Source organism: Aristolochia californica, unplaced genomic scaffold (assembly GCF_029961685.1).
Source record: "Aristolochia californica isolate CCGP_79_NKW_82.1479 unplaced genomic scaffold, dmAriCali1.0.hap1 SCAF_7, whole genome shotgun sequence".
NCBI classification, from domain to species: domain Eukaryota; kingdom Viridiplantae; phylum Streptophyta; class Magnoliopsida; order Piperales; family Aristolochiaceae; genus Aristolochia; species Aristolochia californica.
Window position 1 is genome coordinate 33,284,343 of NW_027182268.1, and position 72,089 is coordinate 33,356,431.

General features: G+C 35.0%; 2 protein-coding genes across 8 annotated transcripts in view; both read right to left on the bottom strand.

Moving 5' to 3' along the window:
- Positions 1-14,652: 14,652 nt before the first annotated feature.
- On the bottom strand, positions 14,653-46,481 carry LOC137937742 (uncharacterized). 4 transcript variants are annotated; one of them, XM_068782896.1, is made up of 9 exons: positions 46,414-46,481; positions 45,433-45,512; positions 18,365-18,754; positions 18,198-18,280; positions 16,485-18,110; positions 16,261-16,373; positions 16,070-16,161; positions 15,399-15,474; positions 14,653-15,015 (listed from the first exon to the last, which is right to left on the bottom strand). In XM_068782896.1, the coding sequence occupies exons 5-6, from the start codon at positions 17,600-17,602 to the stop codon at positions 16,364-16,366; spliced, it is 1,128 nt and encodes a 375-aa protein (XP_068638997.1). In that variant the 5' UTR covers positions 17,603-18,110; positions 18,198-18,280; positions 18,365-18,754; positions 45,433-45,512; positions 46,414-46,481; the 3' UTR covers positions 14,653-15,015; positions 15,399-15,474; positions 16,070-16,161; positions 16,261-16,363. The 4 variants fall into 4 exon arrangements, 3 of the variants coding, with proteins under 3 accessions (XP_068638997.1, XP_068638996.1, XP_068638998.1); XM_068782895.1 differs by having other exon boundaries at positions 18,198-18,754; XM_068782897.1 differs by lacking the exons at positions 18,198-18,280; positions 18,365-18,754.
- A 17,472-nt stretch (positions 46,482-63,953) lies between these two features.
- Positions 63,954-72,089, bottom strand: part of LOC137936835 (uncharacterized) — a 22,419-nt gene continuing 14,283 nt past the window's right edge. The window contains exons 3-9 of one of the 4 annotated variants that reach the window (XM_068781741.1): positions 66,675-66,880; positions 66,358-66,509; positions 66,041-66,246; positions 65,726-65,931; positions 65,395-65,562; positions 65,204-65,295; positions 63,954-64,236 (exon numbers count right to left, since the gene is read on the bottom strand). In XM_068781741.1, the coding sequence (XP_068637842.1) occupies positions 66,146-66,246; positions 66,358-66,509; positions 66,675-66,787 (366 nt within the window). In that variant the 5' untranslated portion in view covers positions 66,788-66,880 and the 3' untranslated portion in view covers positions 63,954-64,236; positions 65,204-65,295; positions 65,395-65,562; positions 65,726-65,931; positions 66,041-66,145. Of the gene's footprint in view, positions 64,237-65,203; positions 65,296-65,394; positions 65,617-65,725; positions 65,932-66,040; positions 66,247-66,357; positions 66,564-66,674; positions 66,881-72,089 lie in introns of all 4 variants that reach the window. The other 3 variants (XM_068781740.1, XM_068781743.1, XM_068781742.1) reach the window with 3 other exon arrangements.

Here is a 72,089-nt window from a genome sequence, read left to right on the forward strand (position 1 = left end):
GTAGTCACTCCCAAAAATTATATTAGTAACTACATTAAAAACTTCTAGAATCTCACACACCATTTCAACCTTTTCCCATTCATCAAGACTTGGCTAACAATCATAAGTTGGTTCTCTAACTTAAAATCTAGGATATGCATCTTTAAATTTTAATGCAAAAGATGACATACCATAAGTGGACTTCCATCGAGTTGGACAATCAATAACCTACTTCTTGTCACCTAGTTCTAGTTGTTGTACAATTTCAAAAAAAGTGTGAAGTTTACCTCAAACAGATTTATGAATTTGACACTCTCACGCACATTCTCAATGATATCTTTAATCTAAACATGACCATCTTGGACTAGTAAGTTTAGAATATGAACAAAACAACACACACGTAATAACTCCCCCCCCCCCCCCCCCCCCCCTTCCCACTAACTAATTTTTTTTCTTGAAAAATCTTTTTTCAAAACTCTCAAACAAATATCATTATATGCAGCATTATCAAACTGAGATACTAAATATTTTATTTTCAATTTTCCAATCTTTCAAATACTTGTAAATAACATCTTCTATGTCAAGGCCATGACGAGGAGGAACATGCACAAAACTCAAGACTCATTTTTTATGATTCCAATCATGGTCAATAAAATACCCAATAATAACCATGTATTCAATCTTTCGATTCTGGGACTTCCAAATATTTGTGGTAAAACTAATCTTGTTAATCTATTTTAATAAAAATTTTAATTTCTTTTTCTCTGCCAAGTACACCTCCATACACTCTTAATGGTCTTACAAGATATTTTCTCATAATTCACATTTGCCATCTTCATTACAAAATTAAATCCCTCTTCTTCTACTATCATGAATAGATGTTCATGCATAAAAATCCAATGATCAATGAGTATTCCCATTTTAGCTTGATCATATTTGTCTCCAAAATCCATAAAAGGAAGTCCAGAAGGACTTTGATCAACATTAGACCCCACTAATGTTGACATTCTTACTTCTAAAAAAAATTACAAATTAATAACATAAAGGAAAAAAAGCAATCCAAACAACAAAGATTCTACACATAATCTAAGATACTTATCAACAATAAGGAGAACAATGCCTACGAAGATTAACCATTCTACGGGGAACACATTAATGACATTGACAGGAAAAGACAAAGCAAGATTATCCTAAAATGAAATTACCCAAATATCCATGACCTCAACATTCTTATTTCTCTAAAAAAAATCATATCAAGTAGTCATTATTATGTTCTTTCTGGAATATTTATTTTTCAATGACTGTTTTTACCTTAAGTCTAGGGTATTTTAGTTCATTGTAGTTATTACCTTTTAATAATGAATTAGGGAAAGATCTCTCTCTCTCTCTCTCTCTCTCTGCTGAGGCATAGACGAACCAGAGACTTCTTATGTTTGTAACCAAGACAAGACATTTACGAGTATAATTGTGTCAGAGCTAAAATTATTTTTCCAGATAAAACAGCTATTACCCTAGATGCTCTTGTAGATTCAGAATGTACAAAATGTATTATACATAAAAGACTTGTCCCAGCAAAATATCATAAGCACACCACTAAACAAGTTATGAGTCAACAATTAGATGGTACTTATAATCCTTATACTACTTATATAGATACTGCTAAAATACAATTCTATAATAATTGTTCCTCCTTTTCTAGTACTTATCCTCTTCCTCTTACTTGGATTAGAGACTTAAAAATTAAAGTAGACCTTATTTTAGGCCTTAATTTTATTCTCCATAACAGTGGTTCTCTCACAATTTCCCGAGACTATCTTCATTTTACTAAGAACAATAGTACTATTCCTGTCAATACCTCCTATTCACCCATCATCACTTCCTGTCATCCAGCACATGCCTATGCCTCAGCGGAGCCTGGTGGATCCCGTATAACCATAGAAGATAATAATCCTAATTGCAAGGGTAACAAGTGCAAATGTAAAATTCCAGGTAGTTGTCAAACTTTAGCTAAACAACAACTAGGAAGTCAAAACCATCCTATTCTCATAGAAGACATTACAAAATTAGACAACAAACTTTTATGTTATGAAGAACTTTCTCCCGATAATGAACTTTCTTCAGATCCTTTAGCAACACTTTCCTCTGAATTTTCAGAAAAACCAACTGGACCTAACCAATTTCAGCCAGAAGACTTCATGATAGAAGATGAAGAAGATATTGAAGAATGGATAGAATGCATATTAGATTCTGAATCTTCATTCATAGACACAGAAAAACTTTATTTAGAAATAATTAATATTAACCATAAAGAAAAATCCAATCTTCAACAAATTAAAGATAAATTAGATCAATTAGAATATTTAGGAGAAAATCCCCTTAAACATTGGGAAAATAATCATCTCCAGTGTAGGCTTGAATTACTTAATCCTAATTATATAATTAAAAGTGCTAACATAGAAGCCACCAATATAGATAAAGAACATTTCAAGAAACACATAACTGAATTAATAAACTTAGAAATTATTAGAAAATCCATAACCCCTCATAGATCAACAACTTTTATTGTAAGAAAACATAGTGAACAAGTTAGCGGAAAATATAGAATGGTAATAAACTATAAGAGACTAAATGACAACACAGTTACAGACAGTTACAGTATTCTTGACAAAACTCAATTAATAAACAGACTTCAAGATAAAAGAGTTTTTAGAAGATTTGATTGTAAATCAGGTTTTTTGCAAGTTAAAATGCATCTTGATAGTATAGAATGGACAACCTTTACATGTCCTGAAGGTCACTTTGAATGGTTAGTAATGCCTTTTGCATTAAAAAATGCACCAACAATATTTCAAAGAAAAATGGAAAACATATTTGGAAAATATGATACATTTTTTTTAGTTTATATAGATGATATTTAGTTTTTAGTAAAACAATAGAAGAACATATTGGTCATCTTCGGTTAGTTCTAGCTGAATTTATGAAAGAAGGAATCATTATTAGTAAGACAAAGGCAGAATTATTTAAGGAATACAAAAAATTTCTTGGAGTCAATAAAGGGCAAGGACAGATAGAATTACTGGATCATATTTCTAAGAAAATTCTTGAGATGCCAGATGACCTTTCAGATATAAAACAACTTCAAAGATTCTTAGGATTAGTAAATTATGTTAGACTATTCATAAAAGATATAGGTAAACTTATAGGACCATTATATGGCAAAACATCAACAAATGGCCAAAGATATTTTTAATCAAGAGGATAAAACTTAGTCAAAAAAGTAAAAGAAAAAATTCAAAATTTATCTAAATTACAAATGCCTTTAGATTCTGATTATCTCATAATTGAAACTGATGGTAGTAATATAGGATGGGGAGGAGTGCTTATTGCTAAACCTAATAAATATAGCATGAAAGATGAAGAACGAATCTGTTGCTATGCTAGTGGAAAAATAAAACAAAAAGGAAATGTGAGTAGTATAGATGCATAAATTTTAGCAATTATTTACTCCTAAGAAGCATTTAGGCTTTTTATTATTAGTAAAAATGAATTCACATTAAGAACTAATTGTGAAGCAATAGTAACATATTTCCAAAGAAGCAAAGAAAATAAAATAAATAGAAGAAGATGGTTAAACCTTATAGATATAATTACAGGAAATTGATATAAGGTAGAATTTGAACATATTAAATGTAAAAATAATAGTCTTGTCGATACATTAAGTAGATGATTTTTTTATTCTTCTCTTGTCAATTGAACAGATGGATCCTCCAGACCAGATGTCCTCAAGACCATATTCCTCCAAATTTAATAATTATGGTCAAGAATTCTTAAATTTTGGTAATCAGAAGTTAGTAGTTTTTCCAAGATCTAATATTACATTTAAGACTTACCCCATATTTTTGTTGGTAAAGAAGAACAATGCTTATTAGATAATTTATGGATTTCTTACCAAAGAATTCCTAAAGACCAAGAACCACATAAAAGAATAAATTATTTAGACTTAAGAATAGATGCTAAAATAGAAAAAAAAATATAGGCACTTCTAGTCTTACTTGTCATTTTAATTTAGAAGAACATCTACTCCACGGAAATAATCCTCAACTTAATACTCTAGTAGATTTGTTAATAAATCTTTCCCAAAATTTACATTTAAAAATATTTGAATTAGAACTAACAAATATTAAGATATCAGAAAAACTTAGACAAATCAAAATAAAAACAGATAAGCTACTCGAAAATACTGATTACTTAAAAACTAGCAAAGGACAACAACAAAATATTGATAAAGAAATAGACCAAATTACTCATAAATTAAAAGGAATCAAAGTAGATCAGCCTAAAACAGAAAAACCTAAAAAATCATGGCTCTTTCACAGGGAAGTGGAAGTTCTTCTAGATCTCTTATTATTATTGAAAGAATAACAGGAAGAATAAGCATTGATCAAAGAGATATACAACTAGATGAAATCATAGATGTAGACCAAGATATTACGTTATTTAGCAATAATCAGTTAAATCTTTTAAATCCAAGACAACTTTACATAACAGGACCTTTAAATTTCAATACAGGATTATTTAGACATTATAAAGAAATCCAAATTAGTTGTGTAGGACAAGACTCTGTTAATCTTAATCTAATAGCAGAACAAACCTTTAAACAAATTAAAAATATATATAATTTAGTTCATTTAGGATTAATAGTAATAGGTGTAAAAGGACTAGGTAGAAAACATTTAGGAACTAAAACACTTTTAAGTATTTATGATGACAGATGGGCAGATCCTAAAAAGGCCATGTTAGGAATCACAGAAGTAGATATGAACATGAACAGTGGGATCTTATATTGTTCACCAGACTTTCATATTGGTATAAATGATTTAAAAAGATATATTAAGATTGGAATTCAAACAAAAGGATATGAATCCTTTGCAGGAAATAATTTGTTATTATGCATAGGATTTTGAGGAAGATGTACAACTTCTAGTACTACTAAATTTAAAGTTAAAATAGATGATGTAGTTAACCTTATAGGCAATAAAGGCATAAAATTAATAAAACCAATAAAATATTCCCCTGAAGAATTAGTTGGATTAGATTGGAACTTCAAATTTAGGGAAGAAAAAGTAATTAGTCCAGAAGAAAGCATAATGTATACAAATACTGGAGGAAATATAAATATTAGATTTAATAATTATGAACAAAAAATATCAGAAGAAACTGAATCTGTTGCCAGTGAAGATTATGGCTTAGTCAACATAGAAATAGAACAAGATAAAATCATTTACCCTAAAGAACTTATGCTTGAATTAGTTGAAAGAGAATTATTACATCTAGAAGAAGAACTAATAAAAAATAAAACAATAAAAGAAGAAGAATGTCTTTATTATAACCAAGAAAGGAATATTAGGATAGGAACAAAGCCTTTAGAACCTGAAGCAGAACAGGCAAATGAAGAAAATATTAGTCTAAAAGATTTTTTGGAGGCAAAAAGCTCAGTAAGAATGCCTGGTAGTAGCTATGTTAGAACTCCTACACTACAAGTATATACTTTAGGAAACATGCCTAGATATCCTTATACACAACCAGTAGAATTTCCTTACAAAGTTAAGCCAAAGGGAAAAAGAAAAGAAGTAAAAAGATCCATAAAATTTCAAGAAATAGGAAAAGGAAAAATTCTTAATTTATCAGCCCATGATCCCTAAGAATGGACTACAATTCTAGATATTTGGAAAAATCAAGTAGTATCAGATTATATACAAAATTTCCAAGCCCAAGATCCAGAAGAAATGTATAGATATTTAGAAAAAAATTTAGGAGAAACCGTAAAAGCTTTAAGGGAAGCTTATAAGAGAGAAAATCAAGAAGAATTTGGTAGTTTAATGAACTTAGGATCTAACCCTTATAATTTTGTAAAAAACATTTATCATCTAGTAACAGGAGATGATTCCAATTCAGGATTTATGACACTCCAGAAAGATGCAGTTGTAGTATATTTAGAACAACTTAGTCTTTATAATTACAAATATGTTAAAAAATTCTTACAAGATTATTTTTATTATACTTGTATCTCAGGAAATGTTTTTAATAAAGATTTAGGTACAAAATTATTTAGAAAACTTCTAGGAGCTTTAGGAAAAGAAATTCATGATAAATGACAATCATTAGAAGAAGGCAATCCTAGACTTGCTTACTCTATAGGACAGAGGAATAAATTTATAATGACAACTTTACAAGAAAAATGTATTGATATTCAAATACAAAGACAACTCAAAGGTGATGACTTTGGTCTTTGTAAACAGACATATACTACTCAAGCTTATGGTCTAAAAGTCTCAGATGATAAACCTAGAAAGCATAAAAAATTCTATAAAAAAAAGGAACTTTCCTCTGAATTTTCAGAAAAACCAACTGAACCTAACAATTTTCAACCTGAAGACTTCATGATAGAGGATGAAGAAGATATTGAATAAATTTTTTCTGTGTCTAAGAATGAAGATTCAAAATCTAATATGCGTTCTATTAAACATATCAGAATGGATAGAACGCATATTAGATTTTGAATCTTCATTCTTAGACACAAAAAAACTTTATTTAGAAATAATTAATATTAACCATAAAGAAATATTCAATCTTCAACAAATTATAGATAAATTAGATCAATTAGAATATTTCTGAGAAAATCCCCTTGAACATTCTGAAAATAATCATCTCCATTGTAGGCTTGAATTACTTAATCCTAATTATATAATTAAAACTGCTAACATAGAAGCCACCAAAATAGATAAAGAAGATTTCAAGAAACACATAACTGAATTATTAAACCTAGGAATTATTAGAAAATCCATAAGCCCTCATAGATCAACAACTTTTATTGTAAGAAAACATAGTGAACAAGTTAGAGGAAAATCTAGAATGGTAACTATAAGAGACTAAATGATAACACAGTTACAGATAGTTATAATATTCCAGACAAAACTCAATTAATAAACAAAATTCAAGATAAAAGAGTTTTTAGTAAATTTGATTGTAAATCAGGTTTTTGGCAGGTTAAAATGCATCTTGATAGTATAGAATGGACATCCTTTACATGTCCTGAAGGTCACTTTGAATGGGTAGTAATGCCTTTTATATTAAAAAATGCACCAACAGTATTTCAAAGAAAAATGGATAACATATTTTGAAAATATGATACATTTGTTTTAGTTTATATAGATGATATTTTAGTTTTTAGTAAAACAATAGAAGAACATATTGGCCATCTTCAGTTAGTTCTAGCTGAATTTGTGAAAGAAGGAATCATTATTAGTAAGACAAAGGCAGAATTATTTAAGGAATACATAAAATTTCTTGGAGTCAATATAGGGCAAGGACAAATAGAATTACAAGATCATATTTCTAAGAAAATTCTTGAGATGCTAGATGACCTTTCAGATATAAACCAATTTCAAAGATTCTTAGGATTAGTAAATCATGCTAGACCATTCATAAAAGATATAGGTAAACTTATTGGACCATTATATGGAAAAACATCAACAAATGGCCAAAGATTTGTTAATCAAGAGGATAAAAACTTAGTAAAAAAAGTAAAAGAAAAAATTCAAAATTTATCTAAATTACAAATGCCTTTAGATTTTGATTATCTCATAATTGAAACTGATGGTAGTAATAGAGGATGGGGAGGAGTGCTTATTGCTAAACCTAATAAATATAGCATGAAAGATGAAGAACGAATCTGTAGCTATGCTAGTGGAAAAATAAAAGAAAAAGGAAATATGAGTAGTATAAATGCAGAATTTTTTGCAATTATTTACTCCTAAGAAGCATTTGGGCTTTTTATTATTAGTAAAAATGAATTCACATTAAGAACTGATTGTGAAGCAATAGTAAAATATTTCCTAAGAAGCAAAGAAAATAAAATAAGTAGAAGAAGATGGTTAAACCTTGTAGATATAATTACAAGAAATGGATATAAGGTAGAATTTGAACATATTAAAGGTAAAACTAATAGTCTTGCTGATATATTAAGTAGAAGATTTTTTTATTCTTCCCTTGTCAATTGAACAGATGGATCCTCCAAACCATATGTCCTCAAGACCATCTTCCTCCACATTTAATAATTATGGTCAAGAATTCTTAAATTTTGGTGGTTTTTCGAAGATCTAATATTACATTTAAGACTTTACCCCATATTTCTATTGGCAAAGAAGAACAATGCTTATTAGATAATTTATGGCTTTCTTACCAAAGAATTCCTAAAGACCAAAAATATTTTCTAGCCAATAATACTGGCTAGAAAATATTAATAATATTGGCTAGAAAGTGTCATAAAGATCTAAACAATAAAGGTTTAGAACTTACCTTCTGGGAGTTTTACAAATATTTGATTCCAACTTTTTATGGTAATACTTTTCGCCGTCCTAGGGATAATTATTAGTTGTTTAATTTTAACTACATTTATTGTGTTAAAATAAATTTTAACTCCGAACAATGCGATTTGCGAAAGAGCTCTCTCTCTCTCTCTCTCTCTCTCTCTCTCTCTCTCTCTCTCTCTCTCTCTCTCTCTCTCTCTCTCTCTCTCTCCGAACAATACGATTCGGGAAAGTGCTCTTCGATCCTTTTAATTTGCTAGGAAAAGGTCAAATGAAACACACACAAGTATCTCTTAAAAAATCATATCAAGTAGTCTTTTTTTTAAGAGGGGCATGGTGTGATTCAATGTCACGACCTGACGCACCTAATGTAAGAAGAATACCGCTAGACCAAATGGCCATCGGTATATTAGGTAGTCATTATTCTGTTATTTCTAAATGATTTATTTTTCAGTGACTGTTTTTACCTTTAAGTTAGTAAGTCTGGGGTATTTTAGCTCATTGTAGTTACTACTTTTTAATAGTGAATTAGGGAAAGAGATCTCATTACGCTCTTTTCTCTCTCTCTCTCTCTCTCCTTTTCCTCCATTATTTATAGAACAAATCTCCTTGTCATGAACAACAAAAGTAATAAACCTTATCTGATATCAACTAGTCTGGGGTATAGAAAACTAATCTATGATGTCTAAAAGATAAAAAGAGAAAGAAAGAGACAGATACAAGAAAGAAAGAAACTTATCTAGAATTATAGTTTAAAGGTTTTACCTATGTGTAAAATATTATACAGAATTGTAGAATATGTATAGTTTTGCAATCAAAACTATAACTAAAGTTATAAACAAAATAAGCATAACATTTTTTTTAACACACTATGAAAGCAGTTAGAATTAAACTACTAACTATGACAATAACAACTATTATGAAAACAATCATAAAGGTACGGCAAAAAAAAAAAATTGTAAACTCCTAGAAGGTACGTCCTAAACTCTTATTGTGTGAATCCTTGTCTCCTTTTCCTCAGGTATAGGGAACCCAAGACAAAAAGATTTGTGTGTTTTCCTAGCAAATTGCTTTTGCAATGGGCTCCTTCTATGTCCCAGGAAACAAAGCCCTAAAGCCACATTTGGCGAAGACGGGCACTGGGGACTCAGGACCATGCAACATCAAAGGAGAAACACAATGCTTTTACGCAATGCATGGGATAAACCCCAGGTTAGCGAAAGGAATTATAGATTCATACAACAAGAGTTTTAGGAGTTCCCTTCAGGGAGACCCCTTAAGTTATAAAATAACCTTTGAAATAAAACTTACTTGAAAACAATGATATTGAGGAATTCAAGATCGGTGCTAGGGTACGAAAAAGGAATTCATGAAGTATTGGAAGAAAGGTATAAGGAACTCGGCTCTTCTCTATTTTAATCTTCTCAGTGTCCTCTGTTTTACTGTCAAATCTTCTTTTTATTTACCATCCAGAGTCGTCAAAATTATGTACAACTTCTAAGTCAAAATCATAGTCATTCTCTTCTTCTTGGGAATAACATTGAATAGTCTGAGTACCAGTAGATCTAGATATACTAGAAGTTTCTGAGTCTTATTTCACATATTCTTGATCTTTAAGATATTCTTCAAAATATTCTTTCATCATCTTTTTTTATCTCTTCTAGGTCTGTCTGAGTTTTGTCTTTCCTATTGTCATCTGACATTGTTGGCAAATGTCCAACCTTAAACGAATTTGTTGTATCTTTACCAGCTACCGTTTGAGTTGGACTAGCTAGTGAATTACCCTCACTAGTTGGTATCAGAGCCATCAGACCTAGAACCACATAAAAGAATAGAATATTTAGATTTAAGAATACCTACTAAGATAGAAACAAAGCATATAGGAAATTCTACTCTTTCTTGTCATTTTAACTCTGAAGAGCACGTACTTCACGGAAATAATTCCCAGTTTAATACTATAGTAGACCTATTAATAAACCTTTCACTGAATCTAAAATTAAAAATTGTAGGATTAGAACATGCTAGTAATAAGATCTAAAAAGAACTTAGACAAATTAAAATAAAAATAGAAAAGTTATTAGACAATACTGATTATCTTAAAACCAGTAAAGGACAACAACAAAATATAGACAAACAAATAGATCAAATTACATAGTTAAGACAACTAATATAGAAGTTACCAATTTAGACAAAGAAGATTTCAAAAAACATATAACAGAGCTATTAAATTTAGGAATTATAAGAAAATCAATTAGCCCACATAGATCTGCAACATTTATTGTAAGAAAATATAGTGAGAAAAAGAGAGGAAAATCTAGAATGGTAATTAACTATAAGAGACTAAATGACAACACAGTCACAGATAGTTATAATATCCCTGATAAATCCCAATTAATAAATAAAATCAAAGATAAGAAAATCTTTAGTAAATTTGATTGCAAATCAGGTTTTTGGCAAGTCAAGATGCACCCAAATAGCATAGAATGGATAGCCTTTACATGCCCAGAAGGACATTTTGAATGGTTAGTAATGCCTTTTGATCTAAACAATGCACCAGCAATCTTGCAAAGAAAAATGGACAATATTTTTAAAAATATGATACTTTTGTGTTAGTATACATAGATGATATATTAGTTTTTAGTAAAACCATAGAAGATCATATTGGTCATCTTCAATTAGTTTTAGTTGAGTTTATAAAAGAAAGAATCATTATTAGTAAAACAAAAGTAGAATTATTTAAAGAATACATAAAATTTCTTGGTGTCAATATAGGACAATGACAAATAGAACTACAAGATCATATTTCTAAGAAAATTTTAGACATGCCAGATGATCTTTCAGATACCAAACAACTCCAAAGATTCTTAGGATTAGTAAATTATGCTAGACCATTTACCAAAGATATAGGAAAAATTATAGGACCATTATGTGGAAAAACATCTCCTAATGGTCAAAAATATTTTAACCATGTAGACAAATTTAGTCAAAAAGGTAAAAGAAAAAATCCAGAATCTATCTAAACTACAAATGCCATTAGACTCTAATTATCTTATTATTGAAACAAATGGAAGTAATATAGGATGGGGAGGAGTACTCATTGCTAAACCCTATAAATATAGATCTAAAGAAGAAGAACGCATCTGTAGTTATGCAAGTGGTAAAATAAAAGAAAAAGGTAATATGAACAACATAGATGCTGAAATTTTAGCCATTATTTATTCTTTAGAAGCTTTTAGACTCTTTATAATTGGCAAACAAGAATTTACATTAAAAACTGACTGTGAAGCGATAGTAAAATATTTTCAAAGAAGTAAAGAAAATAAGATAAGTAGAAGAAGATGGTTAAATCTTGTAGATATAATTACTGGAAATGGATATAAAATAGAATTTGAATATATTAAGGGAAAAAATAATAGTCTTGCAGATACAATAAGTAGAAGATTTTTTAATTCATCCCTTGTTAAATGAACAGATAGATCCCCCAGATCAAAGTTCATTGAGACCATCCTCTTCCAGATTCAATAGCTATGGGCAAGAATTTTTAACTTTTGGTAATCAGAAACTAGTAGTTTTTCCTAGATCAAATATTACTTTTAAAACTTTACCTAGTATTACAGTTACAAAAGAAGAACAATATTTATTAGATAATTTATGGCTATCTTATCAAAGAATTCTTAAAGATCATAAGTATTTTCTAGCCAGTATTAACAGTTTTTTAGAGTATTTTTTCCAAAAGAAGAAAAACTTTAATTTTTACGTAGTCTTTAAAGGAAAAATCCCAGGAGTTTTCCATTCCTGGACAGAAGTAGCAGAAAGTATTCAGAATTTTCAAAGGATTTAATAATTTACAAAAAGTTTTAGAAACTACTAAAATAACTATAGGAACAAATTATTACATATCTCCGTCTTTAAGATTCATGAGAGAAGACCAAGTGTCTTATGGAGTTGCCAAAGACAGTAGAATTTTTTTTTTTTGTGACCACTATGAGACATTATCCAAGACCATACAAAGACTTAATGAGAATAGAAGATTACTCCAAGAGAAGAATGACTTTCAGAAAGAATATATTAACACTATAGATGAAGAAAATCGACAACTCAAGGTCAGATTGACAAGTATTTTCTCTATTCAGATACCTACTAGTGTGGATAATTCACTAGCTAGTCTAACTCAAACGGTAGCTGGTAAAGACACAACAAATCCGTTTAAGGCTGGACATTTGCCAAAAATGTCAGAAGACAATAGGAAAGACAAAAATCAGACAAACCCAGAAGAGATAAAAAAGATGATGAAAAAATATTTTGAAGAATATCTTAAAGATCAAGGATATGTGAAACAAGACTCAGAAACTTCTAGTATATCTGGATCTACTGGTACTCAGACTATTCAATGTTATTCCCAAGAAGAAGATAATGACTATGATTTTGACTTAGAAATTGTACATAATTTGACGACTCTGGATGGTAAATAAAAATAAGATTTGACAGCAAGACAGAGGACACTGAGAAGATTAAAATAGAAAAGATATAAAGAAAGTACTTGATTTAGAAAAAGAATATTTGACAGCAAGACAGAAGACACTGAGAAGATTAGAAAAGCGCTCACTTGATGCTGACAAAAGGAAGAGTTGAAGACATCAAGTTTCTTGAAGATAACTTCAATCTCCAGCAAGATCAAATGTTTGAGAAAACAAAAAGAGCTCCAACTCAACCATGGTTTGAAGACCGGTAGTTTTATTTCTGCACATTGTTTTAGCCCATAGTATAGGGCATATGTTTTTTTTTACTTATAAAAAATGTGTAATTTCTTTTAGCTACTTTAAACTCCAGCACACACCTGGATGAATATCATTGTCGATGGGGCCCAATGAACACCCGGATGAATATCTTTGTCTTCCAGTGTCAGCCGAGTTTTGTATATAAATATTCATTTGTACATCAAAGAGTTATGAATGAATAGATCCAAGTTCCTTATACCTTTCTTCCAACACGTCATGAATTCCTTTTTCGTAACCCAACGCCGATCTTGAATTCCTCAATATCATTACTTTCAAGTAAGTTTTATTTCAAAGGTTATTTTATAACTTAAGGGGTCTCCCTGAAGGGAACTCCTAAAACTCTTGCTGTATGAATCTGTAATTTTCGCTAACCTGGGGTTTATCCCATGCATTGCGTAAAAAGCATTGTGTTTCTCCTTTGAGGTTGCACGGTCCTAAATCCTCAGTGTTCACCCGTCTTTGCCAAATGCGGCTTTAGGGCTTTGTTTTCTGGGACATAGAAGGAGCACATGGCAGAAACAATTTGCTAAGAAAACACACAAATCTCTGTCTTGGGTTCCCTATACCTGAGGAAAGGGAGACAAGGATTCACACAGTAAGAGTTTAGCTCGTACCTTCTGGGAATTTACAAAAATTTGTTTTGGGGAATTTCACAAAAATAACCATTTAAAATAACTTATTTTGAAAAACAACGATGTCATCAAAATATTTTTACAAATACCCAACTTTGATCAGTCCATTGCACATGTGATCAATCAAAAGCGACACGTAAGCTGACTACTAATGTGTCGCACATCATCATTGCAATAAACATAGATCAACACGTCGACTGCCACATCATTATTTTACCACGTCATTAAATAAAAAAATTGAATAATTTTTTTTAAAATAAAAAAATCAAATACATTTTTTATTACCTAATATCTACAATATTGGATATTTATCTAAGATCTCTTTAGGAAAAATAATAAATTTTATGTCTCGAAGCCAAAAATAGAAAAAGCCAAAATTATTAATAATTTTGATTACAAAGTAATTAGATTTTTTAATTAATTATTTGATAAATAAATTTTAAATTCTACTTGAAATCATGATAAATCTAACAAAAACCTATAGAAATGAAAATAATATGATTAATCATGTTAATATATTAATTAATATATTATTAAATTATTTTCAAGCAAGTATTTTTAAACTAAATCATCAATATTTATAAAGAGAGGCTTTTTTTACTTGCATACGGAGAAAAGAATATTTATAAAATAAAATTTATTGGATAAATAATAAAAGGGTAAATTAATAAATATTTACAAAATATTTATATTTTTATTTATGTTACTTTTTTATAAAAGAATAAAATAGTAAAATATATACTTAATTATAATTACCACCCTTAGCGAATCAAACCTGCAAATTGACCTGAATTTAGCAAAGTCGATGAAGGTTAAAAAATTGAACAGAACAACAGACCGGATTGCGTCCTTTTTAAGGATCGGAAAATGTCAAATACTATTCATCCTTTTGAACTGCCATGACTGACCGAATCACATTTGCAAGTTAGGCCAGTTGGGTTAATTGAATCAGAAAACAGTGCATTCCATTCAGAAACAAAACCCAATCCACTGTTATTTTGAGCATTTTAACTCACTAATAGGCATAAACTGTCTCCCATTATATTAGACTTCAGTTGTAAAGGTTACCATCCTTGGTACATAATTTTTTTTTCTGAATAGAGTTCTTCAGCCCAGTAGTCTGTTCTTCAACTCTGGTTGCTGCCATGAGTAGCCAAATCAGCAGCCATTTTAGAAGCCTTCATTAGAGCACCAGAAACCCAAAGGGCACCGGAGGAGAAGTAACTACTTTTGATTCTGGTCTACAATGGTTGCTCCCTACACAACAAAGTAGACAAAACTTCGGTAACAAAATAAAGTATATCAGATGTTCAACTAGATTACTCCCTCATAGAACTAAAAAGAATGAAAGCAAGGTTTAAAGCGGTCTCATTGAACTACTGAAAGAAGTAGATGAATAAAACAGTTGATAGCATAGGAGAATCAAAAGCTAGCCTTTTCTTGATCATTAGAGAAGTGACTAGCCATAAGTGACTAGCCAACATGCCTTTCATGAACTCAAGAAATTGGATTGCTAGAAAAGACTACCCTCGATAGAAACCATATAAAACAAGAAATTGTGAAACTACAACAAACTTCAGTTACACAAATGAACTAATACAGGAAAGAAGATTTCTCTCAAAAGAGCACAAAAAGCTTACAGTGAGCAAGACAGCAGTTTCCAAGGCATGAGGATCCCTAAATGTTACATAAGCAATACAGGCATAGGCTCCTGACCTGTTCACCAACAAATCATCACACTGATCAGGAACCACTAGAAGGAAGCATCTGATAATACTACAAAAGAAACCAGGGATACTCTGCATCCACGATCCTCTCAGATCTTACAAACTTCAAACTATACCTGCCAAATGCCATGTTACAAATTCAATGGTAGTTATGCAAGCTAACAACCATGGCCCCTGCCACCAAGTGCCCTCTCCTATATTTTGCTACACCATGCAGTATTTTGACAATTCATTTAGATTCCTCTTCCGAGTGGACTGAAACATATAGAAGTAACAAAACTACCCACAAAACATTTCTAATTTTCTTATTGATTGGTTCACAGCTTTGCTGCAAATACAACCAAGGCTCAACTGGTTCTCAGAGTTGTCAATCTTTTAGTCCCAAGACACATAGTCACATAAATGGAATGTAGACAGAAAATTAAGGATATTTCATTCATCACCAAAATGATCCATTTCAGGTGAAATGTTAGTTTGCAAACAACAAGAAAGTTATCTCATTACTGCAACTCTGTTCATTACACTTCAGTTTAACATTATGCTCCTGTCATCTATATCGGAAAAGTCTTCTGCCAAACTCTTACCTGTTGGACAAGTTCTACAAACGAATCCGGAGGACCCATCCGATCCGAGCTTTTGATTGATTATTTCCAGATGGGGAGATCAAATCTTCAACCTACGTGAAATGAGAAAAAATAAACCTTAATACATTCAACTAAGTACTCTATATGTTGAAATGAAACAAAAAGTACAGAGGAAACGATAAAATCATTACCAGTCTTTACACGAATGGTGAATCCATCAGGAAACTCAACCACTGACGTGCCCTCATCTTCAAACGAGGGCTTTTACCAAATGAGCACAAACCACAACTTCCACTAAGAACAGCTACAAAATATAAAATTTTAAAATGACTGATTAATACATATAGAATACCAAAATATAAAAGGCAATTATCAATAGTAATATTTAAATTTCACGAGTAATGAAAATATTCACCTTGGATTGCTACTTCTTGGAGCGTTAACTGGCAGGTTTCGACATGTTCTAGAGTTATGCCCCGATTGTTTACATCTCCATAGTGATTCCATACATATTATTCTAATACTGACGTACATAACATACTTTGCTGTATCCATCTTATTTTTTAGAGAAGCATCAACAGAGGGAATACAGAACGATGTCATCTTTCCTGCAAATTCATGTCTTTTCACAAAATATTTATTCAATCTATAAAAGGTTGATGCCACCAATGCCTGAATTGGAAGACTTCTCGCACCTTTCAGAACATTATTAAAGCATTCAGACATATTGGTGGTCAACACACCAAAGCGTACATTGCCATCGGGTGCCAATGACCAAAACTCAGGACTCAATTGTCCTTCTGTCAATAATTCTTTTGCTCTCTCACTTTGCTGCTCAATCAACTCCATCGTAAGATCAAAATCAGTAATATTTGTCTTCTTTGCTACAGACCATATGAGAGCACTCAATGTTTCATTTTTGAACGTCTTCTTGAAATTGGCAACTAAATGACGTAAACAAAAACGATGATAACATTCAGGAGGTGGAAATTGTTTCTGGACCACCCTTATTAAACCCTTTTGACGATCTGTCAGAGTGAATGGTTTTGTTCCTTTAATAACAAAACGATCTAGACAAGGTAAACACCATTCCCAAGTGTCTTGATTTTCTGATTCAACAATAGCAAAAACTAGAGGAAAAATACCACCGTTCCCAGCAAGAGTAATAGCAATCAACAGACATCCAGGATACTTCCCATATAAATGTGTTCCATCAACACTAATAAGGGGTCTACAGTATTGGAATCCTGCAATGGATGACACAAAATCCCAAAAAACACACTTAAACATCCTTTCATGGCCAAATTCTTCACAACACAGTATATATTCATTAACTGGATTCGCCTCTTTTATTGCATCTAAAAACCGTGACAAAAGATTATATGGTTCATCCCAATCACCATAAATTGCTTTTATAGCCTTACATTTTGCTCTCCATGCTTTCCCATACTTGATAGAGATATAATATTTATCTTTTATGATCAGCCGTATATCATTAGGACTTGAAGTAAAATTCACCCTCACTATTGGCATAATGACTTTACAAATGAAAGATAATGTACACACTTTGTGACGAATGATACTATTAACACATGTGTGATCTCCACCATACTTTCTTATCTTAAATTGACGAATCCTTCAATCACATGATGCAAAAACACTCCAAGGGCATCCATCTACACAACATTAAATTTTATAATCATAACTTCTAGACCTCAATGTCTCATACTCAACATGTCTTTCAATCGAGTATTTTCTCAAAAAATATATCATTTGGGTCTTATCCTCAAATATTTGACCCACGCTAATATTATTTGATGTTGAGTCTAAAATATTTATTATTCTAGAATCATCTTTGATACATCTAGTATTGACTTCCCAGGCATCTTCATATATATCCAGGTACCCAATTGCATCTATTGTTTCAACTTTGTTACTATGAACTCCGGTTTCAAATATCTCATATCCTTCCCCTTCAATATCTTCTAAACCAATATCACTATCATCACTAATACTATCACTCTCATCATCAGTAACAACCCTGAATAAACACAACAATAAACATAAAAATCCGAATAGGGATAACATAAATTTCACACATTTAACAACAAAAGGGTAAAAAAATTACATGGGAGAAGATGTTCTACACTCAGATAGTGATGCAATAGACAAGGGGTTCAAAAACCCCACTTCACGCCCTTGTTTATACACCTATATAGATAATAGTTTGTACTTAAAAACAAGTCGTGTAAACTTAACAATTCATATCATAAATATACGAACATAAATACTTACTCCTGTGTACATGGTAATTCTTGTTCTTGGGGATAGAATGTTTCACCAATAAAGTTTTGATTGCTCGTACCTTCCCTTCCATGGGCTCAACCATAGATCGATTATTTGAAACCATCACAAATAATTGAGTCAAATCATAATCATTTTGCATATGTAAGAAAACAAAAACCCCATCAAAAAATGGAATTTTGGCCTTAATAAACATTTGATGAGTATCACCATCCCACCCCGTGAGTTCGTACATCATTACTAAGAACTCGCTAAACTTAGTCGAAACCGCAATCATTATCATTCGTGATTGACCTCCATCATAACTATCAAAATATCCAGACTTCTCCTTCAATTATCCATTGTATCGACAGAAGAACCCAACCACTGACGCCATATAATCTATAAAACAACATAAATTAGTAAGAGTTTATTTATACAAAAAAATATCTAAGTTCTAATTTTTATGATTAGTCTTAACAATGCAAAAACACACATAAGTCTAAATTCACCGAACACCCCTGGTAGAGCCCCATATGACTTCGCAGTCACTACGAACCGTACCTCGTCAATGATGCGGGTCGGGTTTTGTTGGCTAATGGACGCCCGTGCAGGCGACTCAACCTAGTTTGAACTGGACCCAACCTACTCTTAATCAGACTCTCTACCCATCCCTAGGGACACATGGAAACTCAATAAAACATAGACAAAAAAATAATTCCATAGAACTTCAAAATTATTCAACATTTAAAAATTAATCCAACTAATTCTATAACAGATAACTAGTCCTAACAATGCAAAAACACACCTAAGTCCAAATTTACTGAACAACCCTGGTAGAGCCCCATACGAATTCGCAGTCACTACGAACCGTACCTCGTCAGTGATGGGGGTCGGGTTTCGTTGGCTAATGGACGCCCGTGCAGGTGACTCAACCCACTTTCTATTACCCAACCTACTCTTAATCAAAATTTGTACCCATCCTAGTAACTAGGGCAAACATAAGAAAACATACACAAAACAAAAAAACCCTTGTGGTGGATATTTATAACACCCAAAGCTCCTCACCACATGGCATAATCATTCCATGACACTTCAAATTTATTTAACAACTAGCAACTACAAATCTTATCTCAAGTAAACTGCAACTTCATAAATCAGAAAATTAAATGAAATTAACTAAAATTAAACTAGCAACTTCAAAAAATACAATATTCAATGGCAAAGGAATCCATAAACTAAAATACAGAAAATCCATAAACTAAAGTTAAACTTTACAATAATTTTAATTTATCTGCAATCGACAGTAAACAGTGAATCACAAAAAATCAATACAATAATTAAACAGTAAATCACAAAAAAAGTCAATACAGTAATTAAACAGCAAATCACAAAAAAAATCAATACAGTAATTAAACACAGCAATTAGATTGAATAAACAAAAACGCTAAAAAATCACCCTACTAAATCGGTTTCTGAAATTCAAATCCGGGTTTGGAGGGTGAGTAGGGCTCCAATTTTGAGAGAAGAGGCGGCGAGAGAGTGAAATAATAGGGTAATAAGAGAGGGGGTCCTGAGAGGAAATTATAGGGTTCGATTTTGAGAAAGGGACGGCGAGAGGATGAACAGAGGGGAGCGGAAAAGAAAATGAGAGATGAGGCTGAGACAAAGAGAGCAGATGATGGGGGGTGTGGGGGGGGGCGGGGGGTCGAGGGCTAGGCCGAGCGGCACCAGCGGCTAGAGGAGAAAGATCGAGGAAGAGAGATTTTTGAGAAAAAAACAAACAAGTGAGGGCTTAGTGGCACAATATGACAGGGCAAAATAACGACGTGGCAGCTTATATGGCAAATGACATGGTAAAATAATGGCGTGGCAGCCGACGTGTTGATCTATGTTTAATGTATTGATGATGTGGCGACACAAGCAGTCAAAGCTTACGCGTTGTTTTTGACTGCACACATGCAGTGGACTGGTCAAAGTTGGGTATTTGTGAAAATATTTTGATGATGTCGTCGTTTTTCAAAATAAGTTATTTTAAATGGTTGTTTTTGTGAAATTCCCTTTGTTTTTTGCCGTACCCTTATGATTGTTATGGTCATAGTTAGTAGTTTAATTCTTACTGCTTTCATAGTGTTAAAAAAAAAAAACTTTTTATGCTTATTTTGTTTATAACCTTAGTTATAGTTGTGATTGCAAAAATATACATGTATTCTGCAATTCTGTATAATATTTTACACATAGATTAGTTTTCTATACCCAGACAATAGTTTTCTATACCCCATTGGTATACCTAATGCCCCTTTAGACTCTTCAGAATCAGATGAAGACTTAATCTTAGATACAGAAGAAAACCTCCACATACATGGTCTTGGTATACAGGATTAGACAGTAATCCTTGTTTTAAACGTGCCTGATATCCTAGAAAGAAAAATAGAGCCAAATGTAATCTATGTAATTTATGTTTTTTAGAAGCTTGCATACCTTGCCTTAAGCTCTTTGGAATAGAACCAGTAGACAACACTATCCACAACAGATTACATAATACTAAACTAGAAATCATGGCTAGAAAATTTGAAAATTGTGAAGCAGAAAGAAAAACAATGTTTACTACAGAATTTATGGCTTTCTTACCAAAGAATTCCCAAAGACCAAAAATATTTCTTAACCAGTATTAACGGGCTTTCAGAATATTTTTCCCAGAAAAAGAAAAGTTTTAATTTCTATGTAGTTTCCAAGGTCAATACTCCAGGAGTCTTCCACTCTTGGACAAAAGTTATCGCAAGTATCCAGAATTTCAAAAGACCTATTTACTAAGGTTTTAACAATTTGCAAGAAGCCTTAGAAGTAGCTAAATTAACCATAGGAACCAATTATTAGATAGCCCCCTCTTTGAGACATATGAGAGAAGACCAAGTATCCTCTGGTGTTGCCAAGGATAACAAGAGAATTCTATTTTGTGACCACTGTGAGACTTTGTCAAAGAACCATTCAAAGACTAAATGAAAAGAGAAGACTTCTAGATGAGAAAAATGATTTCCAGAAAGAGTATATTCAAAAATTAGAAGAAGAGAACAGAAGGCTTGAGGCCAAGGCAACAGGTACTATTTGTACCAAGATCCCCTCACTAACTAGTCCGGCTCAAATAGTAGCCGGTAAAGACTTATCAAGTCCGTTGACGGCTGGGCATTTGCCAAAAATGCCAGAGAAGACAAAAGAAAAAGAAAAAAAATACACAGATCCAGAAGAAATCAAGAAAATGATGAAAGAATATTTTGAAGAATTTATAAATGACTAAGGCTATTCAAAGACAGAGACATCTAGCAAGAAAGGCTTTACTCCAACTCAAAGCCTCCAGTGTTATTCACAAGAAGATGAAAACTACGACTATGATTCAGAAGCCACTCAGAATCTCACTACCCTAGACGAAAAATGATATGAAGACAAAAAGACAAAAGCAAAATCATAAATAAAAAAGAGACTAGATAGAAAAGACATAAAAATACGAAGATAAGATTACAAAGAGAGGATAGAAAAGAAGACTATTTTCAAAAAGACCATTACTACGAAGAACAATCTGACAAAACCATGGTTTCTACTCATGGTCTTAACACACAGTTCAAGAAAAGACAAAGACTACTCCAAAGATCAAGACTTTCCAAAAGACAACTAATCCAAAGTTCAAAACTTTCCAAAAGACAACACTAATCCATGGTTTCAGCCCATGGTTTCTACACACCGTTTGAGAAGATTCCCCTGGTTTTTCTAGCACATGGTTTTTAGCCCATGGTTTTTAGAACCCATGACTTTTTATGTACTTTTAGCCCATGGTTTACTTTTGTAAAGTTTGCCTTTGGCCCACGGTTTTAGAAAACCATGACTTTTGTAATTTTGTTTTTTAGCTGATGGACAACCAAGGCCACACACCGAGAAGATATTTGGATAACCTACTTTGACGATGGGGCCCAAAGCGCACCCGGATGAGGAATCCAATGTCTCCATGAGATGGCCAAAGTTGTCTATATATAGCTATTTGTACAAATGAAAATTTATGAATGAAAGAGTGAACTTCAGCTTGATTCCCATGGCTTCTTCTTTCTCCATCCTGAAACTCTCCTAAACTCGTTGACTGCAACTATTTCAAAAGTAAGTTTTCTTCTTTTAATTTCCACAGTTTAGGGGTCTTCCCGAAGGGAACTCCTTAAACTTTTCTGTTGAGATCTATAATGATTTTCCCTTACATCGAATCCATCTCAAGCGCTTAGAAAAAGCATTGTGTAACCCTCTGAAGTTGCACGGTGCAGAGTTTCGACTTATGCCCGTTGTTGTCCACAGAGACGTTAGGGCTTCTTGAGTTTTAGGAACGTAGACGGAGCCCGTGGCTGAAGCTATATACTAGGGAAGCACACACCTCTGTACGTCTTGAGTGTCTGAAAATTGTGGGAAATCAGACAAAGATCTAAACAGTAAATGTTTATGGAGTTGCCCTGGAAGTTTTGCAATTTGATTTTCCGCCCGACTCTTTAGTGTCTATCTTTTCAAGCTGAAAACTTCTAGGTGAGGGCTAAGCCCTGACAGACGCCTCTGCTGAGCCAAGCATCACTCCCGGAAGCCACAACACCAATGTACCTTACTTTTATGTTTATTTGGCTTGCATATAACTTAATTAAACAATTTTCTAGAATAGTCCTACTTTTCTTACCCATTTCCTATATCTACTTTGCCCTGTTTTATAAAGCCTTGTATTACGGAAGAAGATTTAAAATATAGGAACTTATTTTAGCATCCTGTTCTTAGGAATAATAGTCTTAAAGTTATTTGGGTACTTTGTCTTTCCTTCCAGAACAATTAGTAGACATTTTAGACTCTTATATATTTCTAACTGCCAATATTATAGTAAGAATCTTAGACGCATGATATTTGTTTTTATAGCTCTAGCAATAGTTATCTTTAACCTCTGCATATTTAGTTTTGTCTGTTTTACTTTATCATTATATTCCTATAGAAGATTCGTAGAAACCCCAAGACAAATCTTAATACCCAGAAGACAAAAGGCCACAAAGATCTTTAAATACTCCAGATTAAGTAGTACCCCCTCCAATTTGGTATCAGACTCTTCAGGAAAGTAGTACCACAAATGAAACAAGAAAGTTTATTCTTGTAAGTTCTTTTTGGGTTAAATCTTCTAACATGTCTATCTCTGTTTAGAAAAGGATTTCTACTTTTGGATCTTCTGATAAAGTATTTTTTTTTTTAAATTTTTTTTGTGTCTTCTAGGCTTAGGGCTTGAATCTTTTAAGCCATAAGCTTGAGTTGTAAAAATCTGTTAGTCATCTCCTTTGAGTTGTCTTTGTATCTGAATATCCGTACATTTTTCTTGAAGGATAGTCATTATGAACTTAGTTCTTTGTCCTATAGAATAGACTGATCTAGGGTTGGCTGTTTCTACATTTTACCATTTATCATAAATTTCTTTTCCTAAGGCTCCTGGAAGTTTCCTGAATAATTTTCTGAATAGTTTTTTTTTTTTAATTTTTTTATCACGATAAAAGCGGTAAGAGTAAGGCTTACAAAAACAACAACAACTATAATTAAGAGTATGATCATAGCAAGATAGACAATAGGGGGGTTAGTCAACTTGAGGGACGAGATGATCTTCAACCGCATAACGCCCTTTAACACTTGGAAGTCGTTAGTGGAGCACAGATAAAGCTTCATCTCGATGAGGGGGATGAAGGGGTCCTTCATCTCCACGGTTTAATTTCCTTCAACATCTTGAAGAATGCCTTGTTTGATCTTCTTTGAGTTGAAGGACACGCAACGCTGGCTTTTTCCCCCCTCCTCACATCCCCTGATAGATGCCATATTCTGACATGAGAACTAGGTTAATTATAATAGAATAACCTTCATAATTGTGTTATAGGTGGTTACTTATCGGTTTTCAAATGAAATGAGCATTTATTAAATTTGGCATTAATCACTGTCGATATTGCATATTTCTCTCTCCTGAATTATATTTCATTATTTTTTAGTCTTATTTCTTCCCGAAATGCTTTTTATAGATTCAATTATGGAATTTCAAGAGAATTTGGGTGGAGAAGAAAATATTTACCAAAATGCCCTTAGTGAAATGGAAGTAATTTCTAGGGCAAATCGTTTTAAAATAAGAAAAATCATATTTAAAGGAAAGGGAAGCGTCGAACGAAGGGGGTCGAAGGAGCGTGAAGAGAAAACAGAAACAGAGACCAAAACAGAGGTTTTTTTGACCGAAAATAGGGGAGGACCCGAGAGGAGTTCCCCACCGTCGTTCGCCGGGCCAATACCTTCCGCCGCGCCACCGTCGTCCACCGAGAACAAACCCGAGGAGAGCTCAAGAGAGTCTCCGTCGAGGTGAGTTCGACAGTCGTCGCTCGCCAGACCGAGAAGTGATCCGAGAGGGCTTCTCCGGTGCAACTTCCGCTTTTCGACCATCCTCCGGCGTCGGTTACGTATTTCCGACCATTCCCGGAGCTATTCCGACTCTAACCGAGACTCGAGAGAGCCAGTTAGAGAACGTCAGCTCTGTTTCGTTCTTTGCCGGACGTTCCCTCCATCCGTCGGCTTCCAACCTTCGTCACCGGCGTCGTCTCTACCTCCGGCCACTCACTCTTGCCAACCTGAAGCCATTGATTTCTGGAAATTGCAACACCCGTGAGAACGAGTTGCTGCCCGAGCGAGAGGAGGAAGAAGGGGAGTAATTCGTCATTATTGAATTTAGTTTTTATATGGTTTGAACTTAGGTTTTGAATGTTAATTGAATCTGATTGATAATTAATATTTATTTAAGATTTGCTTTCTGGATATTTGATTAAATTAGCTAATTAGGTTAGGATTATAATTGAGGTTGGATTTTGGTATTTTAATCCGATTTCTGTCTTTCACTCTATGCGCCCGAGAGGGGCTAGACGTAAGGATTGAGAAATCGGATTCGTGACTACGTGGCGCTCGAGAGAGGCATGAATCACGGTAAAATCCAGAGTTGATAATTTTAGCATCATCACAATAGGAAATGGATTCTCTGCATTCTATTGTAATCCGCTCTTTGTCATTAACTCTAGGTGCCCGAGAAGGGCTAGACGCAAGGATTGAGAATCCGGATTCGTGGTTACGTGGCGCTCGAGAGACACAAATCACGGTAAAATCCAGAGTTGACGTTTCTTGTTGTGCAAGTAGTTAATTAGATTATTGCTTGATAATTTAGGATATAATTAGTGTTTAGTTCAGATTAATTCATCATATTTGGTTAGGCTAGTTGACTGAAGAATACACAGAATTCAATCCTCCCTGTGGATATGACCCTCGCTTACTGCTAGATTACATGAACAATTTGTACGCTTGCGAGGTATTAAAGCCGATGTATTCAGAGTTGATAATTTTAGCATCATCACAATAGGAAATGGATTCTCTGCATTCTATTGTAATCCGCTCTTTGTCATTAACTCTAGGTGCCCGAGAAGGGCTAGACGCAAGGATTGAGAATCCGGATTCGTGGTTACGTGGCGCTCGAGAGACACAAATCACGGTAAAATCCAGAGTTGACGTTTCTTGTTGTGCAAGTAGTTAATTAGATTATTGCTTGATAATTTAGGATATAATTAGTGTTTAGTTCAGATTAATTCATCATATTTGGTTAGGCTAGTTGACTGAAGAATACACAGAATTCAATCCTCCCTGTGGATATGACCCTCGCTTACTGCTAGATTACATGAACAATTTGTACGCTTGCGAAGTATTAAAGCCGATGTAACTAAAATTCTACATCACCCCCCCCCCCTTCATCTCGATGCAGGGGATGAAGGGGTCCTTCATCTCCACGGTTTAATTCCTTCAACATCTTGAAGAAGGCTTTGTTTGATCTTCTTTGAGTTGAAGGACACGCAACGCTGGCTTTTTGCCCCCTCTCCTTGCACCCCCCCCCCCCCCCCCCCCCCCACGCGCGTCGTCAGTTCTCGTTTTTTCTTCCTCTCTCCCGCTCTCGTCTCTCTGTGCCCCCGACGCCGTTGTTGCCATAAAATCGATAGGATTTTCGTCTCCGGCCACCGTCTCACAGCTCCCTCTCGTCTCCAGCCTCATCTCTCGGTCTTCTCTCGGCCTCGCCCTCTCTCTCGCACCCCCTCTCTCGAACTCGCTCTCTCTCTCTTATCCCTCCCGACCTCCCTTTGTCTTCTCCCTCTCCTCCTTTTCGGCCTCCCACTCCATTCTCTCTCTGGCTATTCTCCTTTCCCCCGAAAATACCTTCCGATTTCGTTTGATTTCCTCATTTCCATTTTGATTTTCTTCGATTTTGGACATTTGGGCATCGATTGCTTAATTTTTACTTCGATTAGGCATCGATTTCACCCTTCGGCTTCGGTTTTCCCCAAATTTCAGAAGGTATGCCTAAACCCCATTTTTTCATTAAATTAGTGTTTTATTTGATTTAAATTTATTTTCAGTGCCTAATTGGGGATTATTTGTGCATTATTGTGGGATTTAGGGTTACGGTTTATAGTCTAAATTCTTGATTCATGTATGGATTATTTTTAGGGTTTGCTGCTCGGTATTTAAGGGTCATGTAATTAGGGTTTAGGGTTATGGATTTAGGGTATTTTAGGGATTAGGGTTTTGTGTTTTTAAGCTCTAGGGTTTTTTGGGTTTAGGGTTTGGAATTAGGGTGTAAGGTTTAGGGTTTAGTGCTTTTAAGGTATTAAGTTCTGGAATTAGTGTTTAGAGTTTAGAAGATGATAGGGTTTAGAGTTTCATGGTTTAGGTTTTTTTTTATGGTTTGTGTTTCCGTGACGGGTAAAGGTTTTCCGATAAAGTTTTTTCCATGAGGACCGTCTCGGATTTAGATTATACATGGCTGTAAGAAGGCAACCAAGTGGTCGACCATATGACATTTGGACCTTCGAAGACGATAGAAAAATGCTCGATCTCTTGGTCGAGCAGGTTAATTTAGGGAACAAGTTGCCTAACGGGGTATGGAAGCATGAGGTATATATGGTTTAGGGTTTAGGGTTTCACTTTAGGGTTTGATGGTTATGGTTTAGGTTTTATTAGGGGTTTTTAGTCCAATTCAAACAAGGTTGAGTCGCCTACACAGACGTCCATTAGCCAACGAAACCCAACCCCCATCACTGACGAAGTACAGTTCATAGTGACTGCGAAGTTATATGGGGCTCTACCAGGGATCTTCGGTGTATTTGGACTTGATGTGTGTGTGTTCTCATTGTTTAGTGCATATGCAGTAGTGAAAATAATTTAATTAATTTTAAAATGTGAGAGAATGTTGTTGAGAATTTTTGAAGTGCTATGGAATGTTTTTGCCATGTGGTGAGGAGATTTGGGTATTATACATATCCACCACATGGTATTTTTTTTTATGGTTTGTGTTTCCGTGACGAGTAAAGGTTGTTTGATAAAGTTTCTTTTCGTGAGGACCGTCTCGGATTTAGATTATACATGGCTGCAAGAAGACAACCAAGTGGTCGAACATATGATATTTGGATATTCGATGATCATAGCAAGATGCTCGATCTCTTGGTCGAGCAGGTCAATCTAGGGAACAAGTTGCCTAACGGGGTGTGGAAGCATGAGGAATACATGTACTGTGTAAATAAGTTCAATGAAGACAGTCATGAAAAAAACTGTTGAGCAAGTGGAGAATCGAACAAGAGCATGAAAGAAAACATACCAAACGGTAACGAGCTGTATCAACACTAGTGGGTTTGGTTGGGATGCAACCACACGACAAGTTACTGCATGTAATTCTGTATGGCTTGACTACATAAAGGTCAGTAAATCATGATGTACTATAAAATATTTTTTATGTTTTCCGCGTTAGTATAACTCTATTCCAAGACGTCTAAATGATATTTTATTCTTGTAGGAGCATAAAGATGCTGAGAAGTACAGACGTGAAGGCTGCCCCCTGTACGACAAATTAGCTGTGGTGGTGGGAAACACAATAGTGGTAGGCTCAGGAGGTGCAACTTTTGTAGATCAGGGCGATGAGGTGATCCGTGAATCGGAACATGTCCTGATGGATGAGTTAGAGGATGTTGATATAGTTAGGGATACTCCATCACCATTATTAAGTATGGATGAGTCTCTAGGTAATCAATCTGAAAGAAGTAAGCGGTCATCTTCAAGTCGTCGAAGAAAGAGAACTGAAATGCCCGATGATGACACTAGAAGATTCTTTGATGCAATAGATCGAATTGCTAAGATATTTGAGAATTTCATGATGAAAGACGCTATTGAAAGAAATTGGGACAAAGCCCTCAGGGAAATCCCGGACTTGCCTACAGAATTGAAGTTTCGCACTCCTACATGGTTGGATATGCCAAGTAAGAAAGTCATGTTTATGGAGATGACAGTGGAAGAGCGGGTCGAGTGGCTTAAATTTTGTTTTGAAAACTAATTGTAATGCGTCATAAATACACTATTTTTTTGGAATATTGTTATGTATTAGGTATGATATTTGAATTATGACGTTGCAAGACTTATTAGTATGGTATGCATTTAAATTTGATATATTGTTGTGTTTATACATTGCATGGATGAATATGGTAGATGAGTATGGATGTGGACAATTAAATGAATATGGTTGCATAGGGATGTGATTGAATGTAGGATGTAGGAATGTGGATGAATATGGTTGTTTATAGGTGTGATTGCAAATAGGTTATGATTGAAGATTGATGTTTATTTGTGTTTATGACTTTTAGGCGATTGAATTTGTGGATTTCCATGGATACTATGACAGACGATGAAAAGGTTGCAACTATGGTTGCATTCACAACTTTGTTTATCGCCATGGGAAGATACTATCTGTACCATTGTAACAGACGTGTAACACGTTCTTGTGGGATGAATAGTCCATTGTATTTGCATAAGGCACTAGACAAATCACCAGTTAAATTTCGAAAAGTCTACAGGATGAACCAACTGGTATTTCACAAATTGGCAGATATACTTACTAGTAAAAGGTTTTTATCAGCCACAAAGACCATCTCAGTTGAAGAACAACTTGCATATTTCCTCCTAACCGTTGGTCAAGGACGAGCGTATAGTATCACAGCAGAGATGTTTGATAGATCAAACTAGACCATAAGTAAGTATTTCAACAAGGTATTGGATGCAATCCTCAAACTTCACTCTGATTACGTCAAACGGCCTTCGAAACGCACACACTCGAAGATTTTAACCAATTCAATGTTTTATCCCTACTTCAAGGTAACATCACGTCCTTTAACTAAATAATTTTAGATTAATATACAAAATTAGTCAAAATTAATTGAAAATATATAATTAAGATTGTATTGGAGCTATTGATAGAATTCATATCAAAGCCAACATTCCGCTTGAAGATCAACCAAGGTTTTGAAATAAAAAAGGCTATCTCTCACAAAATGTGATGACAACATGTTCATTTGATATGCAATTCACTCATGTACTTGCTGGATGGGAGGGGTCAACAATTGATTCCCGTGTACTGAAGGACGCATTGACTCATCAAGATAAAATCTTTGTACCTGAAGGTAAGTAATATATTTTTATGCAATCAATTTTTTATCTATTTTATCTTCAATTATTTTATGTGGTATATAATTTCTATTATAGGAAAATATTATCTAGTCGATGCTGGTTATGCAAATCTTCCGGGATTTTTGGCTCCATATCGAGGAACCCAATATCATCTGCAAGAATTGGAGATAATATTCCTAGAAATGAAAAAGAATTATTAAACCGAAGACACTCATCTTTACGGAATATTATTGAACGAAATTTTGGTGCTTTAAAAGCTCAATTTCAAATGTTTTAAAGGCACTCCATTTTCTTTTAAGATCCAGGTGAAAATTGTACATGCTTGTTGCATATTGCACAATTATATATGTGCAGAAGATTATGATGATATATTTGAGAAGATAAAGATGATGATTCGGGTGGCGAGCTCGATGGAGGAGGTGATGTGGTCCAATTAGGTGCAACAGATGATACAGACAGCAACGATTGCGATGATCTTGAGGATATGGGTAGCCAAGTAACAAGCATTCGGAGGCAGAGTGCATTAGAACCCACAAGAGCCGCACAATTTCGAGAAACTATATTGACTTCCATGTGGAGCGATAAATGATGGTTGTATCTTATTACTTTTGAACATGCGTCATTTATATGTACTAAACTTGTAACTTGTTGATTTTAATATTAAAGGCACGAATTCATTATTTGAATAATTTTTTTTAGGTTATTAATAAAGTTGTATATGTATTTATTTATTATTTTTTCAATTTTATTACTATATTAAACTTTATATTTAAGTCTCTGGTAAATAAAATATAATTAAAGTATGCATTTGATTAATTAATTACTTTAATTTTGTCAAAATATATTATTAATTAATACCATGCAAAAAATCTATCTTATGTTATTAATATAATATTTTTTATTCATTAATCATATTTATTTTTTATTTACTTTATTGTATTAGTGATTTAATAGTGGTAATTAAAATATTGTTAACTCAAACACTTGGTTTAATTAACTTATTTTTATAATTAATAAAATCAATGGTTTTAAATTTTGAAGATGAAGATGAAGATGAACTTGTCCACACTAACACCCTATTTCGAAGATTTCAAAGATGAAGTTGTCCACACTAACACCCATTTCCAATATGAAGATGACGATGAAGATCAGACTTCCAATTTGATGACTAACCTCCTCAATAGTAAAGAGTCGGGCTAAAAATCAAATTGCAAAACTTCAATAGGGTAACTCCATAAACATTTACTGTTTAGATCTATGTCTGATTTCCCACAATTTTCGAACACTCAAGACGCACAGAGGTATGTGCTTCCCTAGCATATAGCTTTAGCCACGGGCTCCGCCTATGTTCCGAAAACTCAAGAAGCCCTAACGTCTCTGTGGACAACAACAGGCATAAGTCGGAACTCTGGACCGTGCAACTTGAGAGGGTTACACAATGTTTTTTCTAAGCGCTTGAGATGGATCCAATGTAAGGGAAAATCATTACAGATCTCAACAAAAAAGTTTTGAGTTCCCTTCGAGAAGACCCCTAAACTGTAAAAATTAAAAGATGAAAACTTACTTTTGAAATAGTTACAGCCAACAAGTTTAGGAGAGTTTCGGGATGGAAAAAGAAGCCATGGGAATCAAGTGGTAACAGAAGTTCACTCTTTCATTCATAAATTTTCATTTGTACAAAGAGCATATAGACAACTTTGACCATCTCATGGAGACATTGGATTCCTCATCCGGGTGCTCTTTGGGCCCATCGTCAATGTAGGTTATCCAAATATCTTCCAGGTGTGTCACCTTGGTTGTCCAAAAGCTAAAAAACAAAATTACAAAAGTCACGATTTTCTAAAACCATGGGCTTAAGGCAAAGTTTACAAAAGTCATGGTTTTCTAAAAACCATGGGCTAAAAGTACATAAAAAGTCATGGTTTTTAAAAACCATGGGCTAAAAAAACCAGGGGAATCTTCTTAAACGGTGTGCAAAAACCATGGGCTGAAACCATGTGCTAAAAAAACCAGGGAAATCTTCTTAAACGGTGTGCAAAAACCATGGGCTAAAAACCATGTGCTAAAAAAACCATGGGAATCTACTTAAACGGTGTGCAAAAACCATGGGCTGAAACCATGGATTAGTCTTGTCTTTTGGAAAGTCTTGAACTTTGGATTAGTTTTGTCTTTTGGAGTAGTCTGTCTTTTCTCGAACTGTGTGCTAAGACCATGAGTAGAAACCATGGTTTTGTCAGATTGTTCTACGTAGTAATAGTCTTTTTGAAAATAGTCTTCTTTTCTATCCTTTCTTTGTAATCTTATCTCAATCTTTTTAGGTCTTTTCTATCCAATCTCTTTTTTATCTATGATCTCGCTTTTGTCTTTTAGTCTTCATATCATTTTTCGTTTAGGGTAGTGAGATTCTGAATGGCTCCTGAACCATAGTCGTAGTCTTCATCATCTTCTTGTGAATAGCACTGGAGGCTTTGAGTTGGAGTAGAGCCTTCCATGCTAAATGTCTTTGTCTTTGAATAGCCTTGGTCATTTATAAATTCTTCAAAATATTCTTTCATCATTTTCTTGATTTCTTCTAGATTTGTGTATTTTTTTCTTTTTCTTTTGTCTTCTCTGGCATTTTTGGCAAATACCCAGCCGTCAACGGACTTGATGAGTCTTTACCGACTACCGTTTGAGCCGGACTAGTTAGTGAGGGGATCTGGGTACAAATAGTACCTGTTGCCTTGGCCTTAAGCCTTTTGTTCTCTTCTTCTAATTTTTGAATATACTCTTTCTGGAAATCATTTTTCTCCTCTAGAAGTCTTCTCTTTTCATTTAGTCTTTGATGGTTCTTGACAAAGTCTCACAGTGGTCACAAAATAGAATTCTCTTGTTATCCTTGGCAACGCCATAGGATACTTAATCTTCCCTCATATGTATCAAAGAGGGGGCTATGTAATAATTGGTTCCTATGGTTAATTTAGCTGCTTCTAAGGCTTCTTGCAAATTGTTAGATCCTTTGTAAATAGGTCTTTTGAAATTCTGGATACTTTTGATAACTTCTGTCCAGGAGTGGAAGACTCCTTACTTCTTTGAAAATATTTGACTATTGCTTCACAATCTGTTCTTAAAGTAAATTCTTGTTTATTAATAATAAATAATCTAAATGATTCTAACGAATAAATTACTGCTAGGATTTCTGAATCTATACTGCTCATATTTCCTTTCTCTTTAAATTTTCCACTAGCATAACTACAAATTTTTTCTTGTTCTTTTTCACTGTACTTAAGAGGTTTGGCAATAAGAACACCTCCCCTTCCTAAGTTAATTCCGTCAGTTTCTATTATAAGATAATCAGAATCTAGAGGCATTTGTAATTTGGACAAAGTTCAAATTTTTTCTTAAAGACTTTTTTTACCAAATTTTTGTCTTCTTGGTTAAAGAATTTTTGTCATGTAGGGGAAGTTTTTCCATACAAAGGACCAATTGTTTTTCCTATATCTTGAAGAAATAATCTGGCATAATTTACTAATCCTAAAAATCTTTGGAGTTGTTTAGTGTCTGATAGGTCATCTGGCATTTCTAAATTTTTTTTAGAAATATGTTCTTGTAATTCTATTTGTCCTTCACCTTTATTTACTCCTAAGAATTTAATGTATTTTTTAAATAATTCTATTTTTGTTTTGCTAATAATACTTCCTTCTTGCATAAAGGTAGCTAATACTAATTGTAAATGTCCTATATGTTCTTCAACAGTTTTACTAAAAACTAAAATGTCATCTGTATAAACTAGAACAAAAGTGTCATATTTTCTAAATATGTTATCCATCTTCCTTAGGACAATAGCAGGTGCATTCTTTAAACCAAAAGGCATGACTAACCATTCAAAATGTCCTTCAAGACATGTAAATGTCGTCCATTCTATGCTATCATGGTGCATTTTTACCTACCAAAATCCTGACTTACAATCAAACTTACTAAATATCTTTTTATCTTTAATTTGATTAATTAATTGTGATTTGTCTGGTATATTATAACTATCTTTGACTGTGTTATCATTTAATCTTTTGTAATTTATAACCATCCTAGATTTTCCTCTTTTTTGTTCACTATGTTTTCTAACTATAAAAGCAATTGATCTATGAGGACTAATTGATTTTCTAATGATTCCTAAATTTAATAATTCTGTGATGTGAAGTTTAAAATCTTCCTTATCTAAGTTAGTGGCCTCTATGTTACTTGTTTTGACTATGTAATTAGGATTTAAAAGTTCTAGCCTACACTGTATATGATTGTTTTCCCAATGTTTTAAGGGATTTTCTCCAAAATATTCTAGCTAATCTAATTTATCTATAACTTGTTGTCAGTGATGTTTGTCTTTATGATGAACATTAATGATTTCTAAATATAATTTTTCTGTATCAAGAAAAGAATAATCTAAATCTATCATTCTTTCTATCCAATCATCCATATCTTCATCTTCACCCATTATCTCGTCCTGAAAATCTTGGAGACTTGGTAATTGTTGAACATAGGTCTCAAGTTGAACGAAGACTGGTACTAAATCTGTATGAACTACTGCTTCTAGAAAGGTCTGTGATTGTTGGATAGTAACTTCATTTAAGGCTTCATCTATTTCTTCGTAACATAACAGTTTATTATCTAGTTTTACTATATTATTGTCTATTTGTTGTTCTAGAGCAAGGATACTAGGATTATTGGTTTTTCCTAATTGTTTACAACTACCTGGAATTTTACATTGACAAGTAGTGTTGGTTTTTTATTCTGTGTTTTCTAGGGGACCACCACGCTCTGCCAAAGTGATTAGAGTAGGAGAATAAGAGGTGTGGACTGGAATAATACTAGAGTTCTTGTGGAATTGGAGATAATCTCGGGAAATTGTAAGAGATCCATTACTATAGGGGATGAAATTAAGGCCTAAAATAAAAGTCTACTAAGTTTAAGATCTCTGACCCATGTAAGGGGTTAAGGGTAGGAACCAGAAAAAGTGGAGCAGTTGGTGTAAAACTGGATCTTACCGTCATCACAGTAAGTATTATATGGGTTGTACATACTATCTACCTGTTGACTAAGAACTTGTTTAGGTGTCTTTCTAAGGAATTGAGGAGGAACTAATCTCCTATGGATAATACACTTAGTACAACCAAAGTCTACTAAGGCATCTAAGGTAAGAGAATGTTTATTAGGAAAGTTAATTTTAGCTCTGAACTTGTTTAGGTGTCTTTCTAAGGAATTGAGGAGGAACTAATCTCCTCCCTCTGAAAACAGCTCCAACTTCCGAATCTTTTTTGATCTCCCATCAAATGGCTGGACGAGGGGTCGGTCAAGGAGTAATTTCCTCCCACCAACCATCTGAGGAACGAAGTAACTCCCGCTCAACGACCACCCCCTCTGATCCAACACCTCTAGTAGGACAGCACCCAGGAAGAGGCGAAGAACGAACCAGTCTGGGAAAGCAGCACCGGCAGCAACAGCAACGAAAAGGTAGACAACCGGAAGAAGAAGAAAAGAGGGAAAAGGAAGTTATTGACTCTGAAGACAGTTCAAGCGAGAGATGGCAAATTGTAATATCGAAATCCTCACGCCGAAGGATCCTTGTGGAGGATCCGACCCGATACGAATTCCGGAATGGAAAAGCAAAGCTGACTTTTCGAAAGAGAAAGGAGAAGAGTGGGGAGGCCATCCAGATTCATGCACAAGAGGGGAAAAAGAAATCATACATCTCCCTCCCGATCTCCGCAGTCAAGGTTTTTCTAGACATTTTCAGGAAAGACCAAGTAGGAAACACGGGAAGAAAATACAGCAGATAACTCCTCACCGGCGATCTGGAATTCCAAATACACAACCAATATCATGGAGGACTTCTTCATTGCGTCATCCACCAAAGACGTGGACAAATGATAATGGGTATGATTTTTCTCCCACAGCCCTCCACTTCTGGAATGGGTTGGAAACGATTTGATCAAATTCTTCAGCAGCTAGCCACCCCACCAAAAATCCACTCACAACCCAGCGCTTCACACCAGACAACTCTGTCGCTCCCACCGGATCCTCCACTAGAGAAGACTTAGGCCTACAAAACCAACTATCCAATACCACCATCAACACCACTCCCCCAATTTTCACCCCAGAAAAACCAATTCTTTATATCCCTGCCAGCCCACATTGAAACTGAGGGCAAGCGCAAAATGTCCCTGGTAGTCCTCTTGGAAGACCCGGAAAATTTTTTCACCAGAAGACAACTCCAAGAATGGCTGCAAAAACGAAATATCACGTTCACAACCATCATCAAAGCTCATGAGAGGAGCCGGATCATCAACTGCCATTCGGAGGAGGACCGCAAGAGACTTCATTCACTAAAGGCAGAGACTATTTCAACGATCCTCCACATGACCAATTGGAGCCCAGAACTCACAACCCCCATCTCGGGGCAATGGGTGATCGTCAAAGGTCTTCCGGTGGAAATCCGATGCCAGCATACTCTGGAATGCCTCACAAAAGAATTCAGAGAGGTTATTTGGGCCGAAAGCCAGCCAACGCAGCTTCACAGAGAAAAAATTTTCATCCGGCCAAAATCACCGATAAGTGGTTTACAGTTTTTTCATATCTCCTGTGGAAAAACCATGATCTGGGTCTCCATGGAATTCGGAGATCTGGAAACCCTTCCGGCAGCCAACTCGGAAGAAACCTCACGAAACACAACCCAGACTCAGCAGATCCGCCAGTTGCTGACTCGGAAGCCGCACTCGGAGTTCAATCGGACATGGGTTCCGAAAAAACAAAAAAAAAAATCCAACCACACAAAATCAATCCCCATATCCCGAAACAATCCAATCAACACCAGTTCACAGTAACCCTTTCGCTGCCTCCGCCGAAAAAAATCCTATCCACATAAGTGCATCCGCAGACAAAATCTCATCTCTGAAATCGCCCTTGGCAACAGTGCCAATCCCCAATTCCAAAACACCTGCAATACACCACTCCCCAAATCCAAAATCTGACAGGATCCTTCAAACCGATGTGCAGACACATCCGGACAAGGGGATTATTACTTCCCCTTGCTCACATCCATCACTATCAAACTTTACCTCGCCTCGAAACAAAAACCAAAAAAAAAAAAAAAAACACTTTCCCCCACATACCTACCTCTCCATTTACCAAAATCCATCATCACCCTCTCAACCTCGAGCCCCGCACCATACTCTTACACAAAAAAAAAAAAAAAACACCTTTTCAACCATCAAATCCACAGCCGTCGACCTCTACAACTTCCAAAGCGCCTCAGCCCACATCACGCCGTCGCCCCGTCATTTCCTTTCTACATCAACCCTTTCCCCACCGCCGCACCTCGATTACCGAAGCAATACCTCTCGCCTGCCATACATCAACCTCCAACACCCTTCAGTCGACATCACGCCCCGTCCTTTCCTTTCTACATCAACCTTTTCACCTCCGCCGCTCTTCGTTTCCCGAAGCAGTACCCATCTTTCCATCTTTAAATCCCTCCCATCCCCTCCGCCACCCAAATCATCCTTTTCCCGAAGCCTGTCGTACGTCAATCCCTCAGTCGAAATCACGCCACCCTCCCGTCCTTTCACTTTTAAATCCCTCTCCTCCCCTCCGCCGCCTAAATCTTCCTTTTCCCAAAGCCGCACCCCTCACCTGGCATTCCCGTCCCGCAGCTTCTCTAACTCGATAAATCCCCTTTCCCCCCCACTTCCACCCACATTCTCGGCTCCTTATCGAGGATCTCCCTCTGCGATCCCCCCGACCTCAATCCTTCCTCATCACCCATTCCATCCATCCCAACACCCCACTCCTCTCGCCGTCCCATCAAACCCTCCCTCTCTGACTCAAATCTCCCCTTATACGGCCACCCCTCGAGCCCCATTAAGGCCATCCCTCTTCTCTAACGAATCCACTTGGGATTTCGAACCCCCCTCTCACTTTCCTTCCCCCTTATATATTCACTCTCCCACTATCCTCTGCCCCACCCCCCTTCGTATTATTTTCCCCCACTCCGACACCATGGAAAACTCAAACCCCAAAACCTTCACCCCTCCCTTCCACACCAATACTGCAAAACAAACTGCCACCACCCCTTTCCGATATACCTACTCCAGGAAAAAAGAAGCAGGGAAAACTAAAGCCAAATTCAATAACCCCACACCTTCCGAGAAAAACAATGACAAAGATAAAATAAAAAACACTACCCCCCCCCCCCCCCCCCCGCCCCCACCTTCCCCCCCCTCCAAATCCCCCTCCTGTCCTTCCAATGGAATTTCCCCATGATTAGTACGATCTCCCCCCTGCTTTCCCCTCTGGAATCCCTCCAATTTGGTCCGACCTCCCCCCAACTATAACCTCTGAATCTACCCTAGCCAAGGCCTTCACTCCCAATCCGCGCGATGAGCTCCTCCTGTTCCTGCTGGAACAAGAACAAGACTTTTCTCGAGAAGAATTTTCAGAAATGACGGAGCTTGCCAACATATTTTGTGCGGGATACACTGAAGCTGGCGCCGTGGAGCGAAACATCAACTCCCACCGTTCCCCATGATCGTTCTATCATGGAATGTGAGAGGTCTCGACTCTCTGGCCAAGCGTGCTCTCGTCAGAGCAGCGCTTTTTGATGTTAAACCAAAAATTGCTATACTTCTTGAAACGAAGATAGTGTCTTTTGATTATTCAATTGTGTGTAATATATGGTATGACTCCAACACAGTGTGGGCGCATGTAGCTGCAATTGGCCATTCTGGGGGCATTATTGTCATCTGGGATCCAACTGCTTTTGATGCTATTTCCGTCCTTCCGGGGCGATACTCAATCGGTATCCAACTCCGGGATCACAACCTCGGTACTTGTTGGGCTCTAGCTGGCATATATGGGCCTACTCGTTACCATGACCGAGCATCTTTCTGGGAGGAAATCTTTCAGCTTGTCCAATTGTGGGACCTCCCTTGGCTCATTGGAGGAGACTTCAATGCGACATTACTTTGCTCTGACAAATGTCCTCCTGCTTCCCGAACCTCATCAACCATGAGAGCTTTTTTTGATTTTATCAATAGCGTTGATCTTTCCGAGGTTCCTCTTTCGGGGAAAAAATTCACCTGGACAAATTGTCAGAACCCCCCCATTTTGTCTAAATTGGACAAATTTTTCTCAAATATAGAATGGAACCTCCTTTTTCCCAACACCTCTGGCCAAGTCCTAGACAAAATAGGATCTAACCATTGGCCTATCCAACTCAATTCTCTGCCTGTTGCATGGGAAAGATCCCCCTTTCGGTTTGAGAATGCCTGGTTTTTAACCACGGCTTTCATCCCTTCTTTGAAATCTTGGTGGCTCGAATTGGAAAATCATCCGAACCCGGGCTGGGCCCTCCCTCGGAAACTGAAAGCCTTCAAGGCAAAGATCAGAATGTGGGATAAAAATCATCGTGTTTCTGCTGCTTCCCAAAAAGATTCGATTCGCCGCCGCATTTCTGAGCTGGATCTACTGGAGGAACAAAGGTTAATCTCTCCTACTGAATTTTTTATTAGAAATAATTTAAATGCTGAATACCGTTCATTTCTTCATTCTGATTCTGTCCGTTGGAAACAACGTTCAAGATTTCGTTGGATGGCCGAGGGTGATGGAAACACAAAGTTTTTTCATTCCATTGCCTCGGCCAGGAGGAGGACTAACCGTATCACTGCTCTCTGTAACGGAGAACAAGTGGTAACGGATAGTGCCTCCATTTCTAACCTTTTGGTGAAGTATTTCTCACAGCTATATTCAGAAGTCTGTTTTAGAAGACCAAAAATCCATCAGCTCGATTTCGAGCGCATCTCAACTGAAGACGCAGTTGATCTTGAAAAACCATTCTCCTCAGAAGAAATTGAACAGGTTGTGCTGGGCCTTCATAAAGATAAAGCCCCCGGACTAGATGGCTTTAATGGTGAGTTTTATCACTGTTTTTGGGATCTATTAAAAAATGATGTATGTGCCTTCGTTCACAATTTTCACCAAGTGGGAATTACTCACTCTGGAATTGGCGCATCTTTTATTGCGCTTATTCCTAAAAAAACAAATTCGGAGGAGCCTAAAGATTTTTGGCCTATCAGTCTCATTTCTAGTTCATATAAAACCATTGGTCGTCTGTTGGCTAATCGGCTAAAAGCTATCCTTTACAAGGTAATTAATCCTTGTCAAAGTGCTTTTATCCGAGACAGAAACATCCTGGACTCTTCTCTTACCGCTCATGAACTTCTTCATTCGTTCAAAAAATCTTCCCTTCCTAGGTTTGTTCTGAAAATTGATTTTGAGAAAGCCTTTGACCGGGTTGATTGGAAACTGGTGGATTATCTTTTTGACTGTATGGGTTTTGGTACGAGATGGAAATTTTGGATGAGGAGTTGTATTTCCTCCCCTTCATATTCTGTTTTGGTAAATGGGAAACCCCGAGGATACTTCAAATCCTCTAGAGGGATCAGACAAGGAGACCCCCTTTCTCCATTTATTTTTACTCTCATTGGAGAATACCTTACCTCTATGATCCGGTTTGCTAAACGTTTGGGTTGGCTCAGTCCTATTTTTTCTGATCCAATCCAAGACGTCCCCATTCTTCAGTTTGCAGATGATTCTATTCTTTTTGGAGAAGGGTCCATGAGACAATTAAAACGCATGAAAGCAATCTTGAACATCTTTGAAATGACGTCTGGTCAAAAGAAAAGCTGGGAAAAAACCACAATCTTTGGTTTTAATATTGATGCATCTATTCTCAACTCAATGGCGAACTATCTGGGTTGTAAGGTAGCATCAGTTCCGAGTACATATCTGGGCTTACCTTTGACTCCTTTCCTGCCTTCGAAAAATTCCTGGTTTCCGGTTGTTGAGAGGCTTGAGAAGCATCTGGCTTCTTGGAAAGGGAAATTTTTATCCAAAGCTGGTAAACTGGTTCTAATTAAATCATGCCTTCATGGAATACCTTCCTATTTCTTATCCTTGTACAATTGTCCAGCTTCTATTCGGGATAGAATTGAATTTTTGAAAAGAAGATTTTTATGGGATGGGCCAAATGGGGAAAAAAAGTTTAATCTTGTAAAATGGGTTGATGTTTGTAAACCAATTGTAATGGGGGGCCTCGGGATTCGTGACGTTGCTACCACCAACAAGTCTCTGCTATTAAAGTGGGTTTGGAAGTTCAACATGCAACCCAATCTACTGTGGCGCCGAATGGTTGCAAGTAAATCTGGAAAATAGAGGTTGGTGGACGGATGGGGGAAGATTTTACAAGTTATCCCCTGTTTGGAAGAAAATTGCCAAACTCTTACCTTCCTTCAGAGCTACCGTCAAATGCTATATTGGAAGTGGTGCAAATACTCTTTTCTGGTTTGATTGGTGTATCGGGACTAGTTGCTTAGAGGAAAGTTATCCTCTTTTATTCTAGCTGTCAAGATCTCGTAGTTCAATGATTTCTGACCATTGGCAGTCTTCGGGTGGTTGGAATCTTCATCTCAGACGGGCATTAAATGACTCTGAAGCTATTGAAGCAACTGCCCTGATCAATCTACTTTCTGGTGTGACCTTAAAAAATTCTTCCGATATACTTATCTGGACGCCCAACAAGCAAGGTATATTCTCTACAGCCTCAACGTACCATCATTTGATTTCCTACCCTCTTCACGCAGAACATCTTGTTGCTTTTGCTTGGTCACTCCAGATTCCTCCTCGCATCAAATTTTTCATCTGGACTGTATGTCGTAAAAAAATTTTAACTTCTAACGTTTTGCAAAGACGAGGCATTAATATTTCCAATCCAGAATGCCCATTTTGCAACACATCTCCTGAAACAGCAGATCACACGCTTCTGCATTGTGAATATGCTCATAAGATTTGGACCGAATTAATGGACAAGATCGGTTGATTATATTGCCCTTCGCAAGATTTGCTAAACACTATTTTAACTTTGGTTAGCTCTCATCTTCCGAAGTTAGGGAAAATCTTAATATCTTGTTGTGTTGGACACATTGTGTGGAATTTATGGAAAGAGAGAAACAATCGCAAATTCAATCAGAAAGCTATTCCTCGGAATATTCTTTGTGATCAGATAGTTGGTCAAGTTAGCTCTTGGGTTCTCCTTCGCAAAGAATTTTGTGATTTAAAAGCAACAAATATGAGGAAAAATTGGAGAAATGTTGCGAAAATGTCTCTTATTTTGAAAGCTCCTATTATGATAGAATGGACTAGACCTCCTCCTGGACACTTTAAATTAAATTTTGATGGAAGTGCCTTCGGTTGTCCGGGCCCAGCCGGATTTGGTGGAGTAATTCACGATGATCAAGCAAATCTTCTCTTCACTTATGCGGGTCCAATTGGAGTATCAAACTCTACTTGTGCGGAATTACATGGCTTGCTCAACGGGCTGAAGCTCTTCAAACAAAAAAAGGACGGTGCTCTCTTGATTGAAGGGGATTCTCAAGTTATTATAAATTGGTGTTCCAAGCCTTCAAAACCTCCTTGGCGTCATTGGAAGATTTATGATGAAATTTGTAATTTAACTTCTGATTTATTATGTACTTGGAAACATGTTCCAAGATCTGCTAATCATTTAGCCGATGTTCAAGCTAAAAAAGGCGTTACCCTCCAACATCTTGTTGTGGAGGAAATGTCTTTTTAGTTTTTTGGTTTGTATTTTTCTCTTTTGAATACATTTACAATTCTTCTCAAAAAACTAATCTCCTCTGGATAATACACTTGGTACAACCAGAGTCTACTAAGGCATCTAGGTAAGAGAATGTTTATTAGGAAAGGTAATTTTAGCTCTAACAAGGATGCTAGAAAAAGTCTTATCTTAATTACAGACGTAAGGTGTTTCGAGCTCATCTAAGCCTACTGTAATTCCATCGTAGGAATCTTTTTCTAGTGTGTCTATCCTACGTTTTAAAAGACCAATTTCTGCTTCACAAATTTCAATTTTTCTTGCCATGATTTCTAGTTTAGTATTATGTAATCTGCTGTGGATAATGTTGTCTACTAGTTCTATTCCAAGGTATGCAAGCTTCTAAAAAACATAGATTACATTTAGCTCTATTTTCCTTACTAGGATACCAGGCACATTTAAAACAAGGATTACTGTCTAATCCTGTATACCAAGACCATGTATTAGGTCAAGGTTTTCTTCTGTATCTAAGATTAAGTCTTCATCTGATTCTGAAGAGTCCAAAGGGGCATTAGGTATACTAAGATCTTTAAAAATCCCCTCTCTCTCTCTCTCTCTCCCCCTCCCTCCCTCCCTCCCTCCCTCCCTCTATTTTCCTTACTAGGATACCAGGCACATTTAAAACAAGGATTACTATCTAATCCTGTATACCAAGACCATATATTAGGTCAAGGTTTTCTTCTGTATCTAAGATTAAGTCTTCATCTGATTCTGAAGAGTCCAAAGGGGCATTAGGTATACTAAGATCTTTAAAAATCCCCCTCCCTCCCTCTCTCCAAACAATACGATTCAAGAAATAGCACTCTGTACCTTTTAAATTGCTGGGAAGAGGTCGAATGAAACACACGCAGTGCCAAATCTAAGGAGTGAGAGAGAGGTGGTGAGTTAAAACATTAATACAACACACTTAAAGCAGAAAACACAACAGAACGGTAGCTAAAAACATAAAAATCAAGAGACTTAAAAGGCGAGAGTCATTACCTTTGAGAAATGTATAGGAAGGAGCTCCTACAACAGCATCAAAAAGAGGCGTTCATCCGATCGTAGATTAAGATAAAACAACTTACCTCTTTCTGTCGGACCATCACTTTCGTTGGTGAAGAAGAAGATAAGAGATGAAGATATCGAAGGCGACTGAGATAGAGAGTGAAGAATCAAAGAGGGAGAATGAGAGATAAGAAGACCAACCCCCCATTTTCAATGAATCGCCACCTGACGAACGGCATTTCTAATCCCTTATCGCTGATTCCCGAGATAAAAGTGTGTTGCCAATGCCAGAGACAAAATGGAAGACAGGATGAAACCCCTGCTCCCGCGGCACTCTTCTCCCGAGTCCCAACTCCCCGAATCTCGGGCCGCTCATTAAGTTAATGAGCCGGCTCGCGAGCTTTTGAACCGAATCATGGTTCGGTCGAGCTCCACTCGTTAACTTAAACGAGCTTTATCCCAGATCTCGAACTTGGTTCAAGATTCAGGTAAATGGAATCGAACCAAGCCGATCTTGAGCCGCTCGCAAACCGGCTTCGGTTCAATGCCACCCCTAATCATAAGGTATACAAAAAAGTGGCAAAGTCTAAGGAAAAACAATGAAATACACAATACTATCTCAAGAGTGGGATCTGTAGGTAAATAGATGCCCAGTTAAAAGCATGTTGTTTGATACCCTCATAGGATGGTCAAAGCTTTTGCAAAGGGAAGAAGAAAATGGTGATTTGGGGAGAAGCATAAACTTAGGCAAAGACGAATGCTTATTGGAATAAATGCTCAAAATTGTCTTAGCAAGCAAAAATGGAAGAGACACCAGGATTTGGGAAGAAGAGATTAATGGAAGAGAGTGGCTAAGAGAAACGATATCAAAGAAAAGATGACTCAATTAGAATAAATGGAAGAGAGATCGGGATTTTGGAAGAAAGAAGAGATAAATGAAACAGATTCACTACGAGACACACCAAAGCAAAGTCGCATCTGGAAGGAGAGAGGGAGACAAAAAGGAAAGAGACATACCTTCCGATGAAGAAATTTCTGGCAAAAGATGTGGGTCGAGGGAGGAAAGAGAACTAGGGCAGCTCTTTCAACCTGATGAAATTTGTTCTATCGTTTCTATTTCGATTTGTTCTCTTGGAATTCCATCATTTGACAATGGCATGTTTCTCTCACAATTTCTTTTCTCTCCACAATTCTCTACTGCCAAACAATGCAAAATCACTCTCTCCCCCTTTCTTTTCTTTTTTGTAGTCTCCAAATAGAACTTAAGGGTCTTTTTGTAACCCATAGAAAAGAAAAGAAAAGAAGAGAAAGAGAGAGACAGAGACAGAGAGAGAGAGAGAGACAGAGAAAGAAAAGAAACGAAAAGAAAATATGTTTTTTTCTCTTGTTTGGATGCACAAGGAAAATAGAAAAGAAGTGATTTTTTTGTTGTTCGGCAACAAAGTAATAAAAATGGAGTTTGTATTTTCTCTACCCCTTTTTATTTCTTTTCTTTTCTCTTAGAATTCCATCACTAGAAGATGAAAAATAATACAAGTAAGAGAGAAACTATATTGCTCACTCATTTTTTTTTCTCTACATGATTCTCTACAACCAAACAGCATAAAATTACTTTATTTCTCCTCTTCTTTTCTTTTCTTTTCTTTTCTTTCCATTTCATTTCTAGGGGTTCCAAACATACCTTAAAGCTGCTTCCTTTTTATCAAATAAAATCAACACATACAACTAAATAAAATGATTTCTTTACTTACACTATCCATCACGTTAAAATATATTCATGAAAAAACAAAAGATGACTAAAGGCATGTGTCAATAAAGCTAGATATACCTCGAGTTTTGGTTTCCAATTCCACCCATTCCGTATCACAATGAAAATTGTTTTATCCAAACGTCACCTTCCATGATGGTCTACAACAAAGTCGACAAAATAAAAGAAAAGAGATTTATTGAACAAATATTTTAAATATAAACTGATACATAAAATCTTAAATGTGCAAACTAAATAAGTGTTGGATGGTACCATAACCAAATCCAAATTAGATGTATATAAAATCAAGATAAAACTCGTTCAAACCACCAAGCACGGCCAAAAGCAATAACCCCCTATAAATTTTTTGAAAACCACAAATATCATACGTTCATCATGAAAGAGGTAACAAAGCCTTAGGACATTGTGACAGAGATTCAAAAAAAAATCAGTGAAATACTTGAAGATTTTCTATACTAGCGGATCCTCCAAAAGAAAACATCTTAAACAACAGGATGGAAAAAAAAAAAAAAACTTTTTATGCTCGGAAGGACCTGAACCGCACAGAAAAATCACCATTCAGCGGTATTAGGTGAAAGGCATCGAGCTCCAATCTCTCTAACATCCTCCTAACCCAGAAATAAAAATCCCTTCTTCAACGAGAGTCTAACAACAAAAGTTCCGCAAAAGAATAATACAGAGCCTATAAATCTTAACCTATACTCAAAATCATTCGGTTATATTAGATAAAAAGCCTCAAAGTTCAACACCTCTAACCTCTATCTAACCAAGAAATCGAAAACCCCTTTCTTTTGACGAAGACTTAAACGAAAGAAAATCTGTAAAAAGAGGAACATAACCTCCACAATAACATTTTAACAACGCAAAATCAACTATAATCTGCTGTATTGAGTAAAAACGAACTCATGTTCTGCATCACTAACCAAACTAGGTAATAAAAATAAGCATCAAAAGTTCTATTTCCAGAGAACCCAAGAAGGAGCGCACGGCCAGAGAGGAAACTAGAAGCAAGAGGAGGGGAAAACGCATGAGCGTAGTTACCTCCGCTTTTTCTTCTTTCCTTAGCTCCCTCGCCCTTTTCTTCGTCTCCTTTCTGGAAACTACCCGATGCTCCTCCTTTTATTAAATCTCACCCCACCCCATTTTACCTAACTCCCTCTCCCTTACATTTAATTCCACTACCGTCCTTTATGAATTTAGTACTTTAAATTGACATGAAGAATTTGTTTTCTTAAAAATGATGACGAGGGTAAAACTAAAGTTTCTCCATTTCATTCTTACACTCCTATACGGCTTCTCCTGCTAAGTAGTTTTACAAAATAACCTGTACTAATGGAATAACTTCGGACCTTAAATTTATTATTATATTTTTTGTCTAATATATAGATGGGTAAGTTTGGTCATTTTGAAGTTTGACCGGCCTATGGTCGATAATATGATATACACTAGATTTGTATTTTTCCAAGGAACATGGAACACATTATGATATCTTATAAGGTACAAAATTAAGGTTCCATTCTTAAGGGTAATTTTGTTAATAAACAAGTTGAGCTTTTATCGAACTTGGGCTCAATTTGAGAAAGTTGACGAGTTTAGAAAAAATTGAGCTGAGATGGTCTCAGCTCAGTGCTACACTTATTGCCATCATTGTATATAAAATCTATATGATATCCTTAATATTTTAGTTGTTCTCCCTTGCTCCAAATTGGGTAATTGAGCTCCAGTTATCCTTGACTACCAAAACTTCCATGAGTTATAATTTTTCTTTATTTTGATTCATTTAACTTAAAATTTGAATTACTTTTGTTGTCTTTCACATACCTTCTTTACCATCTAAAGTATAAAAGTATACAAAAAAACCACAATTGATGCTAAATATACGTAACCGACACCTTTCATTGAATTCAAAATGCTTTTGAATTCTTGAGAATAGAATTCTAGATCACCTCAATTGAACATTGGAACTTCCAATCTCATTTGTTACATTAGGAGCCATACCATTAGACCCATTCATAACATGACAAAATGAAGTAGAGTTTTACTTGTCTATGTCATCCATTAACTCTCGAATGCTCAAAAATATTGTGGAAGTCTTATATATTTTTTGATCCAACATGAAAATCCAAAAATATGGTCTCACATTCTAATGATTCTCAACCGGTCCATCAAATTTAGTTTTTCCACTTTTCAACATCATTTGAAAGTTTTTCCTTTTTTCATTTTTTTACAACTTCCTTTTTTCATAGTTTTTGCACTTTTCGCTTGTGCAATGGCACACTCCATTTCCATGTTAAATTTAGTTGAGTCTGCGAGTAAAGGGTTGAGTTGGGTCAGCATTCTCATTAAATATTTTATTAAGTAGATGATGCAAATGACTTTCTTAATTAATTTTATATTGCAGAAAATCAAAGAAACCTTTCATTTTATCACAAACTATCATTATTAGACTTAATTTTTTATAATTTTATGTCATATATTTTAATATAATGGAGAGATAAAATTAATTGTTTAATTACATTACTTCAAATGACCTAATTAATTTTTTTAGAATTGACAGTATTATAGTCAATCTACTTAAAAGCTAGTTATATGCTCCAATCTGGTTAGTTTAATGAAATAGCAAGAGGTGTTCCTTGCTGTGCTCGAACTTGGATTTTTGTTTACACTATAGAAAAATGTTGTATTTGACCACTTGACTATTGCCCTTAACACAAAGATTAGCAATTTTGGTTGAAGACCACTCAGGTCTGAAAATAAGTTGTTCAAAGATATGTCTTTGTATGAGTTGTATGGAGGATTGGTAGAAAAACGATCTATCTATTGGACCAATTGTTGGTATTGTTGCTATCAAGCTCCTAGCCTTTGAAAGGGAAGTTAAAACAGTGGTCCAAACCAACTTAGGGCCTCCCTCTCTACTCAAAACTCTACCTTAGTCACTTATCCAATCCCTTGACAGCCTCCAACAAGGTAGACCCTTATCTCCCTCGAATTTTTTTAATTATCTTTGGTTGAAGGATGGAGATGCCAACACACCATTGCCATCACTAGACATCAATTTAACTGAATTTACTCCCTCCATATTATAATTTCTACTTTTTATTATTTTAAATGGTATTTTTATTACTTTATGTTTTATTTATATATGAATTTAATGCTCATTCAAGCCGTATTTTATTATTTTAATCAACTATAATAATTTCCTTTGCCATTTTTCTAAGATAAATAATTTAGTAACCTAAGAAAACTGTATCAATATTTTTATTTTCTAATCTCTTTTAGTTAATATTTTAGTCTCTTTTTTCTTCTTCTTCTTTCTGGAATTTTCCAGAAACTACCCAATGCTCCTTTTATTAATTCTCACCTCCACCCCATTTTACCTAATTGCCTCTCCCTTACATTTAATTCTACTACCATCCTTTATGAATTTAGTACTTTAAATTGGCATGAAGAATTTGTTTTCTTTAAAAAAAGGATGTGGGTGAAGCTTCTCTATTTCATTCTTTAGACTCTTATACGGCTTCTCCTACAAAGTAGTTTTACAAAATAACCTACACTAATGGAATTACTTTGGACCTTTAAATTATTAATATATTTTTTTTCTAATATAGTCAAAACGTTCCACCTAAGTTTGATCACTTTGAAGTTTGACCGGCCTATAATATGATATGTACTAGATTCATATTTTCTAAGGAACATGGAACACATTTTAAATGTCAGCTATGTCCTGTGGTAGAAGAGGCCTTTGAAGTTTGATTGGCTTATGGTCGATATTATGATATACACTAGATTCATATTTTCAAAGAAACTTGGAACACATTATAAATGTTAGGTAAGTCCGTAGAAGAGGTGATATCTTATATGTTAAGAATCCATTCTTAAAGGCAATTTTATTAATAAACAAGTCGAGCTTTATTGAACTTGGGTATGGTTTGTTAAAGTTGATTAGTTTAGAAAAAAATAGAGTCGAGATGGTCTCAACTCAGTGCTACCCTTACTGCCATCGGCGTATATAAAATCTATTTGTTATCCTTAATATTTTAGTTCTTCTACCTTGCTGTAAATTGGCTAATTGAGATCCAGTTATCCTTGATTTCCAAAACTTCCATGAGTTAGAATTTTTTCTTATTTTAATTAATTTTCCTTATAATTTTAAGTACTTTTGTCATCTTTCACATACCTTCTTTACCATCCAAAGTATACAAACGTATAAAAAAATCACAAATGATGCTAAATATACCAAATTGACACCTTTCATTGATTCTAGATCACCTCAATTGAGCATTACAACTTCCAATCAAGATTTTTTTCATTTGTTACATTAGGAGCCATCCAATTAGACCCATTCATAACACGAAAAAATGAAGTAGAATTTTACTTGGCTATGTCATACATTAGCTCTAAAATGCTAAAAAAAACTATTGAATTCTTATATATTCTTTGATCCAACACAAAAATTAAAAAAATATGGTCTCACATTCTAATGATTCACAACGGGTCCATTAAAATTTGTGTTTCTTCCCACAACCTTAATCGCCACTAAAGTCATTTTGAATATCACACTCTTTTGAATATATGTTTAGTAAACCATATGTCATATCTCCGAGAGGAGACTGACGACCGTATCCTCTCCTCTAGACAAACATTTTCCACTTTTCCACATTATTTGAAAGTTTTTCCTTTTTTCAATTTCTTTCTCTTTTTTTTTTTGCTATTTTTTGATGATACGACAACATTTTGGGCCATTTTCCGTCCTTTTCCTAGCCGCACATGCAATGGCACACATCATTTCCATATTAAACTCAGTTCAATCACTAAGTAAAGGATTGAGTTGGGTCAACATTCTCATAAGTCTTTTATTAAGTAGATGATGGCTTTCTTATTTATTTTTATATTGCACGAAATTAAAGTGATCTTTTAGGTTATCACAAACGATCATTATTAGACTTATTTTTTTATAATTTTATGTCATATATTTCAATATAATTAAGTGGAAAAATTCATTGTTTAATTAAATTACTTCTAATGACCTGATTATTTTTTTAGAATTGACAATATTATTGTCAATCTATTTAAAAGCTAGTTATGGGTCATTTATGCTCCAATCAGGTCAACTTAATAAAATAGCAAGAATTGTTCCTTGCTGTCAAACTTGGATTGTCGCTTACACTGCTGAAAAAGGTTGTATTTGACCACTGAACTATTGTCCTAAACACAAAGATTAACAATTTTGGCGAAAGACCATTCAGGTTTGAAAGCAAGTTGTTCAAAGATGTCTTTGTATTAGTTTATGGAGGATTTGTAAAAAATGATATGTTTACGGACCAACTAGTGGTATTGTTGCTATAAAGCTCAAAGCTTCTGAAAGGGAAGTTAAAACAATGGTCCAAACCAACTTAGGGCCTCTCTCTCTACTCAAAACTCTACTTTTGTAGTCACTTATCCAATCCCTTTACCTCCTCCAACAAGGTAGACCCTATCTCCCTCTTATTTCTTTAATTATCTTTGGTTGAAGGATGGGGATACCAAAACCTGATTTTTTTACTGCATTGCCTTCACCAGACATTGATTTAACAAAATTAACTCCATCCATATTATAATTTCAACTTTTTTATTGTTTTATTTTTTTTAATATTTTTCATTATTTTATGATTTGTTTATATATGAATTTAATGATCTTTTAGTTGTATTTTTACTCTTTTAATGAACTATAATAATTTCCTTTGGCATTTTGCTAAGATAAACAATTTATTAACAGAAGAAAAGTGTATCAATATTTCTTTTTTCTAATCTATTTTAGTTATGTTGTTAGTTTTTTGTTCATTTAGATTATAGGATTAAATTCTTAAATATTTATTATATTTTATAGTTTTCTATTTCTTAACATTGATTTGTATTTTATTTTTTCTTTTATTATTAGTACTCATTTTGAGTTCCTTTTTATAATTACAGAAAAATTATATTGTTCTTAATTACAAATTATGGCATTAAGAAAGATGCAAAAGGAAATGTCACTAATGATGACAACTAATTGTATATAGTAATTGTTCAAGTCTTTCCATGATTATCTTCATTATATTTGTTTGTTGTTATCTCCACTTGAGAATTATTTATTCCATTTCATATTTATATGATAAGTCTTTTTTACCAATGTCATTACTCTAGAGGATAGCTATAGAAGAAGCAAGATGCGCACCATTTATGGAATGCCCACAATAAATGAGTACAATATTTAACTTAATTTTTTTAGGATTATATAGTTGTGAATGATTTGAATCCTTTCTAGAATTATAGATTGTCATTTAGACTCTCCATATGATTTTCGTAATTTACGCTTGGAGTTGGCTTGGATCTAGGTTGGAGCCTCCTATGTCTTGCTAGGTTTTGTCTAGATGAATTCATAATATGTTGGATTTCAATTCGATTTGGATCAGGCCTCGAGTTTTATACTACTTTGTTTTTAATGTATAATTTTTCACAATATAATTATGAATGATGAAGTTGTATACTAAAAACAAGTAGAAAAAATATAGTTATTTTTATTAATAAAAATATAATAAATTATTCTAACATTTAGGAAAAAATTTAGAAATGTGATTCCAAGAAAGTAAAATAAAATAAAAAATGGAATGAAGTCATCAATTTCAAATTACCATCATTGATCTATGATCCACGTTTGGCATATAATCAAGTTGGATTCGTTTAAGAGTGTATGTCCTATCTACATAAACTTTTAACTGCTTGGATTTGAATTCTAACCCCTTTTGGTCAATGTTAAACATATTAAATTTGCCAAAAACTCAATAGCATTCGTTAGATCTAAGTTGGGTTTGAGCATATTGCAAGGCTTATTGTAATTGACTCACTTTTTAGCTTTCATTGTTTTCCTTTACCAACGATGAGCTTCTTCCTCAAACGTCTTACTCTCCATTTCCTTTTCTCAACTTCCAATGTACACGTCTTCTCCTCTTTAATTACTTGTTTCTTCACACAATTTTGTTTCTTGTTTCTTCACACGATTTTGTTTCTCTCATAATGCATCTCCCTAGTTTGGGCCTCTTGTCAAATCGTCATTGCTTGATTCTCCCACCAACTTGTCATTGCTTTTTCTCTTCCAATTACAATTTCAGTAGAGGTTCTACATAATCTGCTTTCATTTGTTTTAGTTCTACTCTATTTTGAACTCTAGCAATTATCTTTAGCTTCCTACGAAACCCACCCAAAATGTTTTTACTCACTTCTAAATTTTTTCAATATCATTTTTGGGCATGAAGTCCCATTGAAAGGCGAGCTCTTGAATATTTGATCATGGAAACTAAATCTTGATTTCTAGGGCCGACATAGAGGGAGAGAAGAGAGAAACTCTAACACTTGGGAGAGGAGAAAAGAAACCAAGGGAGAGAAAGAAGAGGAAAAGAGAGAGATGTGTAAAGATAAATTTAAGCCAAGAGGAAGAGGCATGGATGCTCTACCCCATGCCTTGAGGCTATATTTATAATTGTGTGAAGGTGTTTTAAATGATTACAATGTCTTTAGGGCTACATGCTCCGAAAAGAAAAAAACATAAGATGACATACACCTTCTTCCATAATTATAACTCTATACCATCTCTATGGAAGTTCTCCTTATTTTCTAGTCATGTCATTCCTACACACGTGGATGTCTTTTAACACTCCCCCTCAAGCTGGTGTTTATAACTCCACTTTTCAAATAATCTAGGTAAAAAAACTTGTGTGATTGAAAAGAAATTCTGATTTTGTGTGGTTTGTGTTGGAAGATAGGCTCAAGCTCACAAGCTCAAGGCTAGTAAGCCCACACATCTAAATGATGGCATATGGGTAAAATATGATACTTTCCATAAAGATGGCATAAAGGTGTAAATACTTGTTCTTTTTATATCTCTCATTTTATGAAGATATAGTCCTAAGGGCATTGTAAAGCTATAAATAAAGGCATTGGCTAAGAGGTAGAGCATTGAATTTCTCCCCTCTTTTCTCAAAAATTCGTCCAGCCTCCCTCCTCACTTGGTCGGCGCACCTTCAACTCCCTTAATCCAAACTCTCTCCATCTTGGTTCATCCCTTCTCCTCTCCTTCCTCTCTTCTTCTTCTTCTTCTTCTTCGTTGATCTAAAATCCTCCACATGGGATCCTAATTTCTACATGGTATCAGAGCAAGGAGTTTAGGATCTCCCTAGATGAAGAATACAAGGAATTATTTATGAAGTCTGTCCAAGAATTTGTTCATGAAAGAAGGAATCCAACCATGAAGAGATAAGTCATTTGGGGCCATTATTTACACTCTTTCTTTAATTGTTGAATTTTTTATTTTTGAATTTCAACAAGTAAAGATAATCTTCATATGAGAAGTTGTGAGATTTATCTGTTATGACTAAGAAGATGTTATAATCTTGATCATCTTGTAGCTAAATTACAAGCTTGATCAAGATTAGTTGTTGCTAGTGTCTTATCAAGATCGATAAATTGATGATTTACGATTCGGTTACCTTTATGTAACTTGGATCAATTTTCTTTGAGGTGGAATTCCAACACATGTTGCTGTAAATTCTCTCACTTGATGCTGCTCATGGGGTCTTGTTATGTTGTTGGATGACCGTCATATGGTTAAAATTTCAGCACGTACTTATCTCTATTACTTTGCTGCTCTTGAACTCCAACAATTGCCCTTTTTTTTTTACGTTGGAGTGTTCCCATGATCTGAGAAAAGTTTGCTTCCTAGAGTCCTGATTTGCCTATAAGTATCTCTAAAGAAGATAGTGGTTCTCACAAGTTTGCCCACAATTTGTGTTGGAGTTTGGATTAAAGCATAAGAGTTTGCATCTATCCTCTCCTCTTTGTTTTTCTATAAGAATATAAGAAGAATTGAGTGATGGTTTGATCTTATCCTCACTTGACAAAAGCACAAATCCCTTGAAGATTTGGTGCTTGCTCTCGTGGAAAATTTTTATTCCTTCCATTGTCAGTGCCTGATTTACTCCCTAGATTCTTCAAATTGCATTGAGTAATTGTTATTTGAAGACGCCCCTTGCAATTGACCTCGATGTTTGAATTGCCTCATGATGAAGATTGGACATACAAGTAGTAAGAGTGAAAGACTCCGCATTACTACAATCCCGTCCCTCCAATTATCTTAGTTGGTCACAATTAGTATGACGGGTTCTCATTACTCGTGACCTTCTCAGTCACATAATCAAACTCCATCATCCGATTGATGAATAAGATGTAGCCTATGTCAAGTGGTGGTTAAAAATGATAACTGGGTTATTAGTTGGCTCATCAATAGCATGAAAAAATATGTAGCTAACAATGTGGTCTACTTGGAAACAGCCAAGGACATTTGGGACACATGTGCTAAGATATACTCCAATACGGCCTCCTTACAAAATTATTCGATGTCTTACAAAGTATGTTGAATACTAAACAAGGAGATAATATTCATGAGTTTTGGGCCCGTTTTTTGGGCTTTCTCCAAGAATGAAAAATCGCTCAGCCATATTCTATAGATATTGCAATTCAAGAAAGGTAACGGGAGGCCTTGGCAGCAATTATTTGCTTGACAAATATCAAGCCCTACCTTGAGGTTACTAAGACCCAACTTGTTAGCTCCTCCATCCTTTGATGACATCAGTGCCACATTGCTATGGATCCCTGATCAATCTCCTAATTCCCCCCATTGATGCTCCATCTGCTATGTACGCCGACAATAGGGGTACATCATCCTCATACTGAGACGCGGCAAAAATATTAGAGGGGGTTGCAATAGAAGAGGTAGAACGGGTATGACCCATTCCCTCACTGAGCCTTATCTTTGCACTTACTGTGGTGGTCAGAACCACCTTGTGGAAACCTGCTGGAAACTTTATGGCAAGCCTGATTGGGCCACAACTAACCCAACTTCCGTTAATATTGATAAATGGGAAGAAAATGCTAACTCCCAATCTTGGAATGTGACTCTCACTACTAAAGATTATGCTGCATTTAAGAAGATGAAGTCTCTTATGGAGTCCTCCATTCCACTATTACCTACTGCTGCTACCACCACTGCCTTAGGTATGTTTTCTTCCTCTTCATCCTCTTCCTCTTGGATCATCGACTCCGGGGCCTTCGAACATCCGTAAGGTAACAAACACATGTTTCATTCCTTATTTTCATGTCTTCCCAAAAAATTTGTTACTATTGCTAATGGTACCCAAACCAAGGTACTTGGCAAGAGTTCCTCATCTCTTTCATCTTCTATCCCTCTTCAAGATGTTTTGTTTGTCCCTCAATTTCCTTAAAATTTGCTTTTGGTTTGTCAAATAACAAAAAAAAATGAATTGTTCTCTCACCTTCTCACCCTCTTCTTGTACATTTCAAGATCTAACTACGAAATAGGTAATTAGTGGCGGCCATGAAAAAGGGGGCTTGTACTACTTCACTCTTCTGCCATTAGCTACCCTATCATCTACTACATCTGAGGCACAACTTTGGCACAATCGGCTTGGCCATCCGTCTACATCTTTACTTTGTCATTTACTTCCTCATTATCTACTTTCAATTGTGAGGTTTGTCAATTAAGTAAACACCATAGGAGTACATATTCTCCTCGCCTTACAACTACAAGTGCTGCTCCTTTTGCTTTAATACACTCTGATGTATGGGGACCTTTGTGTGTCTCTAATATTTCTCGAGTTAAATACTTTGTTACATTTGTTGATGACTTTACCCGAGTCCCTTGGTTATACCTATTTAAAGAGCGATATGAAATTCTTCTTATTTTTAAAACCGTTGATGATATAGTGTTGACTCAATTTGGAAAGAAAATTCAAATCCTTAAGTCTAATAATGCTAAGGAATACTTATCTAGTGAGTTCTTGTTATAATGTGGGACCTACCATGGTGCACGTGCTAGTAGGACCCACTATGAAGACGTGGGATGCGAAGAAGAATCCTCACCCAAGCTATCACGAGTTAAGAGATAAGAAGCACAAGTTGAAATAAGTTAGAAGACTTAAAGATCATGTGGGACCCACAAAGATACCACGAGCTGGTAATCTTATCAATATGAGCTGGAAGATCATGTGGGACCCACAAAGATAAGATCACGAGCCAACCTCCTCTCTTATGTCCATGTGATTGAAGAAGAGTTAGAGTTCAAGTTATATTAGACCTCTAGTAGATTGTGTTATCCTTTCAATATAGACTTATCTTAGAGAGTTTGAGTTAGAATGTAATTAGGAGACTTAATGGTTAATTATATAAGGACTCTATCACTCCCTCTACTATAAATAAAGGTGTTGTAATTCAGAATTAAACAAGTTCTACAATTCCTTCTTGAGTAAATCTCTCTCTCTTTGCTTGGCGTACACCTCTTCTCCTCTTCCCTCTACCCGAGAACCTTCTTCTCCTTTTCTTGTTTTTATTTTTCTCTTCCCTTGCTTGGGATATTAGAAAAGGGATCCTAAATTCAACATGGTATTAGAGCATTAAATTTAGGATCCCCATGTCAAAAGGAACGCTCTAAGAAGATATGATCAGCGCTACTCATGGAAGGCTCCTTGTGAAGGAAGATAAAAAAGCATGAGATAAGTTCCTTCATTATTTTTTATACTTCATGTTACTACTTTCTGAATTTAGAAGATGAGTTAAAGATGATTATGTGAATGATTTTCATCATATGAGATCATGGATATGAATGCATCTCGATCTAGAAGAGGCTATCAAAACAGTTTTGTCGGTTTGGAATTTTGTTTAACCGAGACCAGTTCATGATAAGATTGTTGAATTTTTTTTTCTTCGTGGGAATAGGGGTCCCCTGATATAGAAGATTGATATTGAGTTTCTTATGAGTGGTTATTCAGAAAAAATAATCAGAAGAATGATTTTTTAGCATCAATGCTAAAGTTCTCCATGCACTGAGTTGTTTGAAGATTACTACTTGGTTTTTTATTAAAATTTATTGGAGATTTGTTTTAGTTGAAGTGCCAATTATGGCTGAAGAAAATATGAGTAGCAAATGTGATATATTCACAATTATCACTATACCCTTACGAAAGGTATCAAATTTTATGAGTTGGTCCACATCGGTTCGAAGGTTTCTTATAACAAATGATCTACTTGGTCATCTCACCACCTAATGATGAAGAAGACATTTTTTTATAACAAATGGTTAAAAAAGGATACCATTGTGATTAGTTGGCTAATCAGCAACATGGAAAAATTATGGAAAAAATGCACTCATTGTAGGAGATTTGGCCACACTATAGTTCATGACAGAGGAACTTATTATTTCATCTATGTTATCACATCCCTCCCCCCTCCTCTGTAATGGCTTTTATGACTTCTACCACTTGAGAGTCGTTGTCCTGTGGAGGGACACAATGGTGGACACTTTAGTGTGTGTTATGGTCTTGGGGTTAAGTACCTATGTCTTCTGCTCCTAACAGGTCGGTCTTTTGGGTAGTATTAGCTAGGTGCTTAACATTTGGTATCAGAGCAGGCACCACGTTACGAGTTCGATTCCCAGGGTGCGCAGAGGCTGGATTAAAATTACTGATAGGTTGCGGTTGGGCCAGTGTCGTTGCACCGTCGTGGTGGTCGGCTCGTCGTGAGTTCGAATCCCCGAGGGGAGTCCCTACGCGGGTGTTGCGAGCCCCGGGACATGGTCGTCGTAAGGGATTATGGGATCTTGACCCGGCACCCTTCGTTGACTGATAAGCCACCGTGGACGTCAGCTTGCAAAGGTGGGGTGTATTGTTATGGTCCTGTGGTTAAATACCTATGTCTTTCGCTCCTAACAGGCCGGTTTTTTCGGTAGTATTGGCTAGGTGCTTAACAGTGTGCCCTACATCCAGTATTAGGACTGGAGTATGAAGCAATGTCTTACCAGCTAGGAGTGATTTTTACTCTCACTTATGCCACAGGGCCTCATGGAAGGATGCAACAGTGTGAGGGGGAATGTTGAAAGATGAAGGCATATTGGAAGATGTGCCATTTTATACAAAAATATTCTATACATCATTTGCAGCAAGCTGGGAGTTCATGTTGTTCTCTCACCCCCAGCTTGAGGGGAAGTGTTGGAAGATAAGCTAAAACCCACATGACCAAGGAAGGCCTATATATCTAAAATTATTATAAGATGGGTCACACGACCAAGGAAGGCCCACAAGATGGGTCCAAACCCATAAGTAGGACCCAAAATGATTACCATGAGCTGGCATCCTTATCACATCAGTTGCAAGATCAAGAAGGACTCACAAAAGTATCTTATCTTATGGACACGTCAAAGAAGAGTTTTAGTTTGAGTTATGTTTGTCTTTTATCTATATTGAGTTATTTAATTATGTTAGGACTTATCTTTAAGTGTTAGAGTTTGGGTGTAATTGGGACAAGGGTAATTTTATTGTAATTGGACTCTACTACCTTCCTCTATTATAAATAGAGGTTCATGTACTCTGATTACAACAAGTTATTGAAGTCAATGAAGTATTTTACACAAAATTGGTAATTTTTATTAAAAAAAAATAGAAATCAACTTCCATTAATGAGGGTTTAGGGTTTGAGTTAGGGTTAGCGTTTAGGGCAAAAGGTTGATGGTTTTTAGGTTTAGGGTTTAAGGCAAAGGGTTGAGGGTTTTAAGGTTTAGGGTTTCAAACCCTAAACCCTAAACCTCAAAATTTTGGAAAAGGTTTAGGCTCTAAAAACACAAAATTGAAATTTGTATTAAAAAAAAAATCAACTTCAATAAATCATCCATTAGAACAAAATCATCATTTAATTAGCAGAAATAAAACACAATATTCAAAATCATCATTATTGAATAATTTACTCAAATTACCAAAATCAAATACAACATTCATTGGAATAGAAATCCATAAAATAAAATAATTTTTTTAATAAATACAGAGATCAATTCAATCAAGTTTAAATTAAACTTAGCAATAACTTCAATTTATATCACAATTTAATTTATCTTACAAAAATTTATTAACAAAAATTCTAAAATTAAGCTATAAATCACACTAAAAATCAATAGAGTAATTAAATAACTAAATCAAAATCAATATGATAGTTAAATAAATAAATTAGATTCAATCAACAGAAACCCTAAAAAAATACCTTGCTCAATGAACTTTTGAAATTCAGGTTGGGAGGGTGAGATGAGTTCAATACTGCTTCGGTTTTGAGAGAGGGGGCAGTGAGAGGATGAAATGATAGGGTTTAAAGGAGGGGGTGCCAAGAGGATGAAATGATAGGGTTGAAGAGAGGGGGCGTTGAGAGGATGAACAAAGGGGAAAGAAGAAGAAGGGTTAGAGACATGATTAAGACGAAGATTGGGTTGAGAGGAATAGAGGACGGCTAAGAGGGGGTCGTCGAGGGTGAGGGCGAGCGGCGGCAATAGGCACGGCAAGAGGGCACAATGAACGTCAAGCGGGAAACAGAGAGGAGCATTGGTAGATAGGAGCGTCAAGAGGGAACAAACGAGAGAAAAATAAGAGGGTCAAGAGGGCTTACACGGTGCATGATGATATGTTATAATGACATGCATGCTACATGGATGATGAAATGGCTATTCGATGACGTGTCGTTAGACAATGTGGCATGGTGACATGCCACCATGTAAGCGGTCAAAATTTATGTGTCACCTTTGACTATACACATATGTCGGTGGTATTTTTTATATTAAGTTTAAAAGTTGGTTATTAATGCTATTATTTATTAAAAAAATAGGTACTATAATTAAATTCCTTCTCTAAAACACCCTAAACCCACCCCTTTCTCATCCCTAGTTTTCTCCATCACCCTTGAGGAGTAGAAAAGGCAACACCTAAGGGTGGCATTGAGTCGAATCGAGCAGGAACCTGCATATGTTCGAACTGGGCTTAATTTAAATACTTCAAACTCGAGATCGAGTCAAGCACGAACCTGCATATGTTTGAATTAGGCTTAATTTAAATACTTCAAACTCGAGTTAGAGCTGAGCCCACCCTCGAGCCTAATAATTTTAACTGAATTTGAGCTCGAGCTCAACCTACACTTAAAACTTTGCATAAAATGCATGTCAAATAAATTATATATAAAATTATACATAAATTTTACTTAAAATTGGGCATAACCTCTACATAAAATTGGGCATGATCTCTTTACATAAACCTTACATAAAATTGTTTATACACTCTACATAAAATTGTTCATAAACACTGCATAATATTATTCATAAACTTTATTCAATAATCAAATACAAAAATTAAAATGAAATATCAATATCAATTTACAATCACCCAAATAAAAATTATAAATTCAGTATAAATTTTAAACTTAGTGTTAAAAACATTGCACTAAGTCCCCGTTCGCATGAGCAAAATCTTCACTTATGACAAAAACAAAAAAATAAAACTTATTATTATCAGATAAAAAAATACTCTTCTACTACTAATTAATTAATGTAGTAAAAATATTAAGGTTTCCAAGATGAGAAAAACATGAAAAATCAACTAACTGGTAGCATTATCTCCACAATCTTTTTCTCAGGTTGTAGTCATCAAACAAATTTAATAAATAAAACTAAAAAATTAATAAACAATATCACAATAAATAATTATTTAAAAGTAGTTAACCTTTTGAATTTTCTTGACACTATGAAGAACCCAAACCCCATATCAACACAACAAATCAAAACTTGAACTACATTTGGTACCAAGGAAGAATGATATGGGTCTATTACTCTACCGCCAACACTAAAGGTTGATTATGAAAGTACTGTAGATATGAGAATTACAAGAATGTCTGCTGCCATCTTAGATAATACTGGAAATTTCAAATTATTCACTTTTCACCATTCTAAAACATTCAAACCATATTGTGAAGTTTCCTCACAAATATACACACCTTCAAGATAATTTTCCAATTTTGAGTTTAGTGAATTCACTACTTCCACTTGTTTCACATAAGTCATTAACTTTGATCAACATGAACTTGATGACGAATGTGATCAATGACTTGTGGAAATGCCCGTAGAGCTAATGCTTGCAACAATCCCTTCATTACTAATCTCCACATTATATATAGATACATATTCGTCATAAATCTCACATAAGTTCATCAAAGTAAGTTTATATTTATTGTAGCTTCCTCCGTAGAATATATCTCTAAAAAACACATTTTGATCAATCTTAATTTGGCCCTTGGATCCAAAACTGAAGCAACAATCATCAACAAATTGCAGTCACGCTAGTACTTCTCAAAAAAAAATTTCCTTCTACTAACTTGTATCCTAATGAAAATTCAAAACTTTTGTTACCCTATATACCTCATTAAGGTACAAATTAGAAATAGGGTAATCACTCTCAAAAATTATATTAGTGACTACATTAAAAACTTCTAGAATCCCACCCATCATTTCAACCTTTTCCCATTCATCAAGACTTGGTAAACAATCATAAGTTGGTTCTCTATCTTGAAATCTTGGAAATGCATCTTTGAATTTAATGCAGAAAATAACATGTCATAAGTGGAGTTCCAACGAATTAGATAATCAATAACTAACATTTTTGCACCTAGTTGTAGTTCCTACACTATTTTAGAAAAAGTGCGAAGTCTAGCTTCAGATAGATTTATGAACAAGACCATCTTAGACTAATAAGTTTAGAATATGAACACAAAAAATGCACATGAAATACTTGAAATTTCAAATTATTCACTTTTCACCATTCTAAAACATCCAAATCATATTGTGAAGTTTCCTCACAAATTAAGGTTAATCCTAATTATATAATTAAAACTGCTAACATAGAAGCCACCAATATATATAAAGAAGATTTTAAGAAACACATAGCTGAATTATTAAACCTAGGAATTATTAGAAAATCCATAAGCCCTCATAGATCAGTAGCTTTTATTGTAAGAAAACATAGTGAACAAGTTAGAAGAAAATCTAGAATAGTAATAAACTATAAGAGACTAAATGATAACACAGTTACAGATAGTTACAATATTTCAGACAAAACTCAATTAATAAAAAGAATTCAAGATAAAAGAGTTTTTAGTAAATTTGCTTGTAAATCAGGTTTTCGGCAGGTTAAAATGCATCCTGATAGTATAGAATGGACATCCTTTACATGTCCTGAAGGTCACTTTGAATGGTTAGTATTAAAAAATGCACCAACAATATTTCAAAGAAAAATGGATAACATATTTGGAAAATATGATACATTTGTTTTAGTTTATATAGATGATATTTTAGTTTTTAGTAAAACAATATAAGAACATATTGGTCATCTTCAGTTAGTTTAGTTCTAGCTGAATTTATGAAAGAAGGAATCATTATTAGTAAGACAAAGGCAGAATTATTTAAGGAATACATAAAATTTCTTGGAGTCAATATAGGGCAAGGACAAATAGAATTACAAGATCATATTTCTAAGAAAATTCTTGAGATGCTAGATGACTTTTCAGATAAAAAACAACTTCAAAGATTCTTAGGATTAGTAAATCATGCTAGATCATTCATAAAAGATATAGGTAAACTTATAGGACCATTATATGGCAAAACATCAACAAATGGCCAAAGATTTTTTAATCAAGAGGATAAAAACTTAGTAAAAAAAGTAAAAGAAAAAATTCAAAATTTATCTAAATTACAAATGTCTTTAGATTATGATAATTTCATAATTGAAACTGATGGTAGTAATATAGGATGGAGAGGACTGCTTATTGCTAAACCTAATAAATATAGCTTGAAAGATGAAGAACAAATTTGTAGCTATGCTAGTGGAAAAATAAAAGAAAAAGGAAATATGAGTAGTATAAATGCAGAAATTTTAGCAATTATTTACTGCTAAGAAGCATTAAGGTTTTTTATTATTAGTAAAAATGAAATCACATTCAGAACTGATTGTGAAACAATAGTAAAATATTTTCAAAGAAGCAAAGAAAATAAAATAAGTAGAAGAAGATGGTTAAACCTTGTAGATATAATTACAGGAAATGGATATAAGGTAGAATTTGAACATATTAAAGTAAAACCAATAGTCTTGCTCATATATTAAGTAAAAGATTTTTTTATTCTTCCTTTGTCAATTGAACAAATGGATCCTCTAGACCAGATGTCCTCAAGACCATCTTCCTCCAGATTTAATAATTATGGTCAAAAAATTTCAAATTTTGGTAATCAAAAGTAAGTAGTTTTTCCAAGATCTAATATTACATTTAACACTTTACCCCATATTTTTGTTGGCAAAGAAGAACAATGCTTATTAGATAATTTATGGTTTTCTTACCAAAGAATTCCTAAAGACCAAAATTATTTTCTAGCCAATATTATTAATAATACTGGCTAAAAAGTGTCATAAAGATCTAAACAATAAAGGTTTAAAACTTACCTTACGGGAGTTTTACAAATATTTGATTCCAACTTTTTATGGTAATACTTTTCGCCATCCTAAGGATAATTATTAGTTGTTTAATTTTAACTACATTTATTATGTAAAAATAATTTTTAATTCCGAACAATGCGATTTTAATTCCTAACATTTGCAAGTTAGGCCAATTAGGCTAATTGAATCAGAAAACAGTGCATTCCATTCAGAAACAAAACCCAATCCACTGTTATTTTGAGTATTTTAACTCACTAAAAGGCATAAACTGTTTCCCATTATACAAGACTTCAGTTGTAAAGGTTACCATCCTTAGTACATAATTTTTTTTTCTGAATAGAGTTCTTCAGCCCAGTAGTCTGTTCTTCAACTCTGGTTGCTGCCATGAGTAGCCAAATCAGCAGCCATTTTAGAAGCCTTCATTAGAGCACCAGAAACCCAAAGGGCACCGGAGGAGAAGTAACTACTTTTGATTCTGGTCTACAATGGTTGCTCCCTACACAACAAAAGTAGATAAAACTTCGGTAACAAAATAAAGTATATCAGATGTTCAACTAGATTACTCCCCTATAGAACTAAAAAGAATGAAAGCAAGGTTTAAGGCGGTCTCATTGAACTACTGAAAGAAGTTGACGAATAAAACAGTTGATAGCATAGGAGAATCAAAATCTAGCCTTTTCGGTATCATTAGAGAAGTGACTAGCCAACATGCCTTTCATGAACTCAAGAAATTGGATTGCTAGAAAAGACTTCCCTCGATAGAAACCATATAAAACAAGAAATTGTGAAACTACAACAAACATCAGTTACACAAATGAACTTATACAGGACAGAAGATTTCTCTCAAAAGAGCACAAAAAGCTTACAGTGAGCAAGACAGCAGTTTCCAAGGCATGAGGATCCCTAAATGTTACTAGAAGGAAGCATCTGATAATACTACAATAGAAACCAGGGATACTCTGCATCCACGATCCTTTCAGATCTTACAAACTTCAAACTATACCTGCCAAATGCCATGTTACAAATTCAATGGTAGTTATGCAAGCTAACAACCATGGCCCCTGCCACCAAGTGCCCTCTCCTATACACCATGCAGTATTTTGACAATTCATTTAGATTCCTCTTCCGAGTGGACTGAAACATATAGAAGTAACAAAACTACCCACAAAACATTTCTAATTTTCTTATTGATTGGTTCACAGCTTTGCTGCAAATACAACCAAGGCTCAACTGGTTCTCAGAGTTGTCAATCTTTTAGTCCCAAGCCACATAGTCACATAAATGGAATGTAGACAGAAAATTAAGGATATTTCATTCATCACCAAAATGATCCATTTCAGGTGAAATGTTAGTTTGCAAACAACAAGAAAATTATCTCACCACTGCAACTCTGTTCATTACATTTCTGTTTAACATTATGCTCCTGTCATCTATATCGGAAAAGTCTTCTGCCAAACTCTTACCTGTTGGACAAGTTCTACAAACGAATCCAGAGGACCCATCCGATCCGAGCTTTTGATTGATTATTTCCATATGGGGAGATCAAATCTTGAACCTACATGAAACGAGGAAAAATAAACTTTAATGCATTCAATTAAGTACTCTATATGTTGAAATGAAACAAAAAATACAGAGGAAACGATAGAATCATTACCAGTCTTTACACGAATGGAGAATCCATCAGGAAACTCAACCACTGACGTGCCCTTATCTTCAAACGAGGGCTTTACCAAAATTGTTTACATCTACCACAGACATAGGTACCATGTTTTCCTTTATCCATTTCTGTACGTATACGAACTAAACGTGGACGACCTGGTTGCTGCCTTGCAATAGGTACCAAATGAGCACAAACCACAACTTCTACTAAAAACGGCTACAAAATATAAAATTTTAAAATGACTGATTAACACATAGAATACCAAAATATAAAAGCCAATTATCAATAGTAATACTTAAATTTCACGAGTAATGAAAATCTTCACCTTGGATTGCTACTTCTTGGAGCGTTAACTGGCGGGTTTTGACATGTTCTAGAGTTATGCCCCGATTGTTTACATCTACCACAGACATAGGTACCATGTTCTCCTTTATCCATTTCTGTACATATACGAACTGAACGTGGACGACCTGGTTGCTGCCTTGCAATAGGTACCAAATGAGCACAAACCACAACTTCCACTAAGAACGGCTACAAAATATAAAATTTTAAAATGACTGATTAACACATAGAATACCAAAATATAAAAGACAATTATCAATAGTAATACTTAAATTTCACGAGTAATGAAAATGTTCACCTTGGATTGCTACTTCTTGGAGCGTTAACTGGCGGGTTTTGACATGTTATAAAGTTATGCCCCGATTGTTTACATCTACCACAGACATAGGTACCATGTTCTCCTTTATCCATTTCTATACGTATACGAACTGAACGTGGACGACCTGGTTGCTGCCTTGCAATAGGTACCAAATGAGCACAAACCACAACTTCCACTAAGAACGGCTACAAAATATAAAATTTTAAAATGACTGATTAATACATATAGAATACCAAAATATAAAAGGCAATTATCAATAGTAATACTTAAATTTCACGAGTAATGAAAATCTTCACCTTGGATTGCTACTTCTTGGAGCGTTAACTGGCGGGTTTTGACATGTTCTAGAGTTATGCCCCGATTGTTTACATCTACTATAGACATAGGTCCCATGTTCTCCTTTATCCATTTCTGTACATATACGAACTGAACGTGGACGACCTGGTTGCTGCCTTGCAATAGGTACCAAATGAACACAAACCACAACTTCCACTAAGAACGGCTACAAAATATAAAATTTTAAAATGACTGATTAATACATATAGAATACCAAAATATAAAAGGCAATTATCAATAGTAGTACTTAAATTTCATGAGTAATGAAAATGTTCACCTTGGATTGCTACTTCTTGGAGCGTTAACTGGCGGGTTTTGACATGTTCTAGAGTTATGCCCCGATTGTTTACATCTACCACAGACATAGGTACCATGTTCTCCTTTATCCATTTCTGTACGTATACGAACTGAACGTGGACGACCTGGTTGCTGCCTTGCAATAGGTACCAAATGAGCACAAACCACAACTTCCACTAAGAACGGCTACAAAATATAAAATTTTAAAATGCCTGATTAATACATATAGAATACCAAAATATAAAAGGCAATTATCAATAGTAATACTTAAATTTCACAAGTAATGAAAATGTTCACTTTGGATTGCTACTTCTTGGAGCGTTAACTGGCGGGTTTTGACATGTTCTAGAGTTATGCCCCGATTGTTTACATCTACCATAGACATAGGTATCATGTTCTCCTTTATCCATTTTTGTACGTATACGAACTGAACGTGGACGACCTAGTTGCTGCCTTACAATAGGTGAAACAACTCGCACACCCATATTAGGCCAATAGAGTTTATATTTAGGAGGATAGAATCTCATTGCATATGTTCCTCTATATGCCTATGTTGTATACCAATGACCACACAGTTGATTGAAATCATAATTGATTTTTCTACACATTGCAATGGCATGGGTATAAGGAATTTTTTCCATTTGAAAATAGGTGTATGTACATGTCATATTCTCCAAATCAACCATATACGTGATTCCATACATATTATTCTAATACTGACGTACATAACATACTCTTGCTATATCCATCTTATTTTTTAGAGAAGCATCAACAGAGGAAGTACAAAACGATGTCATCTTTTTGCAAATTCATGTCTTTTCACAAAATATTTATTTTATTTATAAAAGGTTGATGCCACCAATGCCTGAATTGGAAGACTTCTCGCACCTTTCAGAACATTATTAAAGCATTCAGACATATTGGTGGTCAACACACCAAAGCGAACATTGTCATCGTGTACCAATGACCAAAACTCAGGACTCAATTGTCCTTCTGTCAATAATTTTTTCGCTCTCTCACTTTGCTACTCAATCTGCTCAATCAACTCCATCGTATGATCAAAATCAGTAATATTTGTCTTCTTTACTGCAGACCATATGAGAGTACTCAATGTTTCATTTTTGAACGCCTTCTGGAAATTGGCAACTAAATGACGTAAACAAAAACGATGATAACATTCTGGAGGTGAAAATTGTCTCTGGACCACCCTTAGTAAACCTTTTTGACGATTTGAAATCAGAGTGAATGGTTTTGTTCATTTAATAACAAAACGATCTAGATAAGCTAAAAACCATTCCCAAGTGTCTTGATTTTCTGATTCAACAATAACTAAAACTAGAGGAAAAATATCACTGTTTCCATCAAGAGTAGTAGCAATCAACAGACATTCAGGATACTTCCCATATAAATGTGTTCCATCAACACTAATAAGGGATCTACAGTATTGGAATCCTACAATGGATGGCCCAAAAGCCCAAAAAACACACTTAAACATCCTTTCATGGCAACTACAAATCTTATCTCAAGTAAACTGCAACTTCATAAATTAGAAAATTAAACGAAATAAACTAAAATTAAACTAGCAACTTCAGAAAATGCAATATTCAATGGCATAGGAATCCATAAACTAAAGTTAAACTTTACAATAATTTTAATTTATCTGCAATCGACAGTAAACAGTGAATCACAAAAAATCAATACAATAATTAAATAGTAAATCACAAAAAAAATCAATACAAAAATTAAACAGTAAATCACAAAAAAAAATAATACAGTATTTAAACACAGTAATTAGATTCAATTAACAAAAACGCTAAAAAATCACCCTACTAAATCAGTTTCTGAAATTCAAATTCGGCTTTGGAGGGTGAGTAGGGCTTCGATTTTGAGAGAAGGGGCAGCGAGAGAGTGAAATAATAGGGTAATAAGAGGGGGCCCTGAGACAAAATTATAAGGTTCGATTTTGAGAAAGGGGCGGCGAGAGGATGAACAGAGGGGAGCGGAGAAGAATAATGAGAGATGAGGCTGAGATGAAGAGAGAGCGAATGATGTGTGTGTGTGTGTGTGTGTGTGTGTGTGGGGGGGGGGGGGGGGGGGGGGGGTGTGGGGGGGCTGGAGGCCGAGCGACAACAACGGCTAGAGGAGAAAGATCAAGGAAGAGCGATTTTAGAGAAAAAAACATACAAGCGAGGGCTTACGTGGCACAATATGACAGGGCAAAATAACGACATGGCAACTTATATGGCAAATGACGTGGTAAACTAATGACATAAGCAGTCAAAGCTTACGCCTGCACACATGTGTAGTGGATAGGTCAAAGTTGGGTATTTGTGAAAATATTTTGATGACATCGTTGTTTTTCAAAATTAGTTATTTTAAATGGTTGTTTTTGTGAAATTCCCTTTGTTTTTTGCCGTACCCTTGTGATTGTTATTGTCATAGTTTTTTTTTGAGAAGTGTGAATGTATTACTAAAGAAAAAAAATTACAACCCTAAAAGCTAAAGAGACATTTCCTCCACAACAAGGTGTTGGAGGGAAACGCCTTTTTTAGTTTGAGCATCGGCTAAGTGATTAGCTGATCTTGGAACATGTTTCCAGGTACAATGTAAAACAGAAATTAACTTACAGATTTTCTCAAATAACTCCCAATGACGCCAAGGAGGTTTGGATGGCTTTGTCCACCAATTGATAATGACTTAAGAATCTCCTTCAACTAAGAGAGCACCTTCCTTTTTTTGTTTGAAAAGTTTCAGACCGTTATACAGCCCATGTAATTCCGCGCTAGTAGAGTCAGATACACCAATTAGACCCGCATATGTGAAGATAAGATTGGCTTGTTCATTGTGAATAACTCCGCCAAAACCAGCCGGTCCCGAACATCCAAGAACACTTCCATCAAAATTTAACTTAAAGTGCCCAGGAGGGGGTTTGGACCATTTAACCATTTCAGGGGCTCTTGCCGTATTAGACATACCTACAACATTTCGCGAATTTTCTCGCATGTTTGTCCCTTTCAAGTTGTCGAATTCTTGGCGTTGGAGAACCCATGAGGTTACTTGACCGATAATTTGATCACAAAGAATTTTCCGTGGGAGAGCTTTCTGATTGAATTTTTGATTATTTCTTTCTTTCCATAAATTCCATGCAATGTGTCCAACACAGCATGAGATTAAAATTTTTCCCAATTTTGGGAGACGAGAGCTAACCAAAGTTAGGATGGTGTTATGTAAATCTTGAGATGGGCAGTATGAAATACCGATTTTATCCATCAATTCGATACAGATCTTATGAGCATGTGATCTGCTGTTAAGAAGCATGTGATCTGCTGTTTCGAGAGATGAATTACAAAACGGGCATTTAAGGTTTGGAACATTAGTGCCACGTCTTTGTAAAGCGTCAGCGGTTAAGATTTTCTTGCGACATATCGTCCAGATAAAGAACTTAACTTGAGGCAGCAGGACGTGCCTCTTGGGGAGTCGGATATGCAATCATACTTAGCAGTTTAATTCTTATTGCTTTCATAGTGTTAAAAAAAAAAAAACTTTTTATGTTTATTTTGTTTATAACCTTAGTTATAGTTTTGATTGCAAAAATATTTGTAGTCTGCAATTCTGTATAATATTTTACACATAGATTAGTTTTCTATACCCCAGAAAATAGTTTTCTATACCCCATTAGTATACCTAATGCCCCTTTAGACTCTTCAGAATCAGATGAAGACTTAATCTTAGATACAGAAGAAAACCTTGACCTAATGGATACAATTCCCGATTGTACACATACATAGTCTTGGTATACAGGATTAGACAGTAATCCTTGTTTTAAATGTGCCTGATATCCTAGTAAGAAAAATAGAGCCAAATGTAATCTATGTAATTTATGTTTTTTAGAAGCTTGCATACCTTGCCTTAAGCTCTTTGGAATAGAACCAGTAGACAACACTATCCACAACAGATTACATAATACTAAACTAGAAATCATGGCTAGAAATATTGAAAATTGTGAAGCAGAAAGAAGAATAGTGTTTACTAGATAATTTATGGCTTTCTTACCAAAGAATTCCAAAAGACCAGAAATATTTCTTAGCCAGTATTAATGGGCTTTCAAAATATTTTTCCCAGAAAAAGAAAAGTTTTTAATTTCTATGTAGGTTTCCAAGGTCATACTCCAGGAGTCTTCCACTACTGGACAAAAGTTATCAAAAGTATCCAGATTTCCAAAGACCTATTTACTAAGGTTTTAACAATTTGCAAGAAGCCTTAGAAGCAGCTAAATTAACCATAGGAACCCATTATTAACCATAGGTACTATTTGTACCCAAATCCCTTTTAGTGAAGGGTTTTCACTAACAAGTTCGGCTCAAACGGTAGCCAGTAAAGACTCATCAAGTCCGTTGATGGCTGGGCATTTGCCAAAAATGCCAGAGAAGACAAAAAAAAAAAATACACAGATCCAGAAGAAATCAAGAAAATGATGAAAGAATATTTTGAAGAATTTATAAATGACCAAGGCTATTCAAAGACAGAAACATCTAGCATGGAAGGCTTTACTCCAACTCAAAGCCTCCAGTGTTATTCACAAGAAAATAAAGACTACGACTATGATTCAGAAGCCATTCAAAATCTCACTACCCTAGACGAAAAATGATATGAAGACAAAAAGACAAAAGCAAGATCATAGATAAAAAAGCGACTGGATAGAAAAGACATAAAAATACGAAGATAAGATTACAAAGAAAGGATAGAAAAGAAGACTATTTTCAAAAAGACCATTACTATGAAGAACAATCTGACAAAACCATGGTTTCTACTCATGGTCTTAACACACAGTTCAAGAAAAGACAACTAATCCAAAGTTCAAAATTTTCCGAAAGACAAGACTAATCCATGGTTTCTGCACACCATTTGAGAAAATTCCCCTGGTTTTTCTAGCACATGGTTTTTAGAAACCATGACTTTTTATGTACTTTTAGCCCATGGTTTTTAGAAAACCATAACTTTTGTAAACTTTGCCTTTAGCCCATGTTTTAGAAAACCATGACTTTTGTAATTTTGTTTTTTAGTTGTTGGACAACCAAGGCCACACACCTGGAAGATATTTGGATAACCTACATTGACGATGGGGCCCAAAGAGCACCCGGATGAGGAATCCAATGTCTCCATGAGATGGCCAAAATTGACTATATATAGCTCTTTGTACCAATAAAAATTTATGAATGAAAGAGTGAACTTCAGCTACCTCTTGATTCTCATGGCTTCTTCTTTCTCCAACTCTCCTAAACTCGTTGGCTGCAACTATTTCAAAAGTAAGTTTTCTTCTTTTAATTTCCACAGTTTAGGGGTCTTCCCGAAGGGAACTCCTTAAAACTTTTCTGTTGAGATCTATAATGATTTT

What these genes read in the sequence shown, in the direction of transcription:
- LOC137937742 (XM_068782897.1), bottom strand. Translation starts at nt 17,602, where the DNA reads ATGCCAATAGTGAGGGTGAATTTTACTTCAAGTCCTAATGATATACGG.